The sequence below is a fragment of the Coptis chinensis genome, chromosome 1 (assembly GCF_015680905.1).
Source record: "Coptis chinensis isolate HL-2020 chromosome 1, ASM1568090v1, whole genome shotgun sequence".
NCBI lineage: Eukaryota > Viridiplantae > Streptophyta > Magnoliopsida > Ranunculales > Ranunculaceae > Coptis > Coptis chinensis.
Window position 1 is genome coordinate 84,096,051 of NC_141456.1, and position 72,089 is coordinate 84,168,139.

Sequence of the window (72,089 nt, forward strand, 5' to 3'; positions counted from 1 at the left end):
TATATGAGTGAAAAGGGTTTGTCTGAGTTATGCAAGCGAGGGTTCTTGAAGGACTTGAAGAAACCAAGCATGGGATTTTGTGAGCACTGTGTTTATGGGAAGCAGTGCAGAGTCAAGTTCAGTTCAAGCAAACACACGACAACAGGCATCCTTGATTATGTGCATACAGATGTTTGGGGACCCTCCAGAGTGGCTTCAAAATGAGGTAACCGTTATTATGTAACATTCATTGATGATCATACTCACTATGTGTGGGTAGTATATGTTGAAAACGAAAAATGAAGTGTTTGAGATATTTAAGAAGTGGAAGACAAGGGTTGAGAATCGCATAGATAGGAAGGTGAAGACTCTACGGTCTGACAATGGTACTGAGTATACCTATGGGTCTTTCTAAGAGTTTTGTGCGCAACAGGGAATTGCCGGCATTAATCGAGGGGGCACGGCAATGAGAATGGAATGGCAGAGAGGATGAATAGAACCTTGCTTGAAAGAGCGAGATGTTTGTTGTCTAATGCCAGTCTAGGCAAAGAGTATTGGGCAGATGTAGTGTCCATGGCGTGTTACCTGTACAATAAGTCACCAGTTCCAACTATAGATTGCAAGACGCCTTATGAGGTGTGGCCAGGTAACCTAGCTAATTATAGTATTTTGCAAGCGTTTGGATCGACTGCTTACTACCATGTGAGGGAAAGCAAGCTAGATCCTAAAGCTAAGAAAGCAATATTCTTGGGCTTCACAAATAGAGTAAAAGGATACAAATTGTGGTGTCTAGAAGACCACAAGTTTCCGGTCAGCAGAGATGTTACCTTTGATGAAACTTCTGTGTTATCTTTCAGTAAGCCGGAAAAAGCTTGACAGAATGGTGAGTCTATAGAAGTTCAAGCTACTGAGCTTGAGTTGTTTGATGTAGCAGATGATTGGTTGGTTAATGATAAGGTACCAGATCAAAGAACCACGCAACAACAGAAAGAAGAGTATGAGCATTCGCAACTTGTAGAGGCTGACCCTAAGCCAAAAAGACAAGTTAATGAAGTGCACAAGTATGGGCACGATAAACTAGTGAAACACTGGTCAGGTGGATTTAGTGGCATATGCACTGAATATTAAAGATGATGAGCTAGATAGCTTCAAAAAGCTGTTAGAGATGCTCATTACAGAGATTGATTGGTTGCTATACAGGAAGAGATGAAATCTTTTGATAAAAATCACACATGGGACCTTGTTTTATTGCCAAAGGGAAAAAAGACTATCGGCAATAAATGGGTGTTCAGAAAGAAAGAGGTCTTTCCTGAGCCTGACAGTACTGGGATGGGTACAAGGCAAGAGTGGTAACAAAGAGTTTCTCACAGAAGGAAGGAGTCGACTACAATGACGTATTTTCCCGTTGGTCAAACATACTTCCATTCGTGCGTTATTGAGTTTAGTTGCTCACTTCGACTTGGAGTTAGAGTAACTTGATGTTAAAACTGCTTTCTTGTATGAAGACTTGGAGGAAGAGGTCTTTATGAGACAACCTGAGGGTTTGTTGTTGCTAAGAAAGAAGATCATGTGTGCCATGACAATCACCAAGGCAATGGTACAAACACTTTGACACGTTCATGATGCAACATGAGTATACCCGAAGTAAGTATGACTGTTATGTTTATTTTCGTAGGCTTCGTGGTAATGACTTCATCTATCTTCTGTTTTATGTGGATGACATGTTTATTGCTTTCAAAAGGATGGTGGAGATAGACAAGTTGAAATCTTAACTTAGCTCTGAGTTTGAGATGAAAGACTTAGGTGGAGCCAAGAAGATATTGGGCATGGAGATTGACAGAGATAGGAAGAAATGACGGATAGTTGTATCTCAGAAGAAATACCTTCAGAAAGTAATTTCTCGTTTTGGTATGGAGAATGCAAAGTCGGTTTCTACACCTTTAGCTAGGCATTTTAGGCTTTCATCTAAGTTCTCTCCTAGTTCGGTGGAGGTCCAAAATCATATGACTCATGTTCCTTATGCTAGTGCAGTGGGCAATTTGATGTATGCTATGGTGTGCACATGCCTAGACATTTCACAAGTAGTTATTGTTGTAAGTAGGTATATGGCAAATCCTGGGAAGCAGCATTGGGAGGCAATGAAATGAGTATTGAGGTACTTGAAGAGTACCTTGGATGTGGGATTAGTTTATGGTGGAGGTACTTGTTATATCAGTGGTTATGTGGATTCAGATTATGTAGGTGATCTAGATAGACGACGATCGACTACTGGTTAGTTGGAGGTCTATGCTACAGGCTACAGTTGCTCTATCTACTACAGAGACAGAGTATATGGCAGTGGCAGAGGCAGTGAAAGGGGCACTATGGCTTCGAGGTCTTCTAGATGATATGGGTATTAAGTAGAACAATGTTGTTTTGTATTGTGATAGTCAGAGTGCTATTCATTTGGCGAAGAACCAGATTCATCATATTCGGACCAAGCATATTGATGTCCGTTATCACTTTGTACAGGATGTCGTTAAGGATAGTGATATAACACTTGAGAAAGTGGACACCCATGACAACCCTACTGATATGCTGACGAAGGTTGTCACCGGAGTTAAGTTCCAACACTGTTTGGACTTGCTCCAAATCCTACATGTTTGAAAGAGCCTTTTGTGGGCATGGCCCTTCGGGGCAGTTGACGGCGAGTTCCGGGACTAGTGCTTCTTGCTGAATGTGTTCGGCTTGGTTTTATGTGTTAAAACCTCACCGAGGTGGAGAATGTAGAGAAAAAAGAGTTTTTTTTTCTCTCTTTGGCGTTTTTCTTACTTAGCCAAAATTTGGGTTGAGAGAAAGAAAAACATTATACCTAACAAGATATGTCGCTGCGTGCACGCTTTGACTTTGTTCGGCGCCAAGGGGTTCTCATGCCACCGTGATTTCAGCCAGGACTTCGATTTGTTTTGAAAAAATAGTATAAACATAAGTTTTTTCTCTAAATACTTAACTTAACCAAAACCAAGAAAGAGAGAGATTGTAAGAGAGAAATTCTTAGTAAGTTGAGTGTTCATTCTTTGTGAGTGAATTGAGAGCTCTTGTAATCTGTTACTCTAGATATCTAATAAAGCTTGGAACTCACCAGTGGATGTAGGCACATTGGTGAACCACGTTATATCTGTGTCTTGTGGTTGATTCTCTTTTGCATTATTATATTTACTTTATATGCTTGTTAATTGTTAATGAGAAGCGTTGAGATGGTACTTGGAGGCTGTTGAAGTCTTGTCTAGAAAAAAAGATAAATTCTTGTGTAGAGTTGATCTATTTGTTGTAGATAACGTTGTTTCCGCAGTTATTTATCCACAGCAGAATGCGACAAAAAGATGAGTGTGAAATTTTATAATTCGCATTGGTTCTCATATGACAACAATTTATAGCTAGTGATCTACTCAGAATTCCTTACTAAACGAGGAAGCTCCGTAGGAAGGGAATATATAGGGGATAATGGCAAAGCAAGAGTTGGGCCGGACTGAAGTTATCTATGAGTGTGAATCCATTCTTCGTCGAGAAGTATCCAGACCTGGAAATGAGTGGAATCTGCAAGAGCATAATTCTGTCGAGACCCCGAGAAGTCCCTTGTAGACCTAGGCATTTCTTCCTTCAAATCCTAAACACGTACATACCTCCAACTTTAACTCCTGAGGGAAACTAATAACTAAGAACTCGAAATAGAACTGAAAATCCTCAGACTCAATATCTGTTAATGCCACCGTTGGAAGTTCTTTTGCTGATAACGCAACCTGTTCAATTCACATATACTAAAATGTGAACAATCACAAAAGAATGGTACTTCAAGAAAAAGAAAAAAAGAAAAAAGAAAACAGTCGTGTAACAAGGAAAAGAAGATAAGAAAAGTACATTAAAGTGAAAAAAGACCTTAAATATGAATCATTGCGTATTGCTTCAATTGAAGAAACACGTAGAAAGATTCAATCTGAGCAACCAAAACAGCACTGCAATGATCAAAATGATGAATGTGCAGGCAGTCATATAGTAAGCTAAATTTGCATTGTTTTGTAATGTAAATGTTAGTGGTGATGCTAAGAGAGTTTATTGTTATAATAGGAAATAAAAAAGGAGAAGAATTGAAGCTAGAATAATAGGGTTAGAAAGTGCTAACGCCATTCTCTACCCATAATTTTATATATTTATACTTAACCTACTTTGAGTGTAAAATTATCCTAATACATGAAGAATATGAAATACTAGATACGGTTCAGTTTGACATATACCAAACTGATATATAGTTCACACTTATATAGAAATGTGGGACATTACATCCGTCGACAATATATAGAGGGCGCCGGCCCTTCATTTTGTGCTTTAGTGGGGGCACCAACAATAACAATTCATAAACTTCAATCTACTTCGTAGTCCTTGTTAAACTAGGGAGTACCGTAGGAAGGGAATATGGGATGATTGTGAAGCAAAACTCAGGATTTAAGTTGGCAATGTCTTCTATCTTCACCTTGTCCACGCGAAATAAAAATACCTTACGGTCTAACCTTACCAGAACAAGCTCATCATTTAACGGATGAAAAGCCAATGGATGGAACAAAGTTGTGGATCCAACTTTTAAGCTTTTATGTTCCATTTTATTCTTCAAACACCATTTTCCTTCGAGAAGGATCCAGACCTCAAGATGAGTGGAATCTGCAAGAGCATAATGTAGAGATCCACTAGATACCCCCAAAAGTCCCTTACCACTAGGAGTAGTCCCAGGCACTTCGACAAAGCGAATACTTTCTTTGTTCAAATCATAAACACAAAAATATGACCAGTTTATACTCCACAAGTAAACATTTCCATCAAACAAAAAGGTTTGTGATGGACCGTAACAGAAAGAACTAAAATCATGGTAAATCCTGTTTTCCTTCCATCGCTCCGTTTCTGAAGAATACATTTCTATATCCATGACATTGCAGCTGAAATTTGCGAAACAAACCACCTTGAATTCGAGGAGTTGTTGGCCGGCATTATCCCCATGTTTCCTTTCATAACAATACAAAACAGTGGGCTTAACGTAATGCTTGCGAGTTGCGATGGGGTTCAGGCAGAGATAGATATTGCTTAGTGAAAGGGTTGCAGACAAAATAACGAACGAGGTAAGGCACTGAATACCAACCTGTCTTCGGCTTTTCTGCACAAAGTAAAATCCCATTGTGAGAGGTCGTGATGACGTAGAAAGAAGAAACATGTTGTTGGAGAAAACTGAGACTGTCATCAACTGCAACATTCGAATCGTTTTCATCATCAAAATGATGAAATTTTACCTGTTCTTTAATATCCGTGTAGAAGAAACCAGTGATGAGAGGTGGGATTGGCTGATTTAGCTTTTCTGATGAAGCTATTAATGAAAGATTGCTCTGAAATAATCTTTTTCCAATGTTTAGGCAGGCACTTGAATTTGCAAAGGGTTTTAGGGGGGACTCGGAGCAGTACTTCTTCAATTATGTCCTCGTATAAAATAATAGATGCACCAATAACTTCTCCACTAACTTCTTCTTCTTCTTTGATTACTCTCGTTTTCTTAGCCAATTCCATTTATGGTATTCTTCTAGCAAAAACGGAACTACCTAATAGAATTAGGTGTGAAACAAATACTTATATCCCACGGTCCAGTTTCCTAAACTGATGGGAATTTCTATTCCCTATAAAAATTGGCAAATAGAAACTTCTATGTAGATAATAATAAAGGAAGATAAAAAGGTTCACGATCACAGCTCAAAGGTCTCCAACAACTCAATCGTGACTCACCGATAGTGACTCTAACAAGCAATGTAGGAAAATAAAAAAGATTTTGATAGAACGGAACTCTCAAAACACAAGTTATATCTTGGTTGATTTGAATTCACTATCATGTATCTTTAAATTAATTATGGACAGTCATTGGTCAAAAAGGTTATCCTTTAATATGTGCATTGCACAGGACATCATCAAACAGGCACAAGCTCTCAATAGAAGTATGGAAGGAAGATTGTTGGCATCGAAGTTGAAACGGTTACAGAGATACATCAGAATTCGTTTGTTGGAATATTTGCATGTGCACATCGTACGGCCCAGCTAGATCCCATAGATAGCTGGAGTGCTGGACTAGTGAATCTAAGAAACAGAATCACGTGATGAGCAGATCCAACAGAAAGACTGAGCAATTTAGTGGACTGTCCACGACTGATTTTTGGCTCCCAGTTTGGTTTCTCCAAACGCTTTAAGGGAATTATAATCACACACGTCTCATTTTTTTTCATAAAAAAAAAGTACACCCCCGTGTTTATGATTCGAGCGAAATTTTGGAATTCCGAATATAGAGTCGAAATATTGATTATTCCAAAATCAATTGAAATATAATAAAAGTTGAAATTTGATGAATTTCGGTTTTTGGGCTTCTCGGAATTAAGAGAATTCCAAAATCCCGAACTATAGTTATACCTCGCACAAAATCCTCAAAATTTCCGATTTTACTAGTTTGTCCCTTATAAGTCATCAAAAAATACATTTTTTTTTGTTTTTTTGTGTAGTTAGGGGAGTTCTAATTTCCCCAGTAAGAGAGAAATCTTAATTGGCTTATCTAGTTAAAGGTAATACTAGTTAACCGGAAAACACGATGGATGCATTAAAAGCAAGCTAACAAGAAGATGATAATATTGTTATTAATACGTTTTTGTGGAAAACAGATGAAGAAATACACATGTTTGTTAGTTTATTCCACTTTATATTTCTTTTATTTATTTTTTTATTTTTTTTCTGAGATACAAACTAATAAAATTGGAAATTTTAAAATTTTTGTGCATATTGTAATTTCACTCTTTTTGTGAAAAAGATGAGACATTGCTCAAAATTCCCTTGGAGGGCATAGAGAACCAACGCTGGAGCAAAAAATCACTCAGGGCCATTTGTTTTTGCCTCTTATAAGACCTTGAGGTCTTATAACCTCTTATAAGATGTGGCCCAGTGATTTTGGACATTTTTTTGGTTTGTTTTTTGCCTCTTATAAGAGGCATTCTACTAGAAATGTCTTGTAAGAGGCTCCAATTCTATAAGTACTAAAATTAGATCTACTTCAATTCTATAAGTCTTATAACTTGAAAAATGACTCAAACACCCCCGTTCATATATCCCCTCATTTATCTCTTCTTCCATTTTCATTATCTTATTTTTCAAATAACTCAATTACCCTAACCACCACCGACTACCACCACCACCACCACCACTTCCGCCACTGCCACTGCCACCACCACCATCACCACCACCACTACCACCACCATCATTACCTCCACCACCACTACCATCGAACTATTAAGACTATCACCACCACCACTGTGCTATTAAAACCACCACCACCACCACTACCACCGTACTATTAAGACCAATATCATCACCTCCACTACCACCACCACCGTACTATTAAAACTATCACCACCACCGTACTATTAAAACATCCACCACTTCTACTACCACCACCATCACCATGCTATTAAAACCAATATCATCACCTCCACTACCACCACCACCGTGTTATTAAGACCACTACTACTACCACCGCCAATTAAGGTAGTTTCATAAAATTGATATTCTAATTATCAAAATTGATTTGAAACCGAAAATCAAACTATACGTTTATTTCAAATTAATATATTCAAGTTAAATGTGATGTAAAGTAGGGTTATATTTGTCAAATAACGATCTATAAGATGTCATGTATTTGTTTTTTCTATTTTTACAAGTGCTTATAAAAGGAACTTAAAATTAAAAACAAACCACTTTATAAAACCATCTTATAAGACCCTCTTATAACACATGGTCTTATAAGACCCTCTTATAACTGAACCCAAAAAAACAAATATGGTCAGTGTGCCCTTCTCTAATAGTAACATCTTACTGGATGACAGCCTACAACCAAAAGTACATGATGCTCAACCGAATCACATGATGCTCATGCTTTCCAAATTAATAAGTCTTGTGGACCCACTAAATACAACTCCTAACAAATGAAAGTATAACACGCGTGGCAAACAATCATCGGATGTGATGGTCCACTTGACATCATCTCATCATCAGTGAACGAGTACATGCAAGCTCCAACACTCTAAAGTCTCAACAACCTCCCCATTTAATTTGGCAAACGCGTCGAACGATAAGAGACAGAGAGAGAGAGAGAGAGAGAGAATTGTGAGGTGACAATGTGTGTGAATCTAAATTGGTTAGTTGTTGAATTGTTGGTATCAAATTTTAATACGAGGGGACTCCTAATTTATTTGTTTAATTATAGCAAGTTAGCAACACAATAAGTGTCGGCTCTTGGGTTCTGCACGACCACTACTATATATATATATCTATATATATATGTACGTAAGTAGCTATGCTTGTTTCTTTGTTCTCATTCAGTCATTCTCAGTCTCTCTGATTGTTGGGCACGTACTGAGAGCCTGCCAGGTGACTCACTCAACATTTCTATACATCTCCTCTTACCAATCATCATTTCATCAAACTATAAATATGATATTTCCTTTTTGTTTCAAAAATGTTTGTGATCCATGCTACAGAACTGAACAATGTACTGTACAAGTTATACTGAATACATTTCCATTTTAGCAATATCAAAGAACCCAAGAATAACTTTGATACAGTTTTTTCCTGTTTTCCTTTTTCCCCTGCTTTGCTCTTTATTACTTTGCTTTTGTTTGCTTATTAGTACACTTTAGGCTTATTCTCAGTAGAAATAAGAAGGCAGGCTATCTGCAAATTGATATTAAGGATAGGAAAAGAATATAACAGTAAGCTAGTATTATACTATATTATGGTGAGTATATTTTCCACTTTCCAGTTCTGGTTAAGATCATTTCAATGTAATTCTGAATTCTCACTATAAAATTCAATCAAGGGTCATGAGCTGAGCAGAAAATTTTGATCAAGGTTTATTCTCTTGTAATATCCCTGTTACATTGCAATTTAATAAAGAAATGTTCATCTCTTGTTGTTTTATATTTATTATCGTATATTCTGCGATGAACTTTACAGTTTTTGTTAAAGGGATTACTTTGTAAATTTTCAAAGAAGCGCCATGGGATCATGAGAATTAGATCTTGATTTTATTTTTATTTTTTATTTTCAATACAATTTCACTATTTCTGCTTATTAACATCTATGAGTAGAATTATATTGAGATTAGCTTGCTCTATGTTGCTTTTCATATTCTGCTTTCGAATGTGATTTTTAGATGAAGAAATTTTGTACACCTTTCTGATTATGTTGCTGTTCTGCACAGGATGGTGGATACAAGGTCTTATAGATGGTTGCTAAATGCACTAGTCTGTGTACTTATCACAGTGAAAGTGGATGGATTTTATGTTGGAATCACTTATGTTCAAAATGCCATAGCAAAAGGAGCGGGTAAAAGAATTTTAAGAACTTGAGAATTGAATTTCGTTTATTTTTGTCACCTTGATAAAGCTCAATACAACTTGCTATTCAAGACATTCTCTTTTCTTTGACTACTTTTTACTCTGAAATTTGATACATTTTGCAGTTTGCTTGGATGGAAGCCCACCAGCTTACCACATCGATAAAGGATTTGGTGCTGGGATAAACAATTGGTTAGTTCATATCGAGGTCAGTCTTTCATAGCCTAAATCTGTCATATCTACTGATGCCATTCCCGCAAGCAGAAGCCTCAACTGTTAATCAATGTTTCCATGTTGCGTGCTTTTAAACCTTTGAATAATTTTATATGTTCAAGGATCTGAAATATAGTCAACTGGATTACTTGCTAAGGACATGTTCCAAATGGTTACAATTTCAATCTAACATGATTTCGTTCTTCTTCTATTAAGATTATCTTTTCTTTTCAGGGAGGAGGCTGGTGCAACAATGTCACAACTTGTCTTGCTCGCAAGAGCACACGGTTGGGCTCCTCTAACCAAATGGTGGAACAACTTGCTTTCTCCGGAATCCTGCACAACAAGGCAACTTTTAACCCAGGTGATACTCCAATGAAATGGGCTTTAATATCATGTCTGTTAAGCTTTAGTATGTGATTTTCGTCGTCAAAATGTCTAATAATTGGAATCGTGTGCAGACTTTTACAATTGGAACCGGGTCAAGGTCCGCTACTGCGATGGAGCATCGTTCACTGGAGATGTAGAGGCAGTAAATCCAGTGAGTCCTTCCTGCTGGTTCTTTACTGATACCAGACTGTAACATAATTTCAAGTAGGCCGTTATAATTTAATTCCATTGAAGAAGCTTGTTGTCATTGTGCATGTTATCTATGTAACCTACGAATCTGATCAGGCTAACAATCTTCACTTCAGAGGAGCAAGGATTTGGCTTGCAGTTGTTGAGGATCTACTAGAAAAAGGAATGAGAAGTGCTGAAAATGTAAGGCATGTTGTTAGTCTCATCTTTATTTCATTTAATCTATATAGCCCTAACAGGTCAAGAAAATGTCTACAGACTCTTCTTTCAGGTTGTTCTGCTGGTGGATTGACCTCAATTCTTCATTGTGATAGCTTCCGTCGCCTCCTACCTATGGGGACCAAAGTAAAATGCCTATCAGATGCTGGTTATTTCATCAATGCGTAAGCTCAACATGATGAATACCTTTGTTTTGAAAAATAAATAAATAACTAGATAAATAAATAAACAACTATGACAAACAGAGTAAATTTGTCTCTGTCGCGTGAAACTAACTACGACTCTACTGCATGACAGGAAGGATGTTTCTGGGATACAACACATAGAAGACTTCTATAGTGATGTGGTGACAACACACGTATGTTTATCCATGTTAACAGGATTGCTTTCATGATCCTTTTTTATCTTGTCATTGTTCCTTATCCTTGCCATATATCAACAATGATAAGTCCTCATTCACTTACACGGTCGGACCCAAAATAATTGCTTCAGCTGCTTTGGGTCCTGTATCTTTACTTTCAACTCAATGACTTTTGATTTTCCGATACAATGTGATGGCATGATGACATTGCTCTACATTTTTTTGTAGGGATCAGCAAAAAATTTGCCTGTTTCTTGTGCTGCAGGGGTCAAGCCAAGTATGGTAGGTGACTTCCTTGTAAAGCATTATAAAATTTACTTTTGTATTTTTACTTAATCTTTCTCTGTTGTACCGCTGTTTCAGTGTTTCTTTCCGCAATACATTGCACAACATATCCAGACGCCACTATTTATACTGAATGCAGCTTACGATTCATGGCAGGTATAGTTTTCTGCTGTTATTCTGTCTTTGATCCCTAAAACATGAATTACGACTTCCACTTTCTGTCATTTGTATGACCAAGCGTTCATAGCTTGTCTAGTTTTTTTGCAAGGGGTATTCTTTACAAATGGAAACTGTGCTGCTCAGTGCTAGTCCAAAAAGAATCTAGTAACTGGGAAATCAGACAGTTAGGGTCAGTCCATTTTTCGCATGAGCATTGCTTACTAATAGAATGTCTGAGTCAGGCTTCACAGAGTTGTTCACTTGTGCATTTTGAGCTTAGAAAATAGAATGTGGCCAAGTGATATCAACTTTTTGCTGAGCTGTTAAACTGGTCTCAGTACTTGGGACAGAAACAATTCTGACTAGCAGGAACAAAGGATCGTGACAGGTTTTGTTATTAGATGTTATCTAATACCTTTCTTAATATCTAGACAATCAAAATAACTAAACAAAATTTGCATGGAATTTTTAATAAAACACGCCAATACACAGTCTAAACTTGTCAAAATTGACTGACATTACTTAATTAGAACAAGAGGTTAAAATTTACAGCACCACCAAGGTGGTGAATGAATAAATTTTTCTTCTGCTTTTTCATTAAAAGCAGTTCTTCGTCTCATTTTTTGGAACTTACACATGTAAGATTTACTAAGTTCAAGAACTTGTGATATCCAGATTAAGAACATTTTAGCTCCAGGAGTTGCCGATCCACATGGTTACTGGCACAGCTGCAAGCTTGATGTAACTAAATGCTCTCCCACTCAACTCAGTACAATGCAAGGTGACTACTTTTATCTTTCCTTGAATCCTCGTCTCTCTGTAGCCAGTAGCAATAGTGCAATACCATGTGTGATCGTAGGAAAGGGCCATTCACGTAGTTTAAGTACTATATACAAGGAAAAATTGCTTAACAACTTCAGCAATGCTATACGCTAGCTTCATGTAAACTCACTATCCAAGTGGCATTTAGGGGATGATTAAGTACTAAAAGGTAGTTTTCTACTAATTGGTTGCTGAGGGAATGATTACGTACCACCAAGAATGGTTTTCAGAAAGGAAAAAAAAGATAATAATAATAATGTTGTAATTGTTGTATTACAGGCTACAGGCTGGAATTCCTAAATGCTTTGACCGGATTGGGAAGCTCAGCATCAAGAGGCATGTTCATCAACTCGTGTTACGCTCACTGCCAGTCGGAGATGCAAGAGACATGGTTAAGGGATGACTCTCCTATTCTGAACAATATCGTAAGTGACTTCAGCTTCTTCTTCTTTTTTGCCTCTCATTGTTCTTGCCAAGTTGCCAGTGTATGGTGACAACTCTAATTGGCGTTACTATCGTTCTTCTTTTTAATTTTCTTTCCTTCTGTTTGGCAGTCAATTGCAAAGGCAGTTGGAGACTGGTTTTATGACCGAAATCCTTTTCAGGAAATTGATTGTCCATACCCTTGTGACAAATCCTGCCACAACCGTGTCTTTGATCAACAAGAACATCCTGGCGTATAGTCGATTCTTATATACCAGTCGATATTCATTTTTCATTAATCATTATTATGACATTAAAGAGGAAATAAAAAGGAATTAATTATTATTGATCAAGTTATGAAATAAGTGAAGACCACGAAGCATTAAACTGATGTGCATTGTAATAGTGATGATTTTTCAACTAAAATATGATTATATTATAAAGCCCCTTTCTACTGTCAATTGATTATGAGTACTAGTGAAAAATATCAAATATTGTCTTATATGTTTGTTTTTTCGTTTTTTTTTTTCCATTTGAATCGTCCTTGTCCGTGAGCGCAGCGAACTCTTGAGGTCGGTTTTAAAAGTCTCTCTAAAATCCACTTCGTTGGTGTCTGTGCCCCCACCCCCAAACTAAAAAAAACTCCCTCCACATTTTCTCTCCTTCTCTCTCACCTCATCTCACTTCGAACTCTTGAGGTTTGTCTCCAAAAGCCTTGCTAATATTCGGGTTGTCTCCAAATGCCTCGCTAATATTCACTTCGTTTCTGTCTATCTGTATACCTCCCCCCTTATCCTTTCTCTACTTCTTCAGCATACCCAGCCTCTTCTCTTCTCTCTCTTCTCCACTTCCGCCACGCTCACACCCACTGCATAGCAGTAAATCTAGTATGTGATTATACGCTTCTATGCAGTTTTTTCTTGGCAAAACAAGACTAATTAGGAATAAAACTTAAATAGACCAACCACAAAGTTGGACTTTGCAAATGAAGTACGTGGATCTAAGTCTGATAGCCGATTACAGATGGAATCACTCATCACTTCCCACATAATCCAATTTAAAGGTCTCACAAGAGAGGGACTCAAAGCGCTAACACTCAGTCGACACAAATGTCTCTTGCCCACAAATGTACACAATATAATAGGCTAGGTACAATACGAGTGTGTGGCTATTTGGAAGTGTAATTGAAATTGTGTACTGAACTAATTCCTCTCTGGTTCCCCACTCTCTACCCACATGAGCACCGTGAAAATTGAGCCTTCCTTAATGGACTGATGATGCATATAGTTGTGTAGTGTGTTCCTTTCGGCAGGAACTTAAGACTATAGTATCAAGCACTTCCTTGTACATTCTTGAGCCAACAGTTCAGTATTGTGTCTTGGTTTCCTCAGCGGACATGCCCAATGTTCTTCCCCTCGGCTCAGCACACACAAGAAAAGCTTAGGTCGTTCTGATTTGCATTTTAAATCCTGTTCTCTCTAGAGCAGGTCAATCAGAGCTATTTTCATTTATAAAACTGTGAGTACAGCTTTATTAATTAGTTAAGTGTAAGACAATATTTCAACATCTAGAGGGAAAAACTAACCATAAAGATGTCACGATACACCAGCCGACTATGGAAGTAGTACACCAGCCGGATAAAACAGGTGGGCGGGAAATGTTTTTTGTGTTTTTAGGAGTGCTGGTCCAGACAGAGGGAAATGCGTTGAGCTTGAAGCATGAGAGTTCTCTGAGATGGATCAGACAGCAACAAAGGGAGTCTAAGCTTAAGCCAAGGAGCCTCACTACGCCTATCATGGGTCCAGTGTATCTTTTATTTTAGTACTTTTTATTTGACCTGGCTTCTAAAAGCCAAGGATGAAAATACATCGCCCTCGTTGTAATATTTATTTATTTATTTATAATATATCTCTACTTGCATGCAAAAAAAAAATGGAAGTAGTACACAAGCATGCTTGGGAATGTTTGGAAGTTGGAACATGTCAATCACATTAACGAAAATTGTGATATTCTAACCAGTAGAGCCAATGAAGGGGTAAGGATCCGGGGGCATACAGACTTCAACATCTCCTTCTAGCATCTGAGACATCTTCTTCATGGAAGGCCTTAAAGATGGTATTGGGGAATAACAATACCAATCGATCCCCACTACACAGATAACTTGTAATATGAATACACTACTACTCCAGACAAATTCTAAATATCCACTACAACCAACCTAACATGCCCAACTCTCTAAACAACTATCAACAACAAATAATAATGTAAAAAAGATAAAACATACCACAACACAAAGATGTAACGTGGTTCGGCCAATGCTGCCTATTTCCACAAGAGCTAATTCTTTTATAACGTGGGAAGGAATATTACAATCACTTTTTCAAGTCTCTCCACCTTACTAGATCACTCCTATCTTTTTACAGGCTTTTCTCTCTGCAAAGGTCATCTCTCAATTTTGATCTCTCTCAAAATTGGGTTTCTTTTTCGTGACTTTTGTGTTAGATTTTCCCAAAACCATGTTCTCTATTTATACAAAACACGTTGTCTCGTAGTTACTGAAAAATAGAAATTCTGACCAATTTGAACCTGAGCGCATGCACGCCCTCAGACAAGCCATTTTAAGTCGCGTGCGCCCTTTTCGAATTCTACAAGAAAAAGTCCAGTAACATTGTTTTGGAAAAACTGAGAAAAAAAACTATCTTCTTTTTTCTCCAAGGCACCCTTGGGCAAAACCATTTCCGAGTTTTCGCTCGCTCAAACTTCTTCACGCAAACACCACCGGATTCTTTCCCTCTTCCTCATGTGAAGGATAACTCTAACAATCTCCCCCTCCCGAACAATGAGGGGGGATACCTCCATGCAATTTCCAAATCAACAGAAGTGTGCAACCATTCCGGCGGTAGCACAACAAACATCAAACTAACCTTTCAGTAAGACTTTGGTCATCCGACCTGTTCTTGTCGGTATGGATCTTCTCAATACACAAATGCTTGTCTTCGAGTATTTCTCTAATCCAATGATAACGCCCATGTATGTGCTTGGATCTAGAATGAAAACTCGGATTCTTGCTCAAATGAATGGCGCTCTGACTGTAACATAGAACTACAAACTGTTTCTGTTTAGCCCTAGTTCATCAAAGAACCTATTCATCCATAACATCTCTTTGCAAAACTCAGTGGCTGTAATATACTCGGCTTCTGTAGTAGAGAGGGCAACACACTTTTGCAACTTAGATAGCCAAAAAAGTGCTCCCCCTGCAAAAGTAAACAGAAAACCAGAGGTGGACTTCATCGAGTCAACATCACCTGCCATGTCTGTATCAGTGTAGCCTTCAAGTAAGAGCTTACTTCCACCAAAACACAAACACGCTTTCGAAGTGCCCTTGAGATATCTCAATATCCACTTAACACCTTCCCAATGCTTCTTACCCAGATTTGACAGAAATCGGCTTACAACACCAACGACGAAAACATTATCCGGTCTTGTACACACCATTTCATACATCAAGCTGCCCACTGCGGATGCATAAGGAATCTTTTCCACCTGACTCTGCTCATGCTCACCCTTTGGACACATCTTTTTGGTCATGCAGAACTTGCCACCAAGTGGACAACTGACTGGCTTCGTTGGATCCATGTTGAATCCCTTCAACACCTTCTTAATGTAGCTTTCTTGAGAAAGCCACAATTTCCCACTCTTTCTGTCATGAATGATCCGCATCCCAAGTATTTGCTTTGCTTGACTCAAATCTTTCATCTCAAAGGACTTACTTAAGTCTTTCTTTAGCTTGGATATCTTGTTGATGTTCGGGCTAACTATCAACATATCATCCACATACAACAAGAGCACTATGAAATCCCCATATGGAAATTTCTGAACAAACACACAATGATCGGAAGCAGACTTCTTGTATCCTTGCTTCACCATAAATGAATCAAACTTTATGAACCACTGTCTCGGTGCCTGCTTCAACCCATACAAGCTCTTTATCAGCTTGCATACTAGGTGCTCCTTGCCTTTGACCTCAAACCCCTCTGGCTGGTCAATGTAGACATTTTCTTTAAGGTTTCCATGAAGAAAAGCTGTTTTGACATCTAGTTGCTCAACTTCTAGGTTCATACTTGCGGTCAGACCCAATACCACCCTGATAGAAGTCATTTTAACTACAGGAGAGAAAATTTCATCAAAGTCAATACCTTTCCTTTGACCGAATCCCTTCGCAACAAGGCGAGCTTTATGCCTTGGGTGTGGATTATTCTCCTCATGCTTGACTTTGTAGATCCACTTATTCTTGAGAACTTTTTTTCATTTCGGTTTCTCAACTAACTCATAAGTGTGGTTCTTATGCAAAGAATCCAACTCATCATGCATGGCCTTCAACCACTTCTCTTTGTCTGTACCTTCAAGAGCCTCTTGATAGTACATAGGTTCTCCACCATCAGATAGTAAAACATACGTATGTGGTGGATACTTGGTTGAAGCTAGTCTCTCTCTGTCGGACCTCCTTACCCTATCTTCTTATGGCTTAGGAGGATGCACTTCTGCTTGCTCAGGTGGTGGTTCATGCACTTCATCTGCATCTTATATATCAATAAGTTTTATCCCATCATGAGTAATAGGATCATCATCATGAGCTTCAAACCCATGGTTCTTTGCATTCTCAATGCTTTCTACACATTCCATAGTTGGAACTTCTGGTTATGAATCAACAAGATCATTAGTGAAAGCTTTTAGCTTCTCACCATCCCCAAAGTTTGCTAAGGTTTGGTCTTCCAAGAACACAACATCTCGACTTTGGATTACCTTCTTGTTAATCGGATAATATAGTTTGTAGCCAAACTTCTCATCCCCATAACCCAGAAAAATGCACTACTTGACTTTGTCATCAAGCTTGGATTTCTCATCCTTGGGAATATGAATAAATGCCCTGCACCCAAATACCTTAAAGTATCCATAATCAACATCTCTGCCTGACCATACTCTCTCTAGATAATCACTATTCAGAGGCTTTGACAGCGATAGGTTGATCACATGTACGGCTGTGCTCATTGCTTCTACCCAGTAACTTCTCGATAACTTAGAGTGAGACATCATGTATCTCATCCTCTCTATAATGGTACGATTCATCCTCTCGGCTATACCATTTTGTTGAGGTGTCTTGGGAACGGTCTGCTCATGACGAATCCCATGACTCTTGAAATACTCTTCAAACGGCCCTATGTACTCACCCCCATTATCTGAGTCAATACACTTCAAAGGCTTCCTTGTCTCTTTTTCCACCATGCTATGGAAAATCTTGAACATGCCAAGTACTTCATCCTTGGTCTTCAGACTATATGCCCATATCTTTCTTGACACATCATCAATGAAAGTCAAGAAGTACAAAGCTCCCCCATGGGACTTTACTTTCATAGGACCACATAAGTCAGTGTGAACTAGCTCAAGGACATTGTCCTTTCTGTGAGATAGGAATCTTTGGAAAGACATGCTATGTTGCTTTCTTACCAGATAGTGAGTACATCTATTTAAATGCGTACCTTTGATGTCTGGCAAGGCCTTTTGCTTGGCAAGAATTTTCATGTCCTTTTCGCCCATATGGCATAGTCTCTTATGCCATAGCTCGATGAAGCTTCTTTTTCTGCCCCATTTTCTTCTACTTTACACAAACTAGCCTGTGTCTTATAAAGAGAGCAAGTTTTCTTCCTTTTGGCTGCTATAATGGAACCTCTGCTCAGTTTCCATACCCCGTTACCAAACGAGTTTAGAAAGCCATCATCATCTAATTTCTCAGCGGAAATTAAGCTTAGCCGAATGTCAGGGACATGTCTTACATCCTTGAGTTTCAAGGTGTAGCCAACATTGGTTTCTACATGAACATCACTAATGCCTATTATTTTGGAGACTCCACTGTTACCCATCTTTATCACACCAAATTCACCACAGCTGTAGGTAGTGAAAAAACTCTTGTGCGGTGTGACGTGATAGGATGCTCCGGTATCTACCACCCACTTTGTATCCTGGCATGAGGTATAAACACAACACTCACCACAATCTGACACAATCCCCACTAGATCATCGTCTGCTATTGCGGTAGTATCTCGGCTTGTGCTTCCGTTCCTCTTTACCATGTCTTCATGTACGCAGTTATTCTTCTCATCCCTCTTCAGTGTTCTATACTCATATCTGAAGTGACCCCTTGGTGGAACAATAGTAACATTGTCTCTCTGCCTTAGGAGTTCTAGCTTCACCCCTAGATTTGCTTCTACCATCACCTCTAGAATAAGATGGTTTTCTGCTCTTACCTCTCCCCCGCTTCTCTGTGACAAAAATCTCTGAGTGAGAGGAGCTGCTTCGTGAACCCCTTCTTGTCTCCTCATTCAACAATGCCCGGTAGCCATCTCCATGGAAATAACTCTATCTTTAGCGGCTTTGTTAAGAGAAACTGCTAATGTCTCCCAATTGTCGGGTAGAGAGGTTAATAGGAACAAAGCCTCAACTTCATCACCCATATTAATCTTCATCAAATACAACTGATTGATGGTATTCATCACTTCATTAAGATGCTCAGACATTGAAGAACCTTCTTTGTATTTTGTGTTGACAAACTTCTTAATGAGCAGTACTTTGTTTCCGGCCGAATTCCTCTCATAGAGGTCTTCAAGTTTCTTCCACAAGCCAAAAGCAGTAGTCTCTTGGGATACATGGTGGAAGACACTGTCGTCAATCCACTGTCAAATGTACCCTATTGCTTTTCTGTCAAGCTTGTTCCACTCAGCCATGACACTTGCTTCCGGTTTTACTCCCCCATTCTCAATGGGTTGTGCAAAGTCCTTGCAGTATAGCAAGTCTTCCATCTTGGCTTTCCAAATAGTGTAGTTTGCTTTATTCAGACTAATCATGCGAGTGTTCATAGAATGGTCCATCTTTACAAGTTATTTAAACTGAAATCTTCTCTCAGGAATTTTGTCAAACACCTTCCGAGCAAAATTTGGATAACAACCTAGGTTAATCTAACCTGGCTCTAGCTTGATACTACTTGTTGGGGAATAATGATACAAATCGATCCCCACTACACAGATAACTTGTAATATGAATACACTACTACTCCAGACAAATTCTAAATATCCACTACAACCAACCTAGCATGCCCAACTCTTTAAACAACTATCAACAACAAATAATAATATAAAGAAGATAAAACATACCACAACACAAAGATGTAACATGGTTCGGCCAATGCTGCCTACTTCCACCAGTGCTAATTATTTTATAATGTGGGAAAGAAGATTACAATCACTCCTCTCAAGTCTCTCCACCTTACTAGATCACTCATCTCTCTTTATAGGCTTTTCTCTCTGCAAATGTTATCTCTCAATTTTGATCTCTCTCAAAATTGGGTTTCTTTTTCGTGACTTTTGTGTTAGGTTTTCCTAAAAACCATGTTCTTTATTTATACAAAACACGCTGTCTCGCGATTACTGAAAAATAGAAATTTTGGTTAATTTGGACCTGAGCGCGTGCGCGCCCTTTCCGAATTTTGCAAGAAAAAGTTCAGTAACATTATTTCGGAAAAACTGAGAAAAAAAACTATCTTCTGTTTTCTCCAAGGCACCCTTGAGCAAGACCATTTCCGAACTTTCGCTCGCTCAAGCTTCTTCACGCAAACACCACCGGATTCTCTCCCTCTTCCTCATGTGAGGGATAACTCCAACAGATGGATCATCCTGTATACACCAAATAGCAACCTTGACCAGCCTCTCCAAACTCTCACTGTGGTATTCTGCATCTTCGTCATTTTTCACCAGAAGATGTAGTGTTCTTTGGACACAACATTCATATGCCCAATCTGACAAAATTTCAACATCTTCATCCCCCTCTTCCAACTCAACATATTTCCTGTAGCAAATGATCTCTAGTAACATGGTACCAAAACTATACACATTCACCTTAGCTATGATTGCCATGTTCTTGAACCACTCAGGGGCCACATACCCTCTTGTTCCTCTGATGCCTGTATTAGTTCGAGTCTGATTACTCTTCAAAAGTTTAGCCAATCCAAAGTCTGATATTCTTGCAACATAAGAGTCATCCAAAAGTATGTTTTGAGGCTTTATGTCGCAATGGATGATTTGCCTCTTGCATTCTTCATGTAGATATGCCATACCTCGAGCAACCCCAAATGCAATTTGAATCCTTTGCTGCCATTCAGGCCTTGAACTTCCGAGGAAGAGAAAGCTTCCTAAGGATCCGTTCACCATTAACTCATACACCAGAAGTCGGTGAGTCCCCTCATCACAGTACCCTAGTAGTTAGCCTAGGTTCTTGTGATTGGTTTGGGCAATGGCGTCCTTTAAATTCCTTATCTTTCCCTTCCACTAACTTCTCCAACTTTTTAACAGCAACAACAACAACACTTCCAGTTTCTGAGTTTAGCATGCCTTTATAAACTACTGCAATAGTGCCTTTGTCGAGTTCTTTTTTGAACCAACCAGTTGCTTCTTCGAGTTCTTTATATGTGAACAATCGTTGGTTTTCTCCAACTCTACCAATATTTCGCTGTATTTTAGAGTGTTTCTTACGGAGTGCATTGTTGGAAACCAGAAAGATTACCAATAATATGTTTAGAAAAATAGAGCTGCCCAAAACAGTTGATCCAGGCACGATCCAATTGTTTTGATTTGTATTTTGCTTTTTGTTATTTCTAGATAAGTCTGGAGAGGGAGCGTGATCAATGGAAAAATTACCTACTTTGATGAGAGGCTTTCCTTTGGAACCAGGAACTTATTAAAAAAAAAAAATCTAATATTTCTCTACAACCAACAACCAACCTAACTTTCTAAGCAATCAATAACTATCACAAACAAGTAATAATAAAGCAAATAAAGTAAAGCATACCATAACACAAGATGTAACGTGGTTCGGCTAATGATGCCTACTTCCACAAGAGCAAATCCATTTATAAGAGTGAGAAGGAAGATTACAATCACTCCTCTCAAGTCTCTCCAAACTTACTAGATCTCTCTTCTTTCCTTACAAGCTTTTCTATTTGCAAGGTTTTCTCTCAATTTTGGTTGCTCTCAAAATTGGGTTTCTATTCAAGATTTCTGTTACTCAAACCAAACTTTAGTTTTATAGTAATCTAAAATTTCAGCACGTTTGTAAAATTTTGGTTCCAAACGACATGCTAATGTCGAAATATCAAGTCCCGAACAACATGCTGAGGTCGGGCTGATGTTGCTCCAAACAGTCTGTGCAAACAGTGGAGACTTAATTTCAGGAGTACTAATTTCGTATGACGCGGCTGGGTTGTTTAAACTTATTACCCCATGATATGAGCAGACCGTTCAAAACTCGATTCTAGTAGCATCAAGTTCAAACAGCATAATCTGGTCGCTCACACTTCTTCTCAAATTGTGTGGTGAGGTCATCTAGCTCAATGGTGAGGGACCCCAACAATCTCTTCCTCCCGAACCATGAGGGGGGTACTCCACACATTCCTAAATCAACATGCGGAGTGTGCTACCATTTGGGCAGTAACATAACAAACATCAAACTTGCCTTACGACAAAACTTTGGTCATTAAATCCGACCTATTCTTATCGGTATGGATCTTCTCAATGCACAACTGCTTCTTTTTTAGAACTTCTCTAATCAAATGATAACGCACATGTATGTGCTTGGATATAGAGTGAAAACTCGGATTCTTGCTCAAATGGATGACACTATGACTATCACAAAGAACAACAAATTGCTTCTGCTTTAGAGCAAGTTCAATGGTGAGCTGCTAAATTGGGCTGCTAAGGGCATCTCCAATGGAGAGTGTATATATACACCTCCACATAAGTGCCACATAGGTGCCGCTAGGATTTTATGACCCCTCTCATACCCCTCTCATACACTAATAGTTTCCATACCCAAAATGGTATCCAATGCAATAAAGCTTAAGAGTTTGTAAAATTAAAAAAATGAGAAAAAACGGCAGTCAAAGTCCATCGCAAGTGGTTTAACTAAAAATGAAAAAAAACACACGTCACTTTGAGTAACGTCCGTGGTTTACTTAAAACTGGCCCAACCAATAAATGACGGTCTTTGCCCGTCGCAAACATTACAATTCTAAAAAATAAAATAAAATAGACGTGAGTTTAAGTGATGCTCGAATTTCTTTTTAATTGGGACGTTACTTCAAGTGATGCCCGAGATGTTTATTAACTAATAGTCGGATGGGGAATTCCCCACCGCCTCTATTAACTATTAGCTTATCACCTGGGATTTACACTCCCATTGGAAACATGTTTTTGACATTTAGAGTGTAAATTTTACACTTTAAACAATTTACACTAATGGGGGATGCCCTAAAAGGTGCCACATAGGCTTTTTAGCTTGCCCAGCCAAATTAGGTACTCCAAAATCAAAAAACCAATCCAATCACGATTTCTATTTTGAAGTGCTAAATGATACGGACGGCATAGTTTCTGCCATCTGTCTATTATTTTGTAACTTAAGTTGATTTTTTTTTGATGGACGACACAGTTTTTGCCGTCTGTCAAAATTTAACACACGGACAACAAAAACTATGTCGTCCATCTCCTGAACTTATTATAGCAGCTGCTAGCGAAGGTTTTAACTTTGGCTGGGTTTTTTACTCCTTCCAAATTTAAGACCCTTTAGCAGCCCCATTGGAATGACATTTTTGTGGTTGGGGTGCTACATTTGCCTTTAACAGCTCATATAGTCCCCATTGGACTTGCTCTTAGCCCTAGTTCATTAAAGAACCTCTTCATCCATAGCATCTCTTTGCAACACTCAGTGGTTGCAATATACTCAGCTTCTGTAGTGGAGAGGGCAACACATTTTTGCAACTTAGATTGCCAAAAAACTGCTCTCCTGCAAAAGTAAACAGATAACTAGAAGTGGACTTCATCGAGTCAACATCACCTGCCATGTCTGCATCTGTGTAGCCTTCAAGTAAGGTTTTACTTCCACTATAACACAAACACGCTTTGGAAGTGCCCATGAGATATCTCAATATCCACTTAACACCTTCCCAATACTCTTTCCTTGGATTTGACAGAAATCGGCTTACAATACCAATGACGAAAACAATATCTGGTCTTGTACACACCATTGCATACATAAAGCTCCCCACTGTAGGTACATAAGGAATCTTTTGCATTTGACTCTCATACTCACCCTTTGGACACATATCTTTGGTCATGCGGAATTGGCCACCAAGCGGACAACTAACTGGCTTCGTTTGGTCCATGTTGAATCTCTTCAACACCTTCTCAATATAACTTTCTTGAGAAAGCCACAACTTTCTACTCTTTCTATCATGAGTGATCTGCATCCCAAGTATATGCTTTGATTGACCCAAATCCTTCATCTCAAAGAACTTACTCAAGTCTTTCTTCAGCTTGGATACCTTGTTGATGTTTTGGCCAACTATCAACATATCATCCACATACAACAAGAGCACTATGAAATCCCTATATGGAAATTTTTGAACAAATACACAATGATCGGAAGCGGACTTCTTGTAGCCATGCTTCACCATAAAGGACTCAAACTTTATGTACCACTGTCTCGGTGCCTGCTTCAACCCAAACTAACTCTTTTTCAGTTTGCATACCAGGTGCTCCTTGCCTTTGACCACAAACCCCTCTGGCTGGTCCATGTAGACATCTTCCTGAAGATCTCCATGAAAAAAAAGCTGTCTTAACATCTAGTTGCTCAACCTCTAGGTTCATACTTGCGGCCAAACCCAATACCACCCTGATAGAAGTCATCTTAACTACAGGAGAGAAAATTTCATCAAAGTCAATACCTTTCCTTTGACCGAATCCCTTTACAACAAGGCAAGATTGCGCCTTAGATGTGGATTATTCTCCTTATGCTTGACTTTGAAGATCCACTTATTCTTGAGAACTTTTCTTCCTTTTGGTTTCTCAACTAAGTCATAAGTGTGATTCTTATGCAAAGAACCCATCTTAGCTTGCATGACCTTCAACCAATTCTCCTTGTCTGTACCTTCAATAGCCTCTTGATAGTACATAGGTTCTCCACCATCAGATAGTAAAACATACGTATGTGGTGGATACCTGGTTGAAGCTTGTCTTTCTCTCTCAGACCTCCTCACCTCATCTTCTTGTGGCTCAAGAGGATGCACTTTTTCTTGCTCAGGTGGTGGTTCATGCACTTTATCTACATCTTCTATCTCAATAGGTTCAATCCCATCATGAGCAATATGATCATCATCATAAGCTTCAAACCTATGGTTTTTTGCATTCTTAATGCCTTTTGCATCTCGTTCCATAGTAGGAACTTCTGGTTCCAAGTCAACAAGATCATCAATGAATGCTTCTAGCTTTTCACCATTCTCAAAGTCTGCTATTGTTTGGTCTTCCAAGAACACAACATCTCAACTTTGGATTACCTTATTGTTGATCGGATCATAAAATTTGTAACCAAACTTCTCATCCCCATAACCTAGAAAAATACACTAGTTGGCTTTGTCATCAAGCTTTGATCTCTCATCCTTGGGAATATGAACAAATGCTCTGCACCCAAATACCTTAAAGTATCCATAGTCAACATCTTTGCCTGATCACACTCTCTCTGGATAATCACTATTCATAGGCTTCGAAGCTGATAGGTTGATCACATGTACGGTTGTGCGTATTGCTTCTACCCAGTAACTCCTTGGTAATTAGAGTGAGACAACATGCATCTCATCCTTTCTACAATGGTATGGTTCATCCTCTCAGCTATACTATTCTGTTACGGTGTCTTGGGAACTGTCTGCTCATGACGAATCCCATGACTCTTGTAATACTCTTCAAATGGCCCAATGTATTCTTCCCCATTATCTGAACGAATACACTTCAAACGCTTCCTTGTCTCTCTTTCCACCATGCTATGAAAAGTCTTGAATACACTGAGAACTTCATCTTTGGTTTTCAAACTATATGCCCATATCTTTCTTGACGCATCATCAATAATAGTCAAGAAGTACAAAGCTCCCCCGTGGGACTTCACTTTCATAGGACCACATAAATCTATGTGTACTAGTTCAAGGACATTCTCCTTTCGGTGAGAAGGGAATCTTTGGAAAGACACCCTGTGTTGCTTTCCAACCAAACAATAAGTACATTTATTTAAATGCGTACCTTTGATGTTTGGCAATGCCATTTGCTTAGCAAGAACTTCCATGCCTTTCTATGCCATATGACACAATCTCTTATTCCATAGTTCGGTGGAAGCTTCTTCTTGTGCCACATTTAACTCTGCTTTACACAAACTAGCTTATGTCTTGTAAAGCGAGCAACTCTTCTTCCTTCTGGCTACCACAAAGGAACCATTGCTTAGTTTCCATACCCCATTGCCAAACGAGCTCTGGAAATAATCATCATCATCTAATTTCTCAGCGGAAATTAGGCTTAGCCGAATGTTAGGGACATGTCTTACATCCTTGAGTTTCAAGGTGTAGCCGACATTGGTTTCTACATGAACATCACTAATGCTTATAATTTTTGAGACTCCACTGTTACCCAGCTTTACCACACCAAATTCACCACAGCTGTAGGTAGTGAAAAAACTCTTGTGCGGTGTGACGTGATAGGACGCTCCGGTATCTACCACCCACTTTGTATCCTGGCATGAGGTATAAACACAACACTCACCACAATCTGACACAATCCCCACTAGATCATCGTCTGCTATTGCAGTAGTATCTCGGTTTGTGCTTCCGTTCCTCTTAACCATGTTTTCATGTACACAGTTATTCTTCTCATCCCTCTTCAGTGTTCTATACTCATATCTGAAGTGACCCTTGGTGGCACAATAATAACATTGTCTCTCTGCCTTAGGAGTTCTAGCTTCACCCCTAGATTTGCTTCTACCATCACCTCTAGAATAAGATGGTTTTCTACTCTTACCTCTCCCTAGCTTCTCTGTGACAAGAATCTCTGAGTGAGAGGAGCTGCTTCGTGAACCCTTTCTTGTCTCCTCATTCAACAATGCCCCGGTCACCATTTCTATTGAAACGATTCCATCCTTAGCGGCTCCACCAAAAGAAACTGCCAAAGTTTCCCAACTGTTGGGTAAATAGTTCAATAGTTACAAAGCTTTAACTTCATCACCCATATGAATCTTCATCAAATACAGCTGATTAATGGTATTCTGTACATTATTAAGATGCTCAGACATTGAAGAACCTTCTTTGTACTTCGAGTTAGCAAACTTTTTAATAAGTAGCACTTTGTTGCCTATAGACTTCCTCTCGTAGAGGTCTTCTAGTTTCTTCCACAAGCCAAAAGCAGTAGTCTCTTGGGATACATGGTGGAAGACACTATCGTCAATCCACTGTCGAATGTACCTAATAGTTTTCCTATCAAGCTTGATCTACTTAGCTGCGGCTATTGCATCTGGTTTTACTCCTCCATTCTCAATGGGTTGTGCCAAGTCCTTGCAATAAAGCAAGTCTTCCATATTGGCTTTCCAAATAGTGTAGTTACCTCTATTCAGACTAGTCATGTGAGTGTTTATAAAATGATCCATCTTAACAAGCTATTTCAACTCAAATCTCCTCTTAGGAATTTTATCAAACACCTTCCGAGCAAGATTTGTATAACAATCTTTGTGATTAATCTAACCACGGCTCTGATACCACTTGTTGGGAAAAACGATGCCAATTGATCCCCACTAAGATAGCTTGCTCTTGGACAATCTACTATTCCAAAGAAAAATCTAATCTTTCATTACAACTAACAACCAACCCAACTTTCTAAGCAATCAACAACTATCACAAACAAGTAATAATAAAGCAAAGAAAGTAAAGTATACCACAACATAAGATGTAATGTGGTTTGGCTAATGATGCATACTTCCACAAGAACAAATCCTTTTATAAGAGTGGAAAGGAAGATTACAATCACTCCCCTCAAGTCTCTCTAAACTTACTAGATCTATTTTCTCTCCTTACAAGCTTTTATTTTTGCAAGGGTTTTCTTTCAATTTTTGTTGCTCTCAAAATTGGGTTTCTATTTAAGACATCTATTACTCAAAACCTAACTTTGGTTTTATAGTAATCTAAAATTTCAGCGCGTTTGTGAAATTTCAATTCCAAACAACATGCCAATGTCAAAATATCAAGTCCCAAATGACATGGTGAGGTCGGGCTGATGTTGCTCCAAACGGTCTGTGCAAACCATGGAGACTTAATTCCATGAGTACTAACTTCGAACGACGTGGCTGGATCATTCAAGCTAATTATGCCACGATGTGAGTAGACCGTTCAAAACTCGATTCCAACAGCATCAAGTTCATACGGCACAAACGGGTAACTCACACATCTTCTCAAACGGTGTGGTGAGGTCGTCCAGCTCAATGGTGAGGGACGCCAACAATAATTGTAGCTGCACAGAAACAATCACCTAGGCAAGTTTCATGGAACCAGTCATCATTGACAGACTTGAACCACTCATAGTCATTATGGAGAAAGTCTGTGCTCGGAAGTGCTTGCATTTCAAAACCTTGGATTAATTTCCGTTCACCTATCTTACACCTTTGTGCCGCAAAGGTTTGTACACATCCTCCGAATGTGTTTTTCAGATCAGTGTATCTATATCCAGGTGGGCATTTACATTTAGGTTTCTAATCTTGATCTATTTTGCAATAACTATTATACCCACAAACTCCAGCGGCACCATAATATCCATGGTCTAATTCACAGATATTGCGTGGTAAAGACAATGAAATAGGCCATGACTCAGATCAGGCCAACTTCCATTGAGTGGGGATGTTTTTGGGTATGTGTATTGCCTTAGAACACCATCAAAATCTAGGATGGCTCTTTGGTAGTAGTCTCTGGCTGAATTGGGTCTCCCAGATGATACATATATGTACATGCTTCTATTATTCAGAGTTAGATAAATAGAAGCAGATTGGTCGAATACCAACTCTGAACCTTCAGTAGTGGTACTTGACCAATAGGCACTATAAAAACCTTCTGTCGGACGAGTCATGGTGCGAAGAACAATATTTCCGTCTTCTCTTAAGATAAACTCGTGTCTCTTAATAGTGTAGTCCTCCTCGATTAATCGTGACGAAAGTTTGTTGCCAATCCGTAGTATTTGAGAAGGCAACATGGTGTCAGTTGGATTATCAAAGCTCGCCCATTCAATGGTAGATTATGTGGTAGTCAGCACAAAGTTCCCTGTGTTGAGCATTGCAGCATTGGTATTGTCTATTGCTTGAGGTTTCCAAATCTCTGTTCCACTTTGTGTTCTAAGAGAAAAAACTGTGGTGAGAAAATATTGTCAAACCGATATTTCAGCCCGTGATTTCATAACTAACTTGAAATGTCTCTGTGATAGTTTCATATGTTATAGGTTTGTGTGGGAGGAAAAGGAGGAAGAAGAAGATGGACACACGTCATGATTTGATTGGGTAAAAGCTAACTGACAGCACTATATAAAGACTGGATGAGGAAGAAATGATTCATTCAAACATTCCCATAAAAATTATTGTAAAGTAGAGAGAGAAAGAGAGAAAATAGAGTGATTGTAAAACACCATTGTTATCTAATAAAAAGCTTCAGTTTACTTCATCTTAACTCGTCAATTCAACTTCATTCAAATCATAATCCAATCTCAGCAATCCTAGTTAGTATCCATAGATCACTACTTAGAAGACCACATTGGTGCCGTCCGTGGATCAAAGATAAGAAAAGATATTTTATTTTATTTTTCTTTGAGATCGAATCTATTTTCTTTGAGTGAGTTGTGGTAAAGAGTAATCGTCCGTGCTAGCTTGAAAAGATCAAATTTCAGTTTTTTCTCCCTTTGGTGTACCATCTTGTTAATATGTTCGGTGAGTTGTTGATTAATGGCTCCTAGTAAACGTGCGCCAACTAGTAAAAGTGTAGTAAATGAAGCAAGCACATCAAAGAATGAGGAAAGAAGAACTAGGCGTTCAATAAGCAGATTAGTAGAAGAAGTGCATGAGGAAGAGGTTTTGTTGCAAATTCTGTTAAACAAGTTTAAGGAGCTGGAAAAGCAGAACAAAGCTCTGATAGTAGAAAACAAAGTTGTAAGGGAAGAAAACAAGAGGCACATGGTGGAAGATATGTATGAGAAAGATGGGGCTGAATCGAGTTCAGGCACCCCAGTGGCGAAGAAGAGCCATATCAAGGAAGGGAGAAAAAGCCACGCACCTCAAAGAAGTACAGTCGGTGGCGAAATAGACACCAAAGGTGGTGCAAGAGGAAGAAGTGAAACAAACACCCCAGCCAATCACGAAAGAAATGGTGCAGGAGATGATGCAGAGGCAGTTCGGGGACCAGTTACTAAAGAAGGTATCAACATCAGTGCGTAAATTGGCCGATGATGTAGGTCATAACCCGCTGAAAAAGGAAATAAAGAGGATGCCATTACCTCCAAAGTTCAAAACTCCCAAATTCGCCCAATATGAGGGGACCACTGACCCCATGGACCATCTCTTTAGCTATCGACATCAATTCTTGACATATCACGGAACGGAGTATTGGGACTCCGTGCTATGTCGGTCATTTTCTTCAAGCCTAAAAGACAAAGCACTGAAATGGTTCAGTATAATACCTGAGGGGACCATTTCTTGCTTTCGTGAGATTGAGGAGAGATTTCTCACCAATTATGGTCATCAGAGGGTAAAGCCGAAACAGGTGTCAGTTTTATTCCAATTGAAACAAGGAAAGAAGGAGTCATTGAAATATTTCTTGGCCAGATTCAAGGCCAAAACTAAATCAGTGGAAAGGCTTGATGAGTCTGAAATGACAACTATTATGGCTTTTCAAACAGGAGTGATCCCAAGATCTGATATGCACAAGTATCTCTTGTGCAAGGAAGTTAAAAGTCTATAGGAGTTGTATGACAAAGCTGACAGAGATATTCAAGTAGAAGAAGGGATACAAGCAACCACGGTGCAAAATTTGGCACAAGTATCGAATAGGCAAAAAGGAAAAGGATAATGGAGATCGACATGAGAGTCGAGATTTTTCGAGATCAGACTACAAAAGGCCTAAAGAAAATTATACAAATCGGGATAATCAACTGCAGCAAAGGAGGAGGTATGAAAAGACATTGAAAGAAGAGCTGGATCCCAAAAATTTCATCGCCATCAATACCACGCCTAAAGATATTCTAAGGAGGGTGGTGAAAGAAGATTTTATAACATGGCCAAAGTATACTCTTAGGGAAATAAAGGGCAAGCCTTATTGCCAATTTCATAAGGTGGAGAATCATGAGATAAACAGGTGTTTGCAATGGTTGAAAGAGATTGATAGATTGATGAAAGATGGTATATTGCGAGAATTCAGGGCTAATGTCAGACCAGCAGAGACTGCTACCATACAAGAAAAGCTACTAGGAGTCATCAATATGATTTATAAGGGAGAGATACCTCAGAAGAAAATTGTTCGAGATAAAATAAGAAAGATATCGATGGTGAAGGAAGTTCTCGAGGTTAATGTCGAGCCTATCCCTGTAAATCAGAGTCTGGTATCGGCTGGCATTCCAGGAGCAATTATGTTCATACCAGAGGACTTATCTAAGGTGATGTTACCACATGATAACACATTGTTAATCACTTTGCGTATCTCTGGGTATGATGTGCAAAAGATATTAGTGGATTGTGGTAGTTCTGTGAACATTTTATTTTGGAAAGCGTTCACAGGCATTAGTCTTGATGAGACTCATCTAAAGGCACCACAATTCAGTTTGTATGGGTTTACTGGAAGCTCTACCAAGCTCGATGGAGAGATAAAATTGCCAGTTCGAGCTGGACCTCAAACTGTGATGACAAAGTTTGCGGTCATCAAGCACCTTTCCGATCACAATGCAATCTTGGGAAGGAAGTGGATACACGACATGCATGCTGTACCTAGTACATTTTATCAAGTCATCAGATTCCCAACAACGTATGGTTTACATGAAATCATGGGATATCAATCAGAATATGAGAAATGTAATTTCGTAACTGTTAAAGGTATGATGAAGGGAAAAAGCCAAGACACTGGGGCGTCTTGGAAAGCTCTAGCTAGCAATTACATCATACTTTACCTGTCGATACTGATATGCAGCAGATACATGAGTAGGTAACATTCACACAAGAGCTAAAGCAAAATGAAGAACTCTGGGAAAGAAAAACAATTGAGGCGCTGGAAAAATTTGATATTGGCATAGGAGAAAATGAACATCATACGTTCATTGGTACAGAAATGCCTGGGAATATAAAAGATGAATTGATGATGTTCTTGAAAGAAAATCAGGATGTTTTTGCATGGTCAATGTGAAAAAACACGCAACACTTTATTATTTGTGTCGTTGTTTGTGTTACGTATCTTTACAAATCTTACTTAGCCTATTAAATATTGATTAGTATAGTGGCTAGCAAGGTATCAATCCTACATTAAATAACTAGTTGATTATAATAGAATTTCCTAATCTAAGTTACTCTAATGGATGCAAGTAAAAGATGTGGCTAAGTAATAATTAATATATGGTTGATTTGATTTGAGATTTAAACTATGCATAAAATAAAATAAATTTAAATATATGAATATGAATCAAGAGAGAGAATATCTTGGGAGAGATGAATCCACCAAAATCATAGAATTAGTCTAATAGATCTACCTATCATGCTTAATATAAATCACCAATAGAAACTCACCATACCTACAAACCTTATGCTCATAACCGTGATGATAATATGTGGTTTTCAACGTGCTTTCTATCTTTCCATCAAATACTTCTTCAATCTCCAATGATATCTTCTATCTAACCAAATTGTTCTTTAAGTGGCATTCAATATACAACTCTAGGTGCCATGGAAAATCCACATGTGGCATTAACCATACAACTAATTGAGGTGTCATAAAGAATCCAATCATTACACTAGAACACTAAAAACTAGAAGAAAAGAATCTAGGGTTTGTGGTATTTGGCTCTACACAATCATGAATTACCCTAAGACCTCCTAACCTTCACAGGAGTGTTAGATCAATGTACGAATAAGAAGAAACTTAATGAGGGATTTAAACTAAAACATGATAGAAGAAGAACTAAACTAAAATATACGAAAAAGGCTTCATCTCCCCTCCTAAGAGAAGGGAGATTAGCTCATCATACTATGCTATGAAAACAATATGAAAATGAATAATCTTTATAGCTATTAATGGTGAAAAGGTCTGAACTTTCTTCTCTCTTAATTCTAGATCTAAGATGCAAACACTAAATTTCCTTGATCTAAGATGCAAACACTAAATTTCCTAGATGATGTAAACCGAGGTTTTTGTGCCTTATATTTGGCTTACATGCTCGTCTGGATAGAGATCCGAATCCTATGTTTATTTGGTGTCAAACTCTCTGTAATCTTTCTAGAAGCAATCCTGGAAAAGTTAAATTTGGTTGGACCAAAGTTGGATGTGGCCCACTTTTCCCTACAGGCTATTTCCTAACCTGCAGCTTCTAACAGCTTTCAGTTTCCTAATTCTTGTAAAACTCTGACTTCTTTTCCATGTTGATCTCATCTTCCTATGAAGTCAAAATTAAAGCTTTGAGATCAGATTGAAGACTCTTCTAACTCAATTATTATCCTCTTTTAGAGTCCCATTAGGCTTGACACTTATGGAGACAAATATGACGTTTTTGCCCTAGACCTTTAACTGTAATTCCCAGTGACTTCTTTTTGACTTGTTTGACTTCTTTTCCCTCCATATTTCACATTTAGGTTCTTTGACCTGCAAAAACTCAAATTGCATCATATTAGAATATTTAAATATAAAATGGAGACTAACATACACATAATTGGGGTTATAAATCATTACTTTTGAGCACTTATCACAACCCCCAACTAGCATTTTGCTAGTCTCTTAGCAAATATGTGGTATACTAGAGAAGTGTTCAAAGCTAATAATACTAATTAGATAATAAACTAACTCACTTTCGTAGGCATCGCGGTTGCATTTGCCATATGCAACAAGGCCTTAAACCTTTAAGTTACCCTTAAAGGACGAGTTATAGCCTCGTGAGGGTTTTCAGTTGATATACCCAAAAAATCAATTTTACATATGAACTATGGTGAAATCTAGAGAAATCAACTTTTTCAGTTAAAATGCCTAAATCAAAAGGTTACTACTTATCACACCCATGATTATAAAACATTAGGCTAAGGTTCTATTCATAAAGATAGAAAAGACTGACTAATCATCCTAACTAGAGCTTATTCATTTTTAACCATTTTGATTCATTTCTTTTTTCCAAGTAACGAAATTTCTACCTAACCTTTGGATTAGTATTTTGACTTCAAATCTCACCATTTCATACACTCACAAGAAAATCTCTCTCAGATAAGTTTTCTATTTTACCTTCATATGTAGGGAAATGAATAAAAAGTAGAACATCCCATATATTTAGTTAAAAAGACGGAAATTTGCAAATATATAAATAAAGTCTCATGGAAAGAATGTCAATCACATTTGAAGTGTCAGGTCCTTCACTTTAGCATCCTCTCACTTATTCTACACTTCATATCATACTTTAGTGATAAGTCTGGGTATTAAAACATGGCTTAGGACATGTTAACAAGAAAAGGGTAAAAAGGATTCAAAAATTTCTGAGAATATTGATAAACATAAAAAGATATACTTACTCACAAATAAAGATATGAAACTCTAAACGCAAGTAAAACTATAAACTGAACTGTTACTTATCAAAGATATTTGTTTTCTACTCTCGAATCTATTGACGTAGAGTTGGAATAGAAGATTCGTTCCACTCCTAGTCCTTTAGCATTCAAGTTTTCTACAATTGACGAGTCTATTCAAAGTCTAATGAGAGTAATGATGGAATTTATACTACGATGTGAATTCAAATAACAAGTTACGAATAATGAAATGACAAATTACTAAGAGTTGAATCTAGATAGAGAATTAGGGGAATTTGATTCCACCTTGACTCTTACTTAATAAACTAGCTTAGATTTGTTGTAACAAATTCTTACGTTCTCACGGTAAGAATTGGTCGTTCTAATCCCTAATTATACATGACATTTCTACCAATTCATAACTAGCATATGAGGTCGTCCACCCATTCTCATGGCGAATCAACGACCTTCTAGAGTGGAATAGATTCTTACAACGATTCTATACTACACTATCAAGTTTTCATCAAGGCTTCATCAAACCCCTCTAATGGAGGTTTAGCCTTGATTCATCAAACTATCATTTCCCATTAAATTAAAACTAGACATAATATAAAGATTTGAACTTTACTAATTTTAACTAACAATACTTCAAATCTAATTAATACTAAGAATGGAATAACAACAAGAATTGAACTTAGATCTACAAATTTAAATGGTAAAATCGAAATGATCAAGAACTACTATTTTATTTATCTAATCAATGAAGAACAATCATTCCCAAATAACTAATCTAAAACAATGTATGAAACTAATTAATTAACTAATTAAAATTCCAAAAACTAGATCTACAAGCTATTTTAATGGCTACTTTCTATTCTAAGCTATCTAACTTTCTCTTTCTTAAGAGCTAAGTCTTGTTTTATGTAAAGGAGGAGACCAGATCCACAATTTTGTGCATGGGCTGAGGTCTCATATTTTGGGCCGAAAAATCGAGCCCAAAGTCCAATTTCTTTAGTCCACAGAGTCTGTTTCACATGACTTTGACTTCAGCAGACTTTTTGTCCACTTCTGCTCCTTTGATTGGGTCAAGGCTAGAACCATTGGAAAGCTCTTTCCGAGCCAGTCGTTTTGATGTAAGGTAGGCCCAAATTTGATGCTTGAGTCCAAAGATATGGTCTTTGGAAGTTCTGCTGACTTGTGCACTATTTCTACCCGTGTTGACTTTTCAGCTTTTGACCGGGCTTCATAAAGGCTTTGTCTTCTTGAATTTTGGCCTTTATCACAGAACTTCTTAGCAACCAACCCTTTACTCCTTTATATCACCAAAGTGGCACATTTCTACACATAATTGAGTTCCATGCCTAAAATACATAAAAGCACGTAATTAGCATTAACTCTTATTTATTACTCGCATAATTAGTCTAAAAGTAGTATTATTAAGGGGTTAAAACTACAGTTTTGGGCTCTTATCAAACCACCCCCAAATAGCATTTTGCTTGTCCTCAAGCAAATATAAGAAATTATCATAAGTGACCAAAAATGGAGTTCTAACTAATCTCGTTTCGCCGAGTGCGATTGCATTGACCATATGTAACAAGGCCTTAAACCACTAGGAATTCCCTAGTAGACGAGTTATAGCCTCGTGAGAGTTTTCCAGTGAAGGTACTCACAAACTTCATCTATACTATAACGACTCATAAATAAAACTATTGTTTCCTTATCTATGTCTCAATTATCTATACATCTCACTAGCAATGAATACAGAATAATAAAGTCAAAACCTAAGCTAATATATGCATAATAATCTATCATCTACGAATAAACATATTTGCAATGAGTAATACTATGAGATGAACTAGCAGGTCCGTTTATGAAAACTCAGAATATCATCCTTAAGTAGGTCCTCACATAAATGTCAAAACAAAAACCACTCTGATTTTTCCGCTCAAGTTTTTTACTACTACAATTAATGCGGATTGGGCACACTTTACCTTACAAACTCAATGACACACAAGGAAGCCGGAGTCGATCAAACACATCTGCCACTTACTATCACACTAACCTATTCCTAATTGAGTTAGAGGTCTTTATTAGGTGTTGCGGGGATTAGGAGATGGTTTAAGAAGGAAGGAAATGGATATTCAAAGAGAACAAGTACGAGATAATAAAGTCTTCATATTATGTAACTAGAGAAAACCTTATTCTTTACTTTTGCTTCTACACTTTGTTTCCATCCTTAGCCATATTTTTTTTCTTTTTGTTTGGCTTTTGACTCCTTGATTCTATTTTTGGAGTTCTAACTCTTTATTTCCTTTTATTTTTTTTATATATATATATATATATATATATTATATATATATATATATATATATATATATATATATTTTATTTGGATGGAAACGAGTTTAACTAAGAATTCTTGATTTCAAAGGTTCTTCTCTTCCCTATTCTTCATCTCTATTCTCAAACTTATTCAAAGATTTTTTTTTTTTTTTTTTTTTTTTTTGTTTTGTTTTGTTTTGTTTTGTTTTGTAACAGGGTAAATGATTTTTGGTTTATGAAAGGCTAAAGAAAGGCTCAGAGGGGCGACTAACGGAAAATAATTCATAGGTTTGAATTTCTGGCTATATCGATCCAAAGAGGGCCTAAATTCTCGCTTAGGATATGGTATAGTGGTTAAGCAAATGGACGTGTGATTTCTCTATCCGGATTTTACTTCTCCCTTGTGTCATTTCCCAAATGTTCACTCATATAAGGCTTTAGGCTATATTCTCACATGATTTGTAGAATAAGTACTCTAGCCTAGATTTCAGAAACTTACTGCCAACAATCATAGATACTCATGTAAACTATTTATAGATAGATGCAAAGATTATTACCTACATAATAGCCTAAGTTTCTAAAAACTATTCTAATGCAAAAGCTACGTGAGACTTCTAGATTATTGAGAGCATAGAGAAAGAAAACAATACCAATATTCCTAAGTGTATAGCATACTTTTTATTTATATTTTTAAATTTTTTAGCTAGAAAACAAGTGCATATTATACATATCTATATCCTAACAGATGCCTTAATTACACGTGTTTCTATGCCTCCACAAACAAGAAACATGCTTTGTCCTCAAAGTATTTTAAATAAAGAGGGTAGGAAAATACCATTGAAATGCGTAAAATTTCGGAACATCTGCAAAACAAGGTTATAACATACTAATATAGAAAAGAAATCTGATGCAACTCTATAAGAGTTCCACCCGTAATGGGGTTAATGAGAAACAAATTTGCTTGGGACATAAGCAGACACTAATTGAAATAAAAACTTACCTGCACTCCCGTTTAAACATTGTCATCCTCATTTCCCTCTTCAAAGAGTTGAGGTTCCTTCGCATCCTGCCATGCCATGATAACTTGCCAAGCCTGCCGCCGTGTGTCGTCAACTTGTGCTAACCTGTCTAGTGTTACTATGTCTGATGGGGTGTAAGGAGCAACCAAATGAGGTTACACCTGCCATCCCGGCCAAGTCATTACTTGAAATGAGCGAACCACCCAATTGGTGGGTCTCATGACTTCAACCTTTTTCCAATCCATGAACTGGGTACATAATTTAGGTAAACCTCTGAGCATGATGCGGCAAACCAAAACAAGCATAAGAAAATACTTATGTCGCATGCTTTGGGCTCTCTTAAGACTAGCCACTAATACTCGGGGAATGTCATATCGGTGACGTCCCTCAACTAAAGCAAGGAAAACGTCACCAGTGGTACTATTTGCAGAAGTAAACTGCCACTCCTCTAGAATATTCATCAGGATGAATAACATGGTGGTGCTTACATTTAGGGATAGGCTACCAAGGGCTATGTTGTAACACCCTTGGTCCATTATATGAAATACCCCTCCCCCATAATACTCATGGAAATATGTATAGTTATAGAGGTATGAATTATCGGTCATATATCCCCATATGTGAATAGGATCAGGTATTGGTATTCCCGAAACTAATGCTACCATATACTTATTGAATTCTAGGGGTGTATCATCATCCGTGATGGAGAATTCTTGTTCTCCATCCTAGTTACAATAGAACTTAACATTATTGTAGAAAAATTCAGTAAGCTTAGGTGAATACGAGTCGTCTTCACTTACCAGAAGATGCCTCCATCCGAACTGCATGATCCTCTCGCGGAACCAATGTCCATAAGACTCGCTCCCCAACAAGTGTTCGAAAACTGCTCTGGTATTACTATAGGAGAAGTCATCACAAAACTACTCTCTAGAACAATTGTAACTATCCTGGAACAACCCTCAGAAAACTTGAAATTTTTGGTGCCCACATAGGTCAGGGCACAAGTGCACTCAAGGTATGCCTGGGATGGGTGCGGGTGCGCTCTGTTGAGTTTCGAATTCCAGGTACTTGGGCACAGGGTGCGCTCACTTTTAGCCTGGGATGGGCGCGTGGTGCGTTCAGGATGAAAACTGGAATTCAGTGTTTTGGGCGCAGGTGGCTCGGGTTTGTCTTTGGAGGGGCGCAGTCGGCCTTCGAGGGTAGAATTTCTCGATGATGATGAGGGCGCAGGTGGCGCTCCACTAGGCGAAGCGCCGGGGAGGGCTAATGAGGCCAAAGTGCGAAGGAAAAATAAGGTAAAGTGGGAATGAAACGTGAGAGATGAATGTGAGATGTAGTTGGGGTTGTGAGTGTAGAATGAATGCAGTTTTTATAGGATTTACGTTGCTAAAACGAATCGGGAAGTTACCAAAAAGTTTTAAGGCAATTGCCGGAAATAATAAAATTTCCAAAACCGAAAACGGAAACAACCCATATTCTCTATTCCAAAACAAACCTAATATCTTTTAGGTTGAATTTAGGTTAGATACTGCCTAATTTATCGAGATTTCATCCTAACACAATATCTATTTATAGCGATGCCCATATCGGCAATATTCTCAACCCTCACTCCAAAACAACATCTTAAAATAGATGATCATATAACGAATTATGCTAGGCTAAATAATACCACCCCCAAACAATTCAGGAAGGTGGGATTAATGATAAAAACAACACATAATTCGAAATTAACCAACTTATATTAAAATTGAATTAAAATAACATACGACAACCAAATTCAAATTTAATTACTGAACTAATCATTTTACATCCGTACTAAATAAAAACAAATACAATAAAACAAATCAACTCATTAGATCCCTAAACCACTCGCTGCTAGTAGTGGAATGCGCTCGAGAAGCAGATGGCCCTTGGGCTTCCGATAGGCCAGAGCCGGATTTGCGTAACGACTCGTGCCCTCACGCATCGCCTCCTCGAAGAAGAACCCCCGGGGAAGGCGTGCAAGCATGTCATCTCAGAACTGGCACCGAAGCTTCCATCTCGCCCCCTCGCCTGCGTTCCCACCGCTCATTCTCGCTACTGGCACGAAGTCTCGGTTATGATGCATGGTAGCCTGCCGAGTTCGGAGGTCTTCACAAATAGTATTGAGAGAACGCATGCCACGGTGAATCACAGCCATGCGTTTTACATCCTACCTACACCTTGTCAAGGCATCGGAATCAAAACATGCCGTGTCATCCTCATCCTCCGAGTCACTCTCATCGACTACCCTCTCTTCAGGGAACCTCCAAACTCTCTGGATATACTCCGTATAAATATGATGATTTCGGTGCTCCTTCAGGCAAATTATATTAGACCTCGGAGTTGCTCTCAAGGTTATCATGATCTTCGTTATCAAAACAGGGAGAGGTGCAATACTCTTTCCAACTCCCATAATCATGTTACACAAAAACTCCAAAATACAGAACTCATACTTCTACTCCTGGAGTATCCATAGAATGTGAAGGCAGTTCAGACCAATATCACTGACTTTCTCCTTCCTTATGACATTCCTACCAATCCACTGAGCTATGGCCAGCTGGTTAGTTCGGAGAGACGACTGGCGAACATAATTCGAGCTCGCATTGTAGTTCCCTTATGTAACAGTCGCGTTCATCAAAGGTTCTACAGTAGTAAACTGGGAATCCTGTAATGTGGCATCGAGATGGTGTCTAGGTGGAATGCCTAAAATCTCAGCCAACAACCCAGTAGTAACCTCTCTCCTCCTCCCATCCACCTTAACAAAAATTCGATTCCCATTCAACTCCCTCGTCCTATACAACTCTCGGACCAAATCTTCATGGTAAAAATCATTTGTCAAGTACCACAAACCACTCCAGTCTCTCCTAACCATCTCGTCACCATAAAACGGTGCGAAGTGGTCGGCAGTAAAAGCATGCTCCGGCAATATCCGACGTCTTTGAGCTATTGGAGTTTTTATAAGATGTGTGGGTTTGAATAAGGTAGGGCACTTGTTTTGAAACACCCTAACTAAAAATAATGGCAGGAGGCGCAGTGGTGGTGGTGGCAGTCGAAATTTTTGAATTTTTGGTGGTATTTTATTGTTTAAGTTGGTGGAGGTGGTGGTGGTTGTAGTTAGGACGAGATTTGGGGTGGGTTTTAACTTTGGGCATGGGTGTATTTAGGTTTCTTATTATTATTTTTTTTAGGTTAGGTTTTTGAAGCTTTGTTTTTTGTTAATGGAAGTTTGGAGAAGATGAAATCGCGACTGTTGGTGTGAAGGAAAGAAAGAGACGACGCGCGGCGCGAAGTTGGGACCAAGCCCACTTGATTTTCGGATTTTGATTTTTTGATATTTCGCGTAACTTCAAACTTAAATTGCCGCTTCGTTATCGGGCCGATTTTTGCGAATGAGGTATGGAAATGATCAGGAGAGAATTTCCAATCCAATGATCCATAAAATGCTATAGTCCGACCGTTGGTGACATATAAGAAGATGGGAAATGCCTCAAAGTGCGTGCATGACGTAAGTTATGCGAACGAATGAAATCTAATTTCATAGATAATGTCAACCCGAATCATAATACAATTAAATGGTCTAACCAACATAATGGGAGAGTTGAACAATCCAGGATGGAATGAACACCCCACCCCCAAACATTTTTTAGACACAGAGTTGAGAAAATTTGTTTTTAAAAGTGGGTCTTTTAAAGTCAGATTCCCGAGACTTCTTAACTTACTATGTTTGTGATTTTAACGATTTTTAATTTTTTTATGAATAAAAGTTAATATAAGAAAAACAAGAAAGCAATAAATGCATAATTCACACCATAGAAGAACATGACTAAAAAATCGAGAAAACATGCAAGAGTGGAAAACGTAAATTATTTTGACCGTGGACTTAGGATCTGGTACTTACAGCCACACACTCCATAGGGAGGGCCCGGTTACCTGAATGGTGCACTTATCAGTATATGGAAGTGATAGGAAGTACACCAGACAACCAAATGAGTCGTTTATAGTCAGATACGTGAGACTTTAACAAATAACTAGATATATATATTAATACCCTACAGTTTCCATATATCAACAACCTAAAGAGTTATGGGTCTTTCCAGAAATAAATAACATGGAATGCACCCCCAAACATAATTAGGCACCAAGATTTCCTACGGCGCAACCTAGTAGAATGAAAACGAAGTCTGATAGACCTAGAACATAATCGAGCATGCACCTTCTTATTCATCTTTGAACGAGAGGTTGTCCAAGTGAATGAGTGTGAAAAAATGGATGGTTGTGGAAGATATGGTGGATAAGGATAAGTATTAGAAGGAAAGAATGGAAAGAATGAGAATGTGGGTTTAGCACAAAACTCATTCATGGTGTAGGTAGGAACTGTCTCAATTATGAAAATGTAGGTGTCATGTGCCTTTTCTTCGGGAATTATATCCGTATTAAGCGGATTTAGAAAATCATTAAGCACAGAAGAAATAAGAGGGTCAAGTGCAAATTCCAGGTTCCTTTGAAAAGGTGTAGGATGGGGTACATTGATGGAAGGGGAATGTGTGAGGTGGGTGAATGGTTATCAATAGGAGGGGACTCTCGAGGAGGCGAAGAAGAGTTTCAAAAGAGTTGAAGGAAATCTTTCTCAATTCCCTCCACGTCTAAGGAGTCCTTATGAAAGTTAGAACGTCCAAAGGAAAGGAATTTGTGCATCTGATTATTTGGAAACGTGGTTTTGACATAATCATGAGCTAAACTCTCGATCCTACTAACCTCTCTATCGATATTGGTATCAGGAACCTGTGTGGACGGTTTAAATACATTGACCTCAGTGGAAAGATGGCCAAAAGATAAAGACATCAAACCATCGCGGCAATTTATAAGCGCATTGGCAATTGCCAAGAAGAGGCGCCCTAAAATGATCGGGACAGCGTCATTAGCGACTTCTGTATCAAGGATAACAAAATCCGCAGGATAGTAGAAATCTTGAACCTTAACCAACGCGTTTTCCACTACACCCTTAGGATACTTGATAAACCTATCAGCTAATTGCAACGTCATTGTTGTAGGTTGCATTTCTTGTAGACCTATTTGTTTATATAAATAATAAGGGAGTAAGTTAACACTCACCAAAGCAGTAGTCGTGTGAGTATCTCCTAAGGTGCATTGTACAGTAGGACGACCAGGGTCCTTGTACTTAACTATTCCATTATGTTATGATAAAGTTGGAACCTATTTAGTGAGAAAGGCGTCTTTTGGAATATTTGTCCTACTCCTAGTAATGCATAACTCCTTAAGAAACTTAGCGTGGTGAGGTAATTTTTTAATTGCGTCGAGAAAGGGTAGATTAATCGTTAGATTTTTGAAAACGTCCTTAATCTCGTCAAAGTCTGTATCTCTTTTTAACATAGCTAATTTATGGGGAAATGGTGGTTTCTTACTATGTTTAGCGTATGGCTCTACTGGATATCTAACCTTTGCTTTTTGCTCCTTAGGTTGTGGTTTAACTGGTACCTCTACAGGGGTAGGATCTTCAGTTTCTGTTTGGGTATCTAGTATAATATCTGGTGTAAGAACTCCTTATGGGGTAACTATAGACATAGTTACTTTGTTATCCACCACTCTACCTGAATGGAGAGTGGTGATGGAATTTATCTCTCCTACGTTTGCAATTTCGTTAATAGTATTACCGTTTACTTCAAAGGCTGTGTTTGGTGTTTTAGGATTAGGTATTGCTTGTCCTGGAAACACACCTTTGGGTTGTACTTTCTCTTGAGCTAACTGCTATAAGGAAAGTTAGATGGCTTGTAAAATCTGTTGTTGAGATTGCATAAAGGTATCAAAACGATCTAGTTGTGGAGTAGTATTTACATCTTGGTTGTGTGACAGAACTATGTCACGTTGATTATTAATGGGTGGATTTTGGTAGTTATTATTTATCGGAACGATACCTCTATTAGCATTATAATTATTATTGTTATAATTATTATAATTACCCTGACCTTGTGCTTGACCTTGTTGTGGTTGAGCTTGGTTATAATTGTTTGTTTGCCTAACATTTGGGTTAAACAACCTTGGAGGTTGTTGATTATTCTGCCAACCGAAGTTGGGGTTTTGTCGCCAAGCTGCGTTAGGTTCGCTATTAATGGAACAAACGTTATCTTATTGTGATTGTTGTTGCTCATAAGCGAAAGGACAATAGGAGTCGAGATGCTTTGGACTCAAACAGAAATTACATGGATTGGAGTTGACATTCATGATGGGGATAGGCGTTTGTTGAACAGAAATAGCCTCTACCTTTTTAGTTAGAGATTCGATTAAATTTTTAAGTTTCGGATCGGGTTTCATCTCAAATATACCGGCTGCCTTTACTGTTGTAGAAGAACTAGCGTTGCGGGAGATATCGTCACTACCCCCCAGTTATTATTACGCTTAGTCTGATCTTCTAAAAATTTATAAAGCCTCGAGGCTCTTTTACTTAAGAAACTACCCCATTCATTATGTCAAGGACTTCTTTATGGTGGTGTAGAAGTCCCTTGAAAAAGGCACGAACTAACGTGTCTTTCGCGAGGTTATGATGTGGACACTATATAAGTAGATCGGTGAAACGATTCCAAGCCTCTAAAAATGATTCATGAGGATTCTGTTGAAAGAAATGAATCTTGGAAAACATTTCATCGGTCTTCAGTGGTGGGTAAAAATGTTCCATGAATAGTTGAACAAGTTTAGCCCACGACTCCACAGAATTAGGCGCTTGGGCAGTTAACCAAGACGCCGCCTTATCGGCTAAAGTGAAGGGAAATACCCTTAGTTTAATTTGTTCAGTACTTACCATAGGATGGTGGAATGTAGTAAGGACTTGGTTAATCCTACGCATGTGCTGATAGGGCTTTTCATGGTCTAACCCATAAAAAACGGGTAACAAATTAAAAATATTTGGGGGGATTCGGAAATCCCCCACTGGGTCTGATAGAACGATGCAAGATTTAGGGCTATCCTTCAAGGCTTTGTAAAAGTCAGAGAGAGGAGACTCTCTTTCTTCAGCCATTACTTTAGGTGGTGTGTCTGGTATGCTAGAGGTGTAGTGAGTGGTATACTAGAAAGACTTGTTTGTTGCCGTTGTCGGTTAATTATGTTAGGTGTTTTTCTTCGGCCCGACCTTAATCTCATGCAAAGCTAAGACCAATCTTAATAAAACACAACAACACTCCAAACAATCATGATATGCTAGTATGAACCTCTAACAGAAGATGTGAGGTGTGGAAGACAAGAGTACCTGAAAGCCTCCTTGCTTCACTTATGAATAACGTCTTGTTTACGCGTGCTTAGTGTATATAACAAGTTAGGACACTGAAAACTTTGAAGAAATGGAAGTTTGAAACAAACCTGTGGAAATCGGGCAGTTTCATCAGAGGGCGTGGTTGCGCTCCGAATAGGCCTAGGCAGGGCGCAGGTCATGCTCAGGCAAAAGTTAGGATTCTAGGCGTGTGAGCGCAGGTGGCGCTCCAAGTTGGCCTTGGTAGGGCGTAGGTCACACTTAGGCAAAAGTTGGAATTCCAGGCGTGTGAGCGCAGGTGGTGCTCCAAGTTGGCCTTGGTAGGGCACAGGTCCCGCTCAAGCAAAAGTTGGAATTCCAGGCGTGTGAGCGCAGGGTGCGCTCGTGTTTTGCATTGGCAGGGCGGAGGTGCGCTCCGAGTAATTTTTTTCGAGGAAAATTTAAGTGCTGAAACAGACAACCACAGTGAGAATCAAACAAGGGTGGGTGGGTTATGGGACTTTGAAAAACTATCAATTCTAAAGAAAACAATACTAAAGAGTACTAAGATGGCAGGGACGCCATTTGATAAACATAAAAAGATATACTTACTCACAAATAAAGCTATGAAACTCTAAACGGAAGTAAAACTATAAACTGAACTGTTACTTATCAAAGATATTTGTTTTATACTCTCGAATCTATTGACGTAGAGTTGGAATAGAAGATTTGTTCTACTCCTAGTCCTTTAGCATTCAAGTTTTCTACAATTGACGAGTCTATTTAAAGTCTAATGAGAGTAATGATGGAATTTATACTACGATGTGAATTCAAATAACAAGCTACGAATAACGAAATGACAAATTGCTAAGAGTTGAATCGAGATAGAGAATTAAGGGAATTTGATTCCACCTTGACTCTAACTTAATAAACTAGCGTAGATTTGTTGTAACAAATTCTTACGTTCTCACAGTAAGAATTGGTCGTTCTAATCCCTAATTATACATGACATTTCTACAAATTCATAACTAGCATGTGAGGTCGTCCACCCATTCTCATGGCGAATCAACGACCTTCTAGAGTGGAATATATTTTTACAACGATTCTATACTACACTATCAAGTTTTCATCAAGGCTTCATCAAACCCCTCTAATGGAGGTTTAGCATTGATTCATCAAACTATCATTTCCCATTGAATTAAAATTAGACATAATATAAAGATTTGAACTTTACTAATTTTAACTAACAATACTTCAAATCTAATTAATACTAAGAATGGAATAACAAGAATTGAACTTAGATCTACAAATTTAAATGGAAAAATTGAAATGATCAAGAACTACCATTTTATTTATCTAATCAATGAAGAACAATCATTCCCAAATAACTAATCTAAAACAATGTATGAAACTAATTAATTAACTAATTGAAATTCGAAAAACTAGATCTACAAGCTATTTTAATGGCTACTTTCTATTCTAAGCTATCTAACTATCTCTTTTTAAGAGCTAAGTCTTGTTTTATGTAAAGGAGGAGACTAGATCCACAATTTCGTGCATGGGCTGAGGTCTCATATTTTGGGCCGGAAAATCGAGCCCAAAGTCCAATTTCTTCAGTCCACAGAGCCCGTTTCAGCTGGCTTTGACTTCAGTAGACTTTTCGTCTACTTCTGCTCCTCTGATTGGGTCAACGCTTAGACCATTAGAAAGCTCCTTCCGAGTTGGTTGTTTTGACGTAAGGTAGGCCTAAATCCGAGGCTTGAGTCCAAAGATATGGTCTTCGGAAGTTCTGTTGACTTGTGCACTGTTTCTGCCCGTGTTGACTTTTCAGCTTTTGACCTGGCTTCATAATGGCTTTGTCTCCTTGAATCTTGGCCTTTATCACATAACTTCTTAGTAACCAACCCTTTGATCCTTTATATCACCAAAGTGGCACATTTCTGCACATAATTGAGTTCCATGCCTGAAATACATAAAAGCACGTAATTAGCATTAACTCTTATTTATTACTAGCATAATTGGTCTAAAAGTAGTATTATTAAGGGGTTAAAACTACAGTTTTGGGCTCTTATCAAATATACTAAAGACTTTGTGCTTTTGACCTTCTTGGAAATTTTCTTCACTTGTAGGCTGCAACACTTGAACTCTATCACTACTTTTGCTCAATTATATATATATATATATATATATATATATATATATATATATATATATATATATATATATATATATATATTTTTTTTTTTTATTTTTCTTTCTTTGAGCAAAAGGAATGATTTTCTTCATTTAACTTTGGTAAAATTTCCTTCAAAATCTTCTTCGTTCTAGCTTTCTTTTTAGTTCTTTAGAAATCCTCAGAAATATGGATAAGGCTAATAATATGGGATATACTCCTTATCTGGAGTTGGGCTTAAGATGATTGGTTTAAGAATAAAAGGTTTAATATATAAGGCTCACAAGTGGTTAATATGATAATCCTACTAGGTGGGATAAAGGTTGATTGGTTCACTACTTGACTTATCAATATGATATTCCGCTTTGAATAGACTACAAGACCTAATGGCTATCTCCCCAGTTGATGCCACCTCGTGATTGACCAAATCAAGAATAAATGAGACTACACAACGAATTTAAGCACAGAAAAATGGTTGAGTCAACTTGGACTCAGATTTACATAAAGACTCTCCAAGGAATTAAAATTGAAAGGCTCAAGTCTCACAGGTCAAGTCTCTGTACTAATCCTCTAGTTTGGTAGAAGTTTAAGTTGCTCTTTCATTTGAAATTCCTCTAGTGGTGTATTATATGAACTTACTTTAGACTAAGATATTTATCAGTGAGATCTATTTTTAGTAATAGAAACTTAGTCTAAAAGTCTTACTAATCCTGGTCATAACTTATAATTTCCTATTTCATTAGCCAGTTTAAACGATAAAAATATACTTTTCACCTAGAATCACTATAATTCACATATAAACTTTTCAAATATTCTCACCCCCCTAACTAAATTAGGCATTGTCCTCAATGACTAAATAAAATAACTGAAAGCTTACCATAATTGAAATAATCAGAGAAGGAGGGATATTACCTTAAATGCGTGCAAAATTACATCAGCTAAAATCTGTAGAATTTATATCCTTAACAAAACAAATAAGAGTGATGATTTATAAGGATCAATAATTACTACAACGACTAAATATTTGTCATGTGCTCAATCCGTAGAGTTATACGTCTCTAAAAAGACAAAGAAAGGTGCTAGAGTGGAATGTAAGAGTCACATGTACAAATGACATGATTGAAAAATAAAAATAAAAATTTAAACAATGAATAATAATAATAATAATTTAAATCAATAGTTTCATTGTTGCACGGAATACAAGATTTGTCTCTGCCTACAAATAAAAGTGATAAAACCATAATAGACAATCAAGTACATGAGTGATCATATGAAGAAATACTGGAATACATAATCCTAGATAAAGGACTCTATTTCGATTTTGGATGACCTCTCTTTTGAACTGATTTTTCAGCTTTGTTATTCTAGAGCATAAGAATATGTTCCATCAACTCCTTATGTCGCTGAATACTAATCTCCTCCTTGTTTTTCTAATAATTATACAATTTGTGCATACCCCTAAATAATGTTAAACCCATGTCTCGCACATTCGGATCCATCTGAGCATCAAAGACACTAGTGTTTTCAAAATAAGGAGGTGGGGAATCAGGGTCGTGATGAGCTGGTGTCATACCAAAAACTGGTTCACCCTCATCTGTCAATAAACTAGGCTCCCAAAATCCAGGTGGATAGTGTAAAATCTGCCTGGGAATCTGTCCTTCTTTAAGTTCTATTCCTTTCGCCTCAACTATTTTGCCACTAAACAATTCTAACTCGCACAAAAGCCTAGTGATAAAAGCTGGAAGGATGAGACACCCATGATTTACATTCTTCCTTTCCATAATATTCTTCATTAAAGTCTTTCCCAAACAAATTTTGCTATCCCTCTTCATTAACATAAATAGGATATGACCACCAGGCTCATAGATTGTAGAACAATTACTCGACCCAATCACATTATCACAAATCCAATGATATGTCAAAATTTGATTCACCTGAAGGGAGCAAACTCGGACACGATTTGCAGAATCTACTTCTACTCTTTCTCCCAGCATAGCTCGATAATCACATGATTGTTTTGCCTTTGTTTGTGGTCCATAGTGTGCTGAAATTCCCATTTTTTCTACTAGAAAATCAGGGGTGATAATGGTGGGTTCAGAGTCATTATCCCAATACAATTCCATTTTCCCATTCACCTCTTCATAATCGATTCTGCAGTTGTAGAAATGTCGAACAATACCTTCATGATATTTGTCTCCATTAGAATAAAAGAGACAGTCCCAACCCCAATTTTCGCATTCTTGTTTAAAAAAATCCTTTCATGGCATTGTTATCAAACACCTTTCCATAACAGAGTTTAGTGTGAATCTTTCCTTCGGTCGTCATGTTCAACTGTTTGCAAACTTGTCCTCGAGCTGGCGTAATGTGTATGGCCAAACAGAGGGTAAGAGGACACAACAAAACCACAAGAACGAGACTGGAAATACTTGCTCAGTAATAAATCGTCCTGTACAGAACCTTTTTTCTCCGAAATCTTTCAAGCCTAACAATTATTAATAAGGCACCATTCCTTCCTCACAGCCAATACCCCCTGACAACCTTCACATTCTCCATATTCTCCTCCGACAACAACAAACAAACAAAAAAATACAGAAACCAATCTCTATTTAACTCAACTCTCTTTTCTAATTTATGGTTTGTTTTCCTTATCAAAAGCGAAAACGGATTCACCTCGCCATCAAGAGAGTTTACACAATCGGATTCACTACTGTTTGGGAAAGTAGATTCACCATGAAATCGAAATTTGATCGATTGTGAACTAACCGGCGGCAGCTCTTGCCGATTAGCAAGTGCTGATAACGATGATTTGAGGTATAAATGGAGGTTGCAATGCCTATTAATGGGTGTGGTGAAGTGGTGGAATTAATGAGGGAGTGGTGGTGCGGCTGGAAGAAGAAGAAGATCGGTCTTTTTTTTCTTTTGTTTCTAAGACCCTAGTTGTTTGGGATTTTTTATGATTGATGCTTAAAGTAGGATTTGGTTTCGAAACACAAAGGTATTCTACCTCACTTGACCGAAACAGAGAGGAATTTCACCGCACTAGTTCACGCAGTGATACAGATGCATCACATAACACTCTAGGTTCATATAAATTGAATTCTTATTCATAAAAATTAATAATAATCACATTCATAAACTATTGATAAAATAAGAAAAGAATAAAAACACAGCAAGAAATAAACTTACTACTAGTACTACTTCCTAATATTATACTATACTATAAGGACTAAAGATAAATTAATTATGCAAACTCTTGATACTTCATGTTCCTTCCTTAACCTTGTCATTGTTATCAATGTGCTCAAAAATTATCTTCCAAACTTCCTTGTCGCTACAATTTTTGTAAATATCTTCATCATTCCAATAACACCTCGACAACAACTTTCTTCCGTATTTGATGTCCAATTTAACTTTATAATCCCAAGCCAAGAGTTTAGAGCGCCTAAGAGTGATGTGTAGTGCATTGACTGTTTGAATTGGGATCCAATCTTTGTAGTGATTCTCTAATCCTGGACACAAGTGACGTACCATCTTTCAAATAAAAACGGGGAGCACTAGCTTGTTGGTGTTCCTAAGAAAGACATATATGATTTGTGTTAGCATTTTATAGAATACGTAGTTGTAGAATTCACCGTTCTCCAAAGCCTTTAAGAAGTGTAGGCTATATTTATTAGAGGAAAATAGATTAGGATCACCGAAGATATTGGTAGAGATCCACATCAAAGCTAAGGCACGGTTCTGAGCAAAGGTGTTTATAGGGATGCGCTTGCGATCTATTACTGTCAAACCTGGTCCTAGTTGCTTCTCGTAGGTGAGGGCCCCATTCTTTGGTTCTTGGTTTAGAAAGTTCCTATTGACTCCTCGACTCATATCCTCCACCAATCCTGTTAGTTCATGCCTAATCTGTTCATCTTCTACTCCAAAGATCTTTGCGATCACTTCGGGGCTTATGCATAAGTGCATGGTTTTAAGAGATCCTACTAAGTATCCCATAGTACTGAAGGTTTGAAGACAAGAATAAAATTCACGAACCATCTGAGGAGAGTAAGTGTCTTCTGGTGTATAAAGCAAACCAGTCCAGTTTCTAACTTCTAGTTTATTTCTGAAGTAATGTCCTAAAGGGCTGTTAAACAAATCTTGGTAGCACTTCTCTGGTATGATCTTGGCATCTAGAGAGAGATTGATTTGGGTGAATTCAATAGTTTGGAATGTACCTAAGTTCATGTAATTCATTGTAGCACATGGTCGGTTTATGATTTGAGAGGTATTTGCGGTGAAAGCGGTGAAATATGGAGAGTATGGGTCGATTTCTTCTGACATGTTTTGGCGATGAGATATAGAATGAAAGAGATGTAGAAAGAATTGAAGTAGTGAACTAAGGAGACGCTACAAAGTATAGCTTTATAGGAGAAGTTTCAGAAGTGCTCCACTTCTCTCCTAGTCAGAAACGCAAAGCTACAGCTTCCTGACGCTGGGTAAATTTCTACTCCTTTATGAACTCGAATTCTATAGACTACCTGACTCTCTCTTCTTTCTTTGTACGAATATATTTAGTCTTTTGGGTTATGTTGGACTATCCTAAGTCCTCTGATCCTAGTTAAAATGGAGTTAATATAAAGCTAACGAGAGTTGAAGTGGAAATAGGAAAAATCTTTTCTTATATAGTTGAAGCAATGTGAGTTCAGTGAGGTTTTTGTTATATATTTTCAGCACAGGCTCAGGTACGCATCTAGTTTTTTTTTTTTTTTTTTTTTTTTTTTTTTTTTTTTTTTTTTAAAAAAGTGAGCTACTATCTATTTAAACTACTTAGGTTGCCTCCCATAAGCGTTACGTTTAATGTCGCCAGCTGACACATAGGGGGGAAACTTAAGTTTACCCCCCTAACTAAATTAGGCTCATCTTCTAATGTGGTCTGATTTGCTCTATCCATCGTTTTCTAGCGGCAGAAAATAAGAAATGGATGGAGCTTATTGTAACTAGTTCTGCTAGTACAAGGATATAATCTTGCAACACCGTGGGTAGTTTATCCCATAGATTGTTTTCCGGATCAGGTATGTCTTTGTATATTGGTTCTATAAGTAAAGTTTCCTCTATATCTCGTGTAGGTAGCTCTAAAAATGGTTTTAAACGGTGTGCATTTACTTTAAAACTAGTACCTTGTTTTGGATCCTCTAACTCTATTGCACCATGGTGTGTAACGCGTTTCTTACAAAGTAAGGACGACCATCTAGACCGCAATTTTCCGGAAATAATTCTAATATGGAGTCATAGAGTAAAAACTTTCTGACCTAAGTAGAAATCTTTCCTTAAAATTTGTTTATCATGGGCTAGCTTTGTTCTTTTTCTTATAGTTCTTTGAACTTTCATAGGCGCCTCCCGTATTTCTTCTAACTCGTTTAGTCAGTAGCTTTCTTTGTTCTCCGGCTCTTTATCTAATTCAAGTTCATGGCTCTAATAACCCAATAGGCTCGGTGTTCTAGTTCGATTGTAGGTGACAAGTCTTGCCATAGACAATACGATAAGGGGACATAGCTATAAGAGTTTTGAACGCAGTACGATAAGCCCATAAAGCATCATTAAGTCTAAAATACCAATCTTTCTTCGAAGGGTTAATTGTTTTCTCTAGAATATTTTTAATTTCCCTATTCGAAACTTCGGCTTGCCCCTTTGTTTGTGGATGGTATGGAAGAGCAACTTTATGTGTTATGTTGTACTTAGACATTAGATTTCCAAATACCCGATTGCAAAAATGCGAGCCATTATCACTAATTATAGCTCTAGGAGTTCCGAACCTAGGTAAAATATACGCTGTAAGAAAATCTATGACCACTTTATAATCAACGGTTCTTGTTGCTACGACTTCTACCCATTTGGATACATAATCAACTGCCACTAGGATGTAGAGAAAACCATTAGATTGAGGAAAATGGCCCATGAAGTCTATACCCCATACGTCAAAAATTTCACATATGAGAATGGATTGTTGGGGCCATTCATTTCGTTTGGTTATTTTTCCTAAATGTTGGCATCTAGAACAGGCTTTACAATAGATTATAGCATCTCTAAACATGGTGGGCCAATAAAATCCACACTGCAAAATCTTAGCAGCGGTCTTTCTTGAACTGAAATGCCCACCACAAGCTTGGTCATGGCAAAAAGATAGAATAGATTGTTGCTCAAATTTCGGGATGCATCTACGGATTATCTGATCTGGGCAATACTTAAATAGGTAGGGGATCCCGAAAATAATCTTTTACTTTGACGAAGAAAATATCCTTTTGTGGTTTGGTCCAATGAGATGGGATTTGATTGGTCACTAAATAATTCACGATATCAGCATACCATGGTACTTGTGAAATATTATAGAGGTGTTCGTCAGGAAAGTTTTCTCGAATAGGTGGTGATTCTACGAGAGACTCACACACTAGCCTAGATAAATGGTCAGCAACTACATTTTCCTTTCCTTGTTTATTGTGGATTTCTAAGTCAAATTCTTGTAAAAGAAGGATCCAACGAATTAAACGTGGCTTATCATCTTGTTTAACTAATAAGTGGCGAAGCGCTGCATGATCAGTATAAACTATAACTTTAGATCCAATAAGGTACGAACGAAATTTGTCAAGGGAAAAGACGATGACTAACAACTCTTTTTCAGTTGTGGAATAGTTTCTTTGAGCATCATTAAGTGTTTTACTAGCGTAGGATATTACATAAGGTACTTTGTCCACTTTTTGGCCTAGAATAGCTCCTACGGCATAATCGGATGCATCACACATAATTTCAAAAGGTAGTCTCCAATCATGAGGTTTGATAATTGGTGCTGTTGTGAGTGCATGTTTAAGTTGTTCAAATGCGGTAAGGCAGTCTTCCCCAAATTCAAAATCACTATCCTTGACTAAAAGATTTGTTAAAGGCCGTGCAATTTTGCTAAAATCCTTAATGAACCTACGGTAGAAACCAGCGTGTCCTAAGAAGGCTCGAATATCTTTTACACATTTTGGGACAGGGAGTTTAGCTATTAACTCAACTTTTGCTCTATCCACTTCAATGCCTGCATCAGACACGGAATGACCTAAAACAATCCCTTGTTTTACCATAAAATGACATTTCTCCCAGTTAAGTACTAGGTTAGTGTCACGACATCTTTTTAAGACTAAAGATAGATGGTGTAGACAATCGTCAAATGTAGGTCCAAAAACAGAGAAGTCATCCATAAAGATTTCTATGAATTTTTCTACCATGTCACTAAAAATACTCATCATACACCGCTTGTAGGTAGCAGGTGCGTTACATAAGCCAAAAGGCATACACCTATAAGCAAATGTTCCAAAGGGACATGTAAATGTAGTCTTTTATTGATCGTTAGGATGAATAGGGATTTGGTTATATCCAGAGTATCCATCTAAGAAACAGTAAAATGCTTGGCCGGCTAATCTTTCTAGCATTTGGTCTATGAATGGTAAAGGAAAGTGATCCTTTCTAGTAGCACTATTTAGCTTTCTATAGTCAATACATACTCTCCATCCGGTTTGCACTCTAGTAGGCACTAACTCATTGTGATCGTTGGCTACCACCATTATACCTGATTTCTTTGGTACTACTTATAATGGACTAACCCACTTACTATCTGATATTGGGTATATAATATCGGTATCTAGAAGTTTGATTATTTTTGCAAGTACCACTTCTTTCATGTTAGGATTTAGACACCGTTGTGGTTGGCGAGAAGTTTTGGCATTTTCTTCTAGGTGAATTCTATGTTGGACAACTGAAGGACTTAGCCCTTTAATGCCACCTATAGACCATCCTATAGCTTCTTTGTTTTCTCTTAGAATTTCTAATAGTTTAGTTTCTTGTTCACTAGTTAAGTTTGAAGCTATCACAACGGGTAATTCCTTTGCCTCATCTAAAACACATATTTTAGGTTTGCAGGTAAAGGTTTTAACTCACGCCTAGGTGGTTCTGTTAATATAGGTGGTTCCATTATATCTTGTGTCTTTTCTTTAAATTTATTAGATGCACCTGGAATGTTCTCATCTAGCAACGCATTAACCTAACATCTAACACTATCCTTTTCATAATCAGTAACTAATTGTGATAGGCACATTAAGAGTGGATCTTCTGGATAGGTTTGTTCAAATGTTTCGGACACTAATTCCTCAATCATACACATATCATCTACCCCTTCGGTATCATCAAGATGTTTCATAAGCTTAAAAACGTTTACTTCCACTTTTAGATTCCCAAATGTTATTGTCATGCTCCCATTCCTACAATTTATTAGAGTTTCTGCTGTTGCTAAGAATGGTCTACCCAAAATGATAGGAATTTGGTTTCCATTTTGTAGGTAAAGTGTCAAGAACTATAAAATCAACAGGAAAAATCAGAGGCCTTGATAATCACATCCTCTATTACCCCTCATGGAATCTTAATAGATCTATCAGCTAATTGTAGTCTAACATTTGTTGGTTTCAAGTCTTTTAACCCTAGCTATTTATAAACTGAGTAAGGTAACAAATTCACACTAGCACCTAAATCCAATAATGCTTGATCAGTGTAGTCCTCTCCTATTCTACACATAACTGTAGGACTACCGGGGTCCTTATGTTTTACTACGGCTTAGTTCTGTAGAAAGGATGAACAACCTTGTGCAAAGAAAACTTCTTTTGGGATATTTGTTTTCTTTTTTACTAGGTCTTTTATGAATTTGGCATAGGAAGGCATTTGTTTAATTGTACTTAGAAAAGGAATATTGATATGTAAATTTTTAAAAATATTCATGATCTCATTATATTGTGCTTCCTTTTTGTTATCTTTTAACCTAGAGGGGAATGGTGCGGGTGGAATTTTTTCGATTACCTGCTCTTTAGTTTTCTTAGTTTCAAGTGGCTTTTCCTTATCTTTTGTTATAACAACTTCATCAGAATCAGGTATGTCAACTTTGTTATCTACTTTCTTTCCTGACCTAAGGGTAGATATTGAGTTAACTGCCTCTGTGGGTGCGGATGAAGGGGTGGTTTCAACTTGATAAACATTTCTACCTTTAGGATTTTGTTCAAGTTGACTTGGTAGAGTTGCCTTGGGTCTGTCTGCTAGACTAGCTAGTATCTGATTGAATTGTTGGCTCATTTGTTGAGTTATTTGTTGAGCCATAATATCAATTTTTTGGTCAATTCTTTTGAATTCATTCTCGGTTTTGGTGGCTAAAGCTTTCATGGTTTCATCTGTGGTGTTGGGTTGGGTTTGGTAATTAGCCATAGGATCAATAGCTAATTCTCTGTTCATGTTTGTTTGTTGTTGTTGTTGTTGTTGTTGTTGTTGTTGTTGTTGTTGTTGTGGGTAATATTGTGGAGAAGGTGCTACTGCGCCTCTATTATTCATGTATTGTTGCATATTGTTCCCTTGATTACCTTGAAAACCATATTGGTTTTGCTGTGGAGACATGTTTTGTCTCCATAAATTGTTTGAGTTATTCCTAAGATCTGGGTTATAGTTGTTGTTGTTGTTAAAATTATTTTGATAACCCTGTCTTTTGAATGTATTAAAAGCACAAACATCATCAGTACCTTGAGCAACAAACATAGAGAAAACTGTGGTGTCGTGATCTATAGTAAGACAATTTTCACAAAATTGGTTGACATTCATTGCTTGTTGAGGTTGATTATTCATTGGAGAATTTAAAGTAAATGAATCAAACTTCTTGTTTAAAGTTTCAATTCCTGTGGATAAACTAGCAATGGCACCTTCAAGTTTCTCATTCAGTTCGTTTTTAACCTCATACATACCTAGTTTACTAAAACTCATCCCCCCATCTACCCATGCCATGTCCTCATGGTCACTACTATTGGCCTAATCCTTAGAACTCTCAGAAAAGTTTTGTAAAAAAGTGTAGGCTTCATCAGGAGTAAGACTAGTAAATCTTCCTCCATTCATTGATTCAATTAACTGACGGTTCATAGGTGAAAGACCTTTTATAAAGTAATGTACGATATTAAGTATGTCAAAACCATGATGTGGACAGTGGACAAGTAAATCATTAAATCTATCCCATGTTGTATGAAACTCTTCATTAGGTTTTCCTTTGAAGGTTGAAATAGCCAATTGCATGGCTTCAGTTTTACGTAAAGGGTAATATTGTTTCATAAACTTTTGTGATAGTTGCTCCCAAGTAGTTATAGAATTAGAGGGTAGGGATCTATACCAACGTAGTGTGGCATCCTCAAAAGTCAAGGGGAACAACCATAATCTAGTTTCTTTAGGGGAAAGATGAGGTGCTTTAAAAGTACTTAATATGCTCAAGAACTTACTCAGATGATTATACGGTTCTTCATTTGTTTTGCCATAATATCTTGGCAACATATTAAGAATGGTGGGCTTAATCTCATAGTTATTGTTATTGTCTGGCATCACTATGCAGTTCGGTGGTTGAACCACGATAGGTCGAAGCAAGGTGCTAAAAGTTCTTTGATCAGCCATGGTGGCTAATGGTACTCTCTCTGGTGTATCCTCTAAGTCTACTAGTGGTGTGTGTGTTTCAGATTCAGAATCAGATCCTGAGTTCGATGGTGTGGTCTCCTCCAAAACCAGAATTGGAAGATTGTTACAAGAATTAGCTCTTCTGATTAAACGTTTACGAGGTGAATTACGAAACCAAGTTTTCATGCACTATATAATAAAACTATATAAAATAATCTAATATATACTTAATTAACTAAATTATATTATCAAACTATATGATGCTAACTATTAATGCTAATTATGAAACCGCTAACCATTCACGGTAGAAGAGAAACACTTACTATTACAGCAAGCAAAACAAGTCCAAAAATTTTGAAATGTTTATAGCAGCTACCAGATACATCCAGGGAGTAGTCTGTAAAATTTCAGAGCAATCGGAGCTTGCTAAGTCCCTCTTCTGTACTGTTTAATCCTGCAGAGTACAGTGAAGAAGTTTTCTGTACACACTGTAAACAATCGATTGAATAAATAAGTAAAAGAGTACTAAAAATTACGAAAATTTTATTGAAGTCTCCTGACTTATCAGAGATGATCCTGTAAAAAGTTAGGATTATTTGAAGTTTTACAGATCCTTCTTCTTGACTGTTCTTCCAGAGACCTTGGTCCTGAAAAGCTGCAGAAACACACTGAAAACAAACAACTAGTTAAGTGGTCAAAACAGGTCAAACAATACTCAAATTTTTACTAGAAGCGCCTGAAGAATCGAGGTTCCTCCTGTAAAATATTTAGAATTTTTGATAATGTACAAATAACTCTGCTCGACTGTTTTTATAGATGCTTGCGTCCTAAAAACTGAAAATGGGGTACTGCAAAGATGATGTTAGTTACCCAGTTAAGAGAAGTAATAAAAATTCAAAAAAATTTCATTAAATTACTGATACTGTATAGATCAACTCTGTAAAATTTCAGAATATTTTGAAATTTATAAATATGTTTTTTGTACTGTTCTTTTATGTTAAAAAAACACTAAACTTTATGAAAATATTTTTTACTATGCAAATCTAATTAAATTATGCTAAATTAATCTAATTATGCTAAATATGCAATTTATACTATATGAATTCCTAAATTAAAGTAATCTAAATTAAATATTATATCACCTAATCAATTTAGAGTGGCAGCGATGCCATTGAAAAAGCACGCAACACGTTATTATTTGTGTCGTTGTTTGTGTTACGTATCTTTACAAATCTTACTTAGCCTATTAAATATTGATTATAATAGTGGCTAGAAAGGTATAAATCCTACTCTAAATAACTAGTTGATTATAATAGAATTTCCTAATCTAAGTTACTCTAATGGATGCAAGTAAAAGATGTGGCTAAGTAATAATTAATATATGGTTGATTTGATTTGAGATTTAAACTATGCATAAAATAAACTAAATTTAAATATATGAATATGAATCAAGAGAGAGAATATCTTGGGAGAGATAAATCCACCAAAATCATAAAATTAGTCTAATAGATCTACCTATCATGCTTAATATAAATCACCAATAGAAACTCACCATACCTACAAACCTTATGCTCATAACCATGATGATAATATGTGGCTTTCAACGTGCTTTCTATCTTTCCATCAAATACTTTTTCAATCTCCAATGATATCTTCTATCTAACCAAATTGTGCTTTAAGTGGCATTCAATATACAACTCTAGCTACCATGGAAAATCCACATGTGGCATTAACCATACAACTAATTGAGGTGTCATAAAGAATCCAATCATCACACTAGAACACTAAAAACTAGAAGAAAAGAATCTAGGGTTTGTGGTATTTGGCTCTACACAATCATGAGTTACCTTAAGACCTCCTAACCTCCACAGGAGCATTAGATCAATGGACGAATAAGAAGAAACTCAATGAGGGATTTAAACTAAAACATGATAGAAGAAGAACTAAACTAAAACATACGAAAAAGGCTTCATCTCCCCTCCCAAGAGAAGGGAGATTAGCTCCTCATACTATGCTATGAACACAATATGAAAAGGAATAATCTTTATAGCTATTAATGGTGAAAAGGTCTGAACTTTCTTCTCTCTTAATTCTAGATTTAAGATGCAAACACTAAATTTCCTAGATGATGTAAACTGAGGTTTTTGTGCCTTATATATTGGCTTACATGCTCGTCTGGATAGAGATCCGAATCCTATGTTTATTTGGTGTCAAACTCTTTGTAATCTTTCTAGAAGTAATTCTGGAAAAGTTAAATTTGGTTGGACCAAAGTTGGACGTGGCCCACTTTGCCCTACAGGCTATTTCCCAACCTACAGCTTCTGATAGCTTTTAGTTTCCTAATTCTTGTAAAACTCTGACTTCTTTTCCATGTTGATATCATCTTCCTATGAAGTCAAAATTAAGGCTTTGAGATCAGATTGAAGACTCTTCTAACTCAATTATTATCCTCTTTTAGAGTCCCATTAGGCTTGGCACTTATGGAGACAAATATGACGTTTTTGCACTAGGCCTTTAGCTGTAATTCCCAATGACTTCTTTTTGACTTGTTTGACTTCTTTTCCCTCCATATTTCATATTTAGGTTCTTTGACCTGCAAAAACTCAAATTGCATCATATTAGAATATTTAAATATAAAATGGAGACTAACATACACATAATTCTGGTTATAAATCATTACTTTTGAGCACTTATCACCATGTTGGATCTCACCGGTATCGATCTAGCTATTTGTTCACACAAGTTGAACATGGAAGAAAATGCAACTCCTATCCATCAAAAGTATCGAAAGGTGAGACCAATGTACTGATAAACCGGAAAATGCTAATGTTCTACTCACGAATAAATGATTAAATTCAAACGGAAGTAAAACTAAAACTTTACGTAGACTATTTATCAAAGATTTATTATACTTTCGAATCTATTGAAATAGAGTGGAGTAAAAGATTCGTTCCACTCCTAGTTCTTTAGCATTCAATGTTTTCTACGACTGCGAGTCTATCCAAAGTTAGTGAGAGTAATGGTGGGAATTTATACTACGATGCAAATTCAAATACTAAACAAGATACGATAACAAAATGACGGAATGCTAAGGTTTGAATCTAGATAAAGAATTAGGGGGATTGAATCCACCTTGGATCTAACTTAATAAGCTAGCATAGATTGTTGTAATCCAGTTCTTACGTTCTTACGATAAGAATTAGTCGTTCTAATCCCTAATCAATCATGGCAATCTCTACCAAATAATGATTAGCATGTGAGGAAGTCCAACAAATTCTCATGGCGAATCAACAACCTTCTAGAGTGGAATAAACTCTTACAACTAATTCTACACTACACAATCCAGTTCTCATCAAGGCTTCATCCCTCTAATGGAGGTTTAGCCTTGATTCATTAAACTATCATTTCCAATTGAATTTAAACTAGACATCATATAAAGATTCTAACTTTACTAATTTAAGTAATCAATAATTCAAATCTAAATTAACAACTAAAAATTGAAATTGATTCTAATGAATTTAATAATTGAACTAGATTATGATTAACTAATTATGAAATAAAGACAACTAATTTATGAATTTAACAATACTAAAACTTAAACAAGACTTTAATCAATAACTAAATTGGAATGAAATTGAATACTTTATTATAAACTAATATTTGATTCTAAAATAATAATCTATTTGTTCTAACACTAATTAATTGAAAGGTAAAACTAGATCTAAAAACAATAATTGAAAACTAATTAATGGAACAAAACTCAAAACTAGATCTAGAATTATCTCTAATGGCTACCTTCTATCTAACCTAATTATTTCTTAAGAGCTAAGTCTAATGTGTTGAAATGGAGGAGACCAGATCCACATTTTCGTGCATGGGCAGAGGAGCCATATTTTGGGCCGGAAAATAAAGCCCAAAGCCCAATTTCTTCAGTCCACAGACCTTTTTCCAGCTAGATTTGACTTTAGGAGACTTTTTGTCCACGTGTTCTCCTCTGATTGGGTCAAGGCTTGGACCATTGGAACGATCTTTCAGAGCCGGTCGTTTTGACATAAGGTAAGCCTAATTCCGAGGTCTGAGCCTAAAGTATGGTTTTCAGAAGTTCTGCTGACTTTTGTGTGCTGTTTCTGCCCGCGTTGATTTTGACTTTTCAACTTTGACCAGGCTTTTTAAAGGCTTTTTCTCCTTGAATCTTGGCTTTTAATCACAGAACTTCTTAGCAACCAGCCCTTGCTCCTTTATCTTGCCAAAGTGGTGCATTTCTACACATAATTGACTTCGAAGCCTGAAATACATAAAAACATGTAATCAGCATTAACTCTTATTTATTACTCGCATAATTGGTCTAAAAGTATTATTGTTAAGGGGTTAAAACTACAGTTTTGGGCTCTTATCAAACCACTTTAAACAGCATTTTGCTTGTCCTCAAGCAAATATGAGAAATTAGCGTAAGTGACCAAAAATGGAGTTCTAACTAATCTCGTTTCGCCGAATGCGATTGCATTGACCATATGCAACAAGGCCTTAAACCACTAGGAATTCCCTAGTGGACGAGTTATAACCTCATGAGAGTTTTCCAGTGAAGGTACTCACAAACTTCATCTATACTACAACGACTAAGAAATAAAACTATTGTTTCCTTATCTATGTCTCAATTATCTATACATCTCACTAGCAATGAATACAAAATAATCAAGTCGAAACCTAAGCTAATATATGCATTATAATCAATCATCTACGAATAAACATATATGCAATGAGTAATACTATGAGATGCAGTAGCAGGTCCATTTCTGGAAACTCAGAATAGCGTCCTTAAGTAGGTCCTCACATAAATGTCAAGACAAAAACCACTCTGATTTTTCTACTCAAGTTTCGCTACTCCAGTGTGTAGTGGGCACACTTTACCTTACAATCTCAATGGCACACAAGGAAGCCAGAGTCAATCAAACACATCTGCCACTTACTATCACACTAACCTATTCCTAATTGAGCTAGAGGTCTTTATTAGGTGTTGTGGGGATTAGGAGATGGTTTAAGAAGGAAGGAAATAGATATTCAAAAAGGACGAGTCTGAGATAATAGAGTCTTCATATTAAGTAACTAAAGAAAACCTTGTTCTTTACTTTTGTTTTTACACTTTGTTTCCATCCTTAGCCATATATATTTTTTCTTTTGGCCTTTGACTCATTTGATTCTATTTTTGGAGTTCTAACTCTTTATTTATTTATTTATTTTATTTGGATGGAAACTTTCTTTTCTTATTTGAAGCGACTAACAAATTCTTGATTTCAAAAGTCTTTCTCTTTTCTATTCTTTATCTCTATTCTCAGACTCATTCAAAGAATGGGTAGGTTGATTTTTATTTTTTATTTATTTATTTTTTTTTAATTTTGTTTTGTTTTGTAACAGGGTAAAGGATTTGCGATTTATGAAAGGCTAAAGAAAGGCTCAGAGGGGTGACTATCAAAAAATAATTCATAGGTTTGAATTTCTGGCTATATTGATCTAAAGAGGGCCTAAATTCTCGCTTAGGATATGGTATAGTGATCAAGCAAGTGGACGTGTGATTTCTCTATCCGGATTTTAATTCTCCCTTGTGTCATTTCTCAAATGTTTCACTCATATCACTACACCATAACAGGCTATTTGCAACGGCAAAAAAGCGTTGCTAATAATTTTTGCAACGCTTTTTAAGCGTTGCAAATATGGCGTCGGTAAAGTGTTGGAAATATTTGCAACGCTTAAAAAGCGTTGCAAACAGAAATTTCCAATGCTTAAAAAGCGTTGCAAGCAGAATTTTCCAACGCTTATTATAACTATTGCGTATACATATTTAAAACCTTTGCAACGCTTTTTAAGCGTTGGTAATTTGTTAAAATTTTTACCAACGGTTTTTAACCGTTGCAAAGTTGTTAGTTAATTTTTAAAAAAAATTTAAAATTCATTTGTAACGGTTATAAACCGTTGCTGATGGGTTGCTAATAAAAAAAAAATTCTCATATTTCATAATTTCTCATATTCCGCTGCTTTATTTCCATATCCATAGGCCTAAGCCTAAATTACATTAGAAACACATATTTAAATGAAGATTTATTGAATTAAGGAGGGAAAAACTTGAAAATTATTTCTATTTCAAAAAGATAATAAAAAAGTAAAGTTAATCGACATGGTTGAGCATCCACCGCCCTTCTTATAATGTGAGTCCCTTGACAATGAAAACCAAAATTACCCCAAGCCATTGAGTCCCTTGGATTCTCAATGCTTAGTTCACCATTTTGATGTGCAAACTTACTAAGCAATGAAGTAATGAAATCAGATGGAGTAATTCCATCACTGTTTTGTGATTTGACAGAAGCTACAATGGTGTTGGCAATATCTAACAAAGCTTCGCATCTGCAACTTGTTCCCCTGGGATTCTGAATCGAACCCAAAAGCAAAGAGAGAACATATATAAGTGGAAGAAAAAGCGCGGTGTTTTCTCCATATTATATTCATAAGCAATATCGGGTGTGGTCATACATACCAAAACATTATAGTGTTTTACTAAGCTTAATAAAGTCCTACTTACGTTGTACTTCAAGACAAGCGGGTGCGGGGAGCATTGTAACAATAAAATCAAGTATGCTAGGTACATCAAAATCAGAACTAATTCAATGATACATTTTTGATACATTTTGTTTTATATTGCAAGCAATATCTAACAAAGCCATTTGAAATCAAACTAGAGAACATATATATCATGTTTTCTCCATATTAAATGTAGACATAATAATAAAACAAGAGGGCTTAAAAAGTACCTTGACTATGTAGGCATTTAACAATTCAAGTATGCTTGGTCGTAACTAATTCAATGATACATTTTTTTGTTTGAACTTATGAAATCAAACTAGAGAAGCTATCATGCCCAAAATATAAAAACTTGACTCTCTCATCAGATTTGAACTTATCAAAAAATGGTGAAATACACAAAATTAAACACCCTTAATATAATATAATATATAAAAAAAATATATATAAAAAAAAAAAGATTAACACATATAATAAGGTACCTACGAAGTACGAACCAAACTCAGTCATCAGGCAATTGAAAATGACTAATCTTGGTGATCCTTACAAGTTATAACGCAAGTAAAAAACTTTTCAAGTTTTTAGTGAGACGCTGGTTCCTTCTCTAGTTGGAAATATAACAATTCACTCACCATAAATCAACAATCAGAAACCCGCTTGTAAACTATAGATATAATTATAAAAAAACACCTAATTTGTGACACTCTAATCATAGATTACAAAGAGACCAGAAAAGCAAGAACCCAAATAACCTGAGATGGTCAAGTAGATGAATAACATAGAAAATTTTATATCGTTAGGCATACTTGCCTTTGGTAAACTCTCACGATTTAGATCAATCAACCACCTACAATATTAAGTTAAGAGCAGTTAAATCCTAATATTTAGGGGCCAGAAAAATAGAAAATAAACATAAAGATGATGTATAGATGTCTTTATTAGTCATCCGTATGCTCAAAATCCATTTTAAGACCTGCATATTTGAAGGAAAGGAAAAGAAGCTAGTACCTATAATCAAACGATGGAAATAGCCGATGTAAGGTATTCACTATGAATTCCACAGTTGCATAATCAATCGAACTTTTCTAGTTATTTTGTGGTTCAATAGCTTTTACGGTACCGGGGACATAGTTCCTTCCATTTATCTCCTTTTCCTTCAAACTCATAAAGCTTTGAGCTCCTATAAGTCAATGACCAAAAAAAGACATTCATAAGATAGAATGTACTGAAAATCATCTAAATTTTAAAGTCAAGGAATTAAACAAGGTGATCATAGCTTAGCTTACATTTGGAGAAGCACATCTTCATCTTCTTCACAAGTTATTATACGTTCTACTTCAGCTCCTGCATTTTCAACCCTACTATCCAAAAGCTTCATTTGTTCTTCCGGTTGTATGGCAGCATCATTGCCATCCCTGTCCTCAATGTCTCCTGACTCGTAATGTTTGCATAAAGGTATCTCGATCTGAAAGAAAATGTTGGTGTCAGTATCGATAAGAAGGTAAGACTAAAAGTTTGATACGAAGAACTAGGTTTTGTGAAATTCAAAACGACTTATGATAGGTCCTGTAATTTCACCAGCATCAATAAGAAGGTAAGACTAAAAGTTTGATAGGAGCTTGATCATAACCAGAAAATTGTCATGGAGGAGTCAACTTCAATGACTATAGAGTTCCTTTGTGCCCGGTTACTGTCAGAAAGATCCATCTCGAGAACGCAAGACAGAGTGATGGATTAGCTAAAAGGGTAGTGGAACAGGTAACATAGGTATCTCAACAAAGAAAGAAAGCCGAGAAGGCTACTGGCGAGGTGTTGGCAATTTTGGAGAGCAATGGGATAAGTAACATATCGGGAGGTAAATGCTCAAAGGGAATGGGAAGATAAGTTCAGAGGAATAATTGCTATACTCGAGTCCCGTGAACATGGGAACCCGGTCGGATATTATGGAAGAACGAGATGAGACCAGGGGCTGAAACTTCAGATGCGCTGATACCATTCCTTCCTTTAATCAAGTAGGTAAGTCAGGGTTGGAAGAGGATTGCAAGAACAAAGACGAATGAGCAAATCTTTTTTCTAATAAGCAATAGAATTTTCTAATCGGGGACACAAGAATCAGAAGCAGAATGTAAAGATTACATCATTTCAATAAATCAATCAACCACGTAAGAGTTCTCCTGAATTTTCATTCCCATGCCAAGAAAATCTACAAGCTAGGACAAATGAAAAAAGGAAGACATGGTCGAGAACGATTCAAAGATCGTATGGATCCTCTGAGAATAAGGCAGCACCGTTTGCTTCATCAGAAAACTATGTCATAAGTTGTCAATAGGATATCAAAAGGCAAAGCTGACTGTTCCTACAACACATCCAAACCGAACCCGAAATTGCACTAGTTTAGATAATGAGCTGATAAGATTGCGAATTCTTGAGACAAAAAACTGTATATAAGAAGTCTAGGTAAACAATAGTATCATCAATATTTGACATTTAAGAGTTTCAATGAACATAGTCATAGTCAGACAATCAGTATTTTTCCCATCAAATGCTTACATGAGATGTCGAGGAGTGTATCTTAACATGTTCAAATAACATCTTGCGCAAACCACGCCGGATTTGTTTGTCGCCAATATACCTAAGTAGTCTAAGTTGTGGACAAAACTTGGCCACCTCTGACACCCAACCATCAATCACACTCAGAGGACACATCCATGGTAAACATGGCCATTGCTTCTAGTACAAGAAATCAAGGTGAGATATCCATCAATCATGTTATCTTATCTTTCACGCCCCACAACAACGTTTGTAAATTTATTTCATGCATACAACAGCTTTTAATTAGTTTCCCAATTCTTAGACATAAACCTCGCTGATATATATATATATTCAATTCTATTTTCTATTTATTCTTGGCACTGATAGTGGCCAACTCTATGAGATTGCTATTGACGAGAAGGATAAGAAAGAGAAGTATGTCAAGTTTTTGTTTGAGCTAACTAAACTCCCGGAAGCATTCATGGATTTGCAATTTACACGAAACAAACTATACTACATTTCGTGTCAGGCACATCTTTTTGTTAATTAACTTCAATTATAATGTTAACAACTATTTCAATGTAAATAATTATGTAATACGAATAATAGTTCAATACTCCATTGCCTAAAAACCGAATTCAAGTTCTAGTTATCAAAGATCAAGAACCAAGAACATAAACAAGAATCAAATCAAAGAAAAGCATTACTTAAATTCACCTGTTCTACAAAAATAAACCTCCTATTAGGATCACGAACCAACGAATCCACCAAAGAATCCAATGTATTCCTAACACAAGAACCCTACACAAAAAACACAAAACCAAATTTAAAAAAATTCATGTAACAAATCTCCACAATGTACCTATTTTACCAACCGTGACAAAAGAGATCCAACATAATACTGATCAACAGTTTTTAACCAACCAACATCATCATGTGAATGAGGAACTAAATGCACATTCAATTTCCTTTGTACAGTCCCAGCTGATGTATTATACTTGACAAAAGCAGCATCAACACCACAAACCACAACAAAAACAAACAGAAAAGCAAAAATTGCTGCTCTCCCCATGTTTGAAACCTAGCCTTATCTCTAAACTGTTAAAGACTATTTATACTTGTAGTGTTTTTAATGAATGAATTAATTTAGTAATAAAGACAAATGTGTCTTGTTTTCTCTAATATCTTGGACATAGTCTCAAGATATTCTCTTCAAAATGTCTATTTTCTTCCCAATTTGGTAAGGTTCATGAAGAGAGAAAAAGACCGCAAACAACAAATGCATGCATATGGGTATTGATCAACAAATGCATGCATATGTGGTTGGTCCAAAGAAGGCAGCAGAAGTTAGCGTTCCTCTATCATTACTCAGAATGTAAGAACATTTTTGTTAATAAATCGATACTCGAACATCAAACACGAAATCATACCCGAATGTAAGGCTAAAGCCGCATGCACCACCCTGTCAAAGCATCATTTCTTGTTATGACCATTCATAATGTTCCCGATTGTTCAATTTCGACTTCTCCACATGCTTTTCAAGTTAAAATTCTTCATCCGAGCCACATCTATCAATGACAAAATGATTTAATAAGAATTGCATTAACATTTGCATGACGAAAGAACTAATGCTATATATAGTACCAATGCTAAATGGAAAACCATTTTGTGTCATGTACTCACTCCAAGCTTCTAGCCCATCAACAATTTTCTCATTCTACTTCACTAGAGAGAAAATATCATTTCATAGCAACAAACCTGCAAAAAGATAGAAAAATTCCTTGGATCTAAGAATACAAACCTTTTAAAGTAATCAAGTGCAGTGGTGACATTGATCGTTTACAATCTTATTCCTTTTGCAACTGCAGAGTACATTCAAGACAACCTGAATCTCTTGTTAACAAGTCTTTCATTCCATACCTGAAAATTTTCTGACACACCTGAACATCTTGGAGGAACTGGGCCTATGAATTCAGTTTCACTTTCCTATTGTTTTACTTGTGCATGTATATAAAGTTTACATGTCTTCTTGACTTGTTTCTACACCATGAACTCTAGTCGTATGAGCTGTGTGGGGGTAGAATTTATCAACTTGATAGTGTTGGGTAGAAAATGTGTTCAAGTACTAAAATGTCGCAACTACCAAGTACCTACTGAAATGTATTCTTACCTATGGGGGGAAGAAATTTGAAATTTGAACTGAAAACAGTGGGTTTAGTGGATGGAGCAAATCCAGTCAACTATTATTAACCTTCTTAAAATAGAACAAGATTCCAACTAATTATTAATGCTTCATTCTATCCACTAAGAATACTAAGGGCTTCTCCCCCGCAACGACCTCAATATGAATGAACTAGTTTTAACAAATAAGTAAACACAAACACAGAATATCATTCACAATTCACAACTCACAACTCACAACAAACTGATTTATGATGATTACCTGCAAGAATGAGGCCTCCAATGCAAGAGAATCCCTCATACCGAACCGAAAGTACTCACCCTTCCCTACTAAATCCGTTCTAGGTACTGAAGCAGCTAACTCTACATTAATAAACACATATTAGCAAAACATCAGTAATACACATAAATACAAATGCAAATTCAAATTCAAATTCAAGTGAAGTGTTGAGAACTGACCATTTTGAGCTAGAGGAAGTTTACAAAAGTACCAACGAACATCTTCACCATCACAAGAACTTTTAGTTTGAGCTAAATACTTTTGACGAGCTTTACACTGATCAATCACATCTTCTAATCTCGCTATATTCGATGGCTTCAACAAATCAATCCGAGCTTCTTCTTCGTCTTCTTCTTCTTAATAAATTCCAAGACATAATAAATCAACGACCAATCAAACAGAATGATCAACAAATCAACGACCAATCAAATCAAACAGAATGACAATATGACATAATAAATTCCAAGACAAGTACTAAAAGAAGACATCTTGATTTGATTAGTGAAGTCTAACAGACAAATTAAGTTAAAAAAACAAACGCCCAACAACAAATCCTACAGAAAGGAAGAAGAAGAAGAAGCCTTGTTGCCATATTTTACCTCAAACTGTAAGAAATGGATTGTGTCAAAACGGACTTCCAAACTCCTTGTTTTCTTCTTCTTCTTCTTTTTCTTTCTTTGATTGACTGTTTACTGAATCTGAAAATTAGGTTTTGAGGAGTGCGAAAATAATGCGGCGGAGAGAGAGAGAGAGAGAGAAAAAAAAAGTCGTGGTTTTATATTTCGATTTTTTTCGTTTCGCGAAATTTTTAAGTTTGTAACACTTCTCCAACGCTTTTTGAGTGTTAGCAATTAATTCCGGAAATTCACCCAAATAAAGCAACGCTTTACAACATTGCCAACGCTTATTTAACGTTGGAAACTTACTAACGCTAAATAAGCGTTGCAAATCAAAAAAGGTGCGTGTTGCAAATATGCTACTATGGTGTAGTGTATAAGGCTTTAGGCTATATTCTCACAGGATTTGTAGAATAAGTACTCTAGCCTAGATTTCAGAAACTTACTGCCAACAATCATAGATACTCATGTAACATATTTATAGATAGATGCAAGGATTATTACGTACATATTAACCTAAGTTTCTAAAAACTATTCTAATGCAAAAGCTATGTGAGATTTCTAGATTATCAAGGGCCTAGAGAAGGAAAACAATACCAATATTCCTAAGTGTACAACATAAACTTTTTATTAATATTTTAAAATTTTTTGATTTTTTTAACTAGAAAACAAGTGCATACTTGTATATATATATTACGGATGCCTTAATTGTTTCTATGCCTCGAAACAAGAAGCATGCTTTGTCCTTAAAGTGTTTAAGTAAAAAGGGTAGAGAAATACCATGAAAACACGTGAAATTCTGGAACATCTGCAAAACAAGGTTAAAACATACTAATATAGAAAATAAAAACTGATGCAACTCGATATGAGTTCCACCCGTTATGGGGTTAATAAGAAATAAATTGCTTGGGACATAAGCAGACACTAACTGAAATAAAAACTAACCTTAACTCCCGTTTAAGCGTTATCTTCCTCTCCAAAGAGATTAGGTTCCTTCGCATCCTGCCATGCCATGATAACTTGCCAAGCCCGCCGCCGTGTGTCATCAACTTGTGCTAACCTGTCGAGTGTTACTATGTTTAATGGGGTGTAAGGAGCAACCAAATGAGGTTGCACCTGCCATCCCGGCCAAGTCATTACTCGAAATGAGCGAACTACCCAATTGGTGGGTCTCATGACTTCAACCTTTTTCCAATCCATGAACCTTGTACAGAATTCAGGTAGACAACAGAGCATGATGCATCAAACCAAAACAGGCATAAGAAGATACTTATGCCTCATGCTTTGGGCTTCTTAAGACTAGCTACTAATATTCGGGGAATGTCATATCGGTGACGTCCTTCAGCTAAAGCAAGGAAAACGTCACCAGCGGTACTATTTGCAGAAGTAAATTGCTAATCCCCTAAACTATTCATCAGGATGAATAACATGGTGGTGCATACATTGAGGGACAGGCTACCAAGGGCTATGTTATAACGCCCTTGGTCCATTTATCTGAAAACACCCTCCCCATAATACTCATGGAAATATGTATAGTCATAGAGGTATACATTATCACTCATATATCCCCACGTGTGAATAGGATCAGGTATTGGTATTCCCAAAACTAACGCTACCATATACTTATTGAATTCTAGTGAAGTGTCATCAACCATGATGGAGAATTCTTGTTCTCCATCCTAGTTACAATAGAAACTAACATTATTGTAAAAATATTCAGTAAGCTGAGGTGAATATGAGTCGTCTTCACTTACCAGTAGATGCTTCCATCCTAACTGCAAGATCCTTTTACAAAACAAATGTCCATAAGTCTCGCTTCCCAACAAGTGTTCGAACGACTGCTCTGGTATGACTATAGGTGATGTGATCACAAAACCACTCTCTAGAATAGCTGGAACGATCCTGGACCAACCCAAAAAAAATCGGAATTTTTTGAGCCCACGGGGGTCAGGGCGCAGGGTGTGCTCAACTTATGCCTGGGTAGGGCACGAGATGCGCCTTGGTGAATTTCGAGTTCCAGGCACTTAAGGGTAGGGCGCACTCACTTTTTGCATGGGATGGGCGCGGGTCGCGCTCAGGTGAATTTTAAGTTCCAGGCACTTAGGCGCAGGGCGCGCTCACTTTTTGCCTGGGATGGGCGTTGGTCGGGCTCAGGTGATTTTTGAGTTCCAGGTGGTGCAAGCGCAGGTGGCTCAATTGAGGCGCAGGCGCGCTCTGAGTTGCTGAGTGCTGAAGTGAGAAGGAAATAAGGGAAAACTTGGGAGTGAAAGGCGAGAGATGAAAGTGGGATGTAGTGTGGGTTGTGAGTGTAGAATGAAGGAAGTTTATATAGGTTGTGAGCTTCCAAAACGAATCGACAAATTGCTAAAAAGCTTTAAGGCAATTGCCGGAAACAAAATATTTCCGAAACTGGAAACGAAAACAACCCATATTCTCTATTCCAAAACAAACCTAATATCTTTTAAGTTGAATTTAGGATAGTAACTGCCTAACTCATTGAGAT

The 72,089-nt window shown here is 37.2% G+C and overlaps 1 protein-coding gene, 1 non-coding gene and 1 pseudogene across 6 annotated transcripts; 2 read left to right on the forward strand and 1 right to left on the reverse strand.

The window, feature by feature from the left end:
• Positions 1 to 8,284: 8,284 nt before the first annotated feature.
• On the forward strand, positions 8,285 to 12,941 carry LOC147525530 (pectin acetylesterase 8-like). 4 transcript variants are annotated; one of them, XM_086607910.1, is made up of 13 exons: positions 8,285 to 8,451; positions 9,284 to 9,408; positions 9,545 to 9,627; positions 9,867 to 9,996; positions 10,094 to 10,173; positions 10,308 to 10,394; positions 10,470 to 10,594; positions 10,728 to 10,788; positions 11,020 to 11,073; positions 11,155 to 11,232; positions 11,911 to 12,016; positions 12,337 to 12,482; positions 12,612 to 12,941. In XM_086607910.1, the coding sequence occupies exons 2-13, from the start codon at positions 9,285 to 9,287 to the stop codon at positions 12,738 to 12,740; spliced, it is 1,203 nt and encodes a 400-aa protein (XP_086464036.1). In that variant the 5' UTR covers positions 8,285 to 8,451; position 9,284; the 3' UTR covers positions 12,741 to 12,941. The 4 variants fall into 4 exon arrangements, with proteins under 4 accessions (XP_086464036.1, XP_086464030.1, XP_086464045.1 ...); XM_086607904.1 differs by lacking the exon at positions 8,285 to 8,451 and adding an exon at positions 8,490 to 8,572; XM_086607919.1 differs by lacking the exon at positions 8,285 to 8,451 and adding an exon at positions 8,566 to 8,818.
• Positions 11,797 to 28,625, reverse strand: LOC147525531 (G-type lectin S-receptor-like serine/threonine-protein kinase LECRK2; annotated as a pseudogene). The gene is made up of 4 exons (XR_015205537.1): positions 28,300 to 28,625; positions 26,415 to 26,572; positions 20,200 to 21,245; positions 11,797 to 14,597 (listed from the first exon to the last, which is right to left on the reverse strand). The product of XR_015205537.1 is annotated as a G-type lectin S-receptor-like serine/threonine-protein kinase LECRK2 (transcript).
• Positions 28,626 to 44,071: 15,446 nt separating this feature from the next.
• On the forward strand, positions 44,072 to 44,175 carry LOC147525532 (small nucleolar RNA R71). Its single transcript, XR_015206048.1, has one exon. It is a non-coding gene; the product is annotated as a small nucleolar RNA R71 (small nucleolar RNA).
• Positions 44,176 to 72,089: the final 27,914 nt, after the last annotated feature.

Bases quoted from the DNA above. Each gene is read 5' to 3' on its own strand.
- LOC147525530 (XM_086607904.1), top strand. The intron at 9,997-10,093 runs GTGATACTCCAA...AATCGTGTGCAG, and splicing joins CAAGGCAACTTTTAACCCAG to ACTTTTACAATTGGAACCGG. The intron at 12,017-12,336 runs GTGACTACTTTT...GTTGTATTACAG, and splicing joins TCAACTCAGTACAATGCAAG to GCTACAGGCTGGAATTCCTA.